Here is a 72089-nt window from a genome sequence, read left to right as displayed (position 1 = left end):
CATGTACTTTTATTTTATACACAAAAATAAACAGCTACCAACACTGAAGACACATACTTCTGGAATAATCTATGTGAATAATACTTTATTAAACATGGTTTGATTAAAAGGTGACAAATTTCCCACTCCCACATAAATGCATTCAGGAGGCTGTGAAAGTAACACAATGCTCACTGAGTGGACATGCATAAGCAACACTTAGATTATATAATATGTAAATAAATATAAGGAGACTTCAGATGTTCTCAATCTGATTTGTAGTTTTTTGTCCATTTTGAGCTTCAGCTGATAACTGATTTCAATTTCTCCCTGTCAGTTTCAGTTTGCCCTTGCCACATCAGAGGAGAGCTGAACACGACATGTTTTGGAGTCTTATTTCCTGATATTTGGATAACTCAAGCCTAAAGGAGTTTCTGCCATGTGGTGAAGTTGCTAATGCTAACGATTAGCTTCTATTAGAGGTGCACCTAGGGATGGGTACCTTTGACATTTGAATCGATTCGGTACTAATTCCTGGTACCTAGGAATCTATACCGGTACTTAACGGTACCAATTTTCGATACTTTTTAGTGTTTAATATTTTAATTCTCTTTTATAATAAAATATATATTTTTCTCAATATATAACCATATTTGATAAATATCACGATAAATAACATACAACTGTTTGTATTTTAACATCGTCCTTGTAGTTTTATAAGCTGATAATTAAACTGAAGCAAACATCTTTACTGTGAACTAAATTTACTGTGTATCTTCATTCCTTTTGCCGTCCTTTTTCTTTGATTTTTCCTACTGGGACGTTAGAATTTCCGAGGAGAAAGTGAACGCACCATTAGCTGATAACAACGGTGGCAATGGAAGCTAATTTATCAAGCTAACGTTATCTTAAACAGTTTATTTAACTGCTGGAGCAGAATAAAACGATGATGCCTCACACTTAGATCGTTGTCGCTGGTTTCATCTTCACCCAATCACCCGTCGCTTTTAGTATAGTGAAGCCAAACTTTAGAGCGCGTTCAGTGGCGGTTCTACATCGAATTACTCCCCGGGCGAGGCCCCCTTTGAGCGCCCCCCCCCCCCAACAGCCCCCCACCACCGCCAACACACCACCCCACCTGCATGAGCACGCATGTTTTCTACAAACAGGCATGTTTTATTAGAATGACTATTGAACATTCATTTTTCTAAGTTGCACATATTTACATTAATTACTATGAAGTTGTCAGAATGTAAAGCAATATACATTATACACTGTATCAAAATATATACAATCAAATATACAAAAACAAACAATAACTAAATATTAAGAATATATGAACATAATAGATAATAAATATACTAAATAGCAAAAATATTTCACACATAACAAACTAAAGATAATCACTACAGCATTGCACTTAGAATAGAAAACACAAACTAAAATTAAAACCTAACCTTGATGCAACGTCATCAATAATGTCATCACATGAAATCTGCTCCCCTACTGAGTGATTGATACTAATCAGAGCCAGGTTAGTGAACCACCCCTGAAACAGCTGACCTCAGGTATGACTTGATCAAGTTTTGAAAAGCTCCTCTCAGCTTGAGCCACAGTGACTGGCAGAGCAGTCCAAAAGTTGGGGTAGATCTCCAATAGATCTTTATCATGATCCATAATATTTTAGAAACGCCTCTGAAATTGTAATTTAAACTGACATAAAAAACTGTTGACTACCAAAAATGCCAACTTTTACAGAACAAATCATGTAAAAAATAATCAGTGCAGCCATCTGCAATAAATAAACAGGATAGTTAGTGGTGACTGGGGAGTTTTCTTCTGCTTGTAGAGTTGTTTTATTTATTATTATGTGAACATGATCAACATGTGTTTGTTGTTGTTCAGGCAGGCCACAGGCTGCAGTGAGCATTTAACAAATCCTAGTTTGAATCAGTAAAAAATGATTGAAGGAATTTTTTTAACCGTTAAAATCCCAGTTAACTGGTTAAAAAATGTAAAACATGCATCATGAGAGCTACATTACTTTATCTTTCTCCTCTTTTTTTTTTTCCCCTGAATGGGGCACCTGGTGGTTTTAGCCTTTTTATGTCCATCTCTTCTGTTTGGCTCCTGACTCAGTAAGTTTCCTTTAGTCAGGACTAAACAATTTGACCTTGATGGGGGGGGGTGACCACAAAATCGTTTTGTTTTTCCTTTTTTTTATTCGGCCATTTCACACAATTCAGAGAAACCTGAAAGAATGATAGGCCTGTGTTTATGATATTATGAATGAAATATGGAAGAACGTTAAGATGTGATCAACTTTAGCCATGTTAATACAGTTGATTCAGCCCCTTCACGCTCATTTCATTTGGGAAAGACGCAGAGGTGAATTCCCCCGCCGCACCCCTCCCCTTCCTGTTCTTCATAGACACACGGTACACGTGAACGTTCTCAGTCAGCAGGAGCGCCTGCAGCTGCAGGGGGCGCCAACTTGCTGTTTCCAATCCAGACACTGTCAGATAATAGAAAACCTCGGTGCGGCGCAGATTTCCTTTTTTTTTTTTTTTACTCCGTGCTTGTGCGCCCCTTTTGTGTCATGAAAAAATGCCGCCCCGGGCAACTGCCCTGTCTGCCCGTGCCCAAAACCGCTACTGAGCGCGTTCATGTTCTTCTAGCCGGAGATTTGGAATTCCGAGGAGAATGCGAATGCACCATTAGCGGAACGCAAGCTAACAAATCAAGCTAATGTTATCTTAAACATTTTATTTACCTACCGGAGCAGATTAAGATGAGGATGTCTCACTTAGAGCGTTGTCGCTGGTTTCATCATCACCCAGTTACCCATCACATTTAGTGAAGTGGACCCAAGCTTTAGCGTGCGTTCTTTCTACCATGCTGCTCTGTTTACAACTGGCTCGGAGCGACTGATGACATAACGCTCTTGCGCATGCGCAGCTGTCTAGGCAAGTTCTCGTTGTGAAGGACGGGTACCGAAACAAGGCACCGTGTCAAATGACGTGAATCAGTGCTCAGTCGGTACTGTGGAATTCGGTCAGTACCTTAAAAAGTACCGAATTTGGTACCCATCGCTAGATGCACCTTTTCCAAAATTTATTTAACCGGTTATGAGACAGTTAAAACTCGGTTAACTGTAAACTCCCCTTCCAAAAAGGAGTTTTCAATGAACCGCACTTTTACCAGCAACATTATACAAGTACTGTTTACATTCCTGCTCTCATAATGTTATTAATCGTATACAATTTCTAATTGTTAACAGCCAGTGTGTGTAAACCTCAGTTGTCACTATTTAGGTTTGGAAATCTAAATTCTAAAATTAAACATATTTTTAAAAGAGGAACTGCCAACAGATTAACCAGTATCCCTAATATTAAGGTTGTTGTGTAAGTTTTATTACTATGAAGAAACAAAACTTTATCCTCTAAACGACACAAAATGTTTTTGGATCCTGATGATCTTACTGCTCAGCCTGACACTGATAACAAATCCTAAAACTCTTTCCAGTGAACACAGTTGTGTTAGGACAGTGTGTGCAACATGTCCGGGTGGTTTGAATAATATTGTGACAGTCTGTTTTTGGCCCCACACATACGACCCACTCCTGCTCTGCTACAAATCTCTTTTACTTCAAATTCCTTTGAGTCATGAGTTTTCTGTGTGAGTATTTGAGCAGCCTAAATTGTGACATATTTAATGCATACAGTTGTCAGGGTGAGTTAACTTGTCAGCTGGGATTCGGTCTTGGCTTTTGCATGCTGTTTTATTTTGCAACGTGAAATAGGAAAAAGGTGTGGTGCAGAATATGCCTCTTTGCACCTGAGCTCGCTGCATGGAAGAGAGTAAAGGAGGGAGAAGCAAGCGCAGAGGTGGATCAGATGTCTTCATGGCTGTCCAATGGTAAATTAAAACGAGGAGCAATTTCCTGAGGCCCAATTAGCAGAAAATTGGTCCTGTCTGTTGGAGTGACTCTCTCGGGAGGAATGAGAGGTGGTGGGGATGTGTGCTGGGAAAATGAGAGGAGAGATTGTGCTCAGATTGAAGCATTACAGTAACATCTTTGCCAGTAAACAGAGCAGGGAGAAATAGGTTTCGATGATGATGGAAATGCAAGGTTGGAAAGACTGTAACAGTGAAAACATGTCAGAAGTTTCAGACTGAATCTAACAATAACATTTATGTAAGAAGACTCCATAGCTTAAATACTTTTCAGAGTCACGTGCAGAGTAGAATAGCAGCACTTACTGATTAAAAATCATCAGTTTTATTTTTTTTTACAAATGACTGAAAGCCACAATATCAATCTCAAAACAAAGATGGCTGTTGGGGTTAGGGATTTTTTGAATGAAGATTTTGAAACAGTGGAGTGCTGTTTTTATTTTATTTTATTTTATTTTTTTGCAGTCAAAGTCCATCCATCCATTTTCTGAACCCGCTTGTCGCTTGGGGTGCCTATTTCCAGCGGTCAATGGGCAATCAGGTGGGGTACACCCTGGACAGAGTGCCAGTCCATTGCAGGTCAACACAGATGTATTCTGACATAAATTACATGTTTTATAATTGTATTTTTGTTTTCTTATCAAATAAGTGATAAATGACCTGCACTAGTGCCTGACCTCTGAGTCAGAGGACTCCAAATCACGTTACCCTACAGCGTACCATTCATCATTCATCCATTCAAACTCACACAACCCTCTGGTGGTGATGAGCTACATTTTAGCCACAGCTGCCCTGGAACACATTGACAGAGGCGAGGCTCCCGGCCACCACCAGCTGCCAAAGAGGGGGACGTGTCTTGCCCAAGGACACAACAGCAGAAATCCCTGCAGGAAGCCAGCATCAACCAAGCAACCCTCCGATTACTGCACAACCTGCTCTACCCCCTGAGCTACTGCTACTCCCAAAAATAAAACATAATACTCTGTCGTGATTTGCTGATAAAAACATAAAAATTAAGATATTCTTTTGAACATCAACAATTTTTAAAATCATGGTTTTTATTAAAACCATTCTATTATTTTTACTTGGATATCAAATGATAAAAAGTACCATCAATTTGAATATTTCAGTCAGAAAACTCTATTTAACTATGCTAATGGCCTAGTGTCACACCCTGTCTTGTCTCCCCATTCTGTTCTGTCATGTGTCTCTGTTAATTGCTCCCGCCTGCCTCTTGTTTTCCAATCACCCAAGCTCCCAGCCCTCATGTATTTAAACCCCTTCAGTTCTGTGTCTCTTGTTGGTTCATTGTTACCATGTCCTGCATGCGTTTGTCATTAAAACCTTTTACATTATCCAGTTTGTCTGCCTGCTTCTTCACCCGCGTGTGGATCCTCACCACCGCTTCACTCACCGGCACGGCACCTAGACCCTTTCTAGGTGTCGTAAGTTTTGCTTTTGTAATCAGAATCAGCTGAGACGGCAAATTGGGACAATACAGCGCTCCTAGAGATTTTCTCCGTTATAGGTGGCGGTCAGATCACCAGAGACTGCACAGGGACTCTGGAGGACAGACATCTTTAGGGGCTGCTTGTTGATAAAAACCTAAACGAATTCAATTGCAATAAATAGTAAATTATGTCCAAGATAAACAGAAGTCTGCAGCAGCATTGAGACCGCCCCCATACCCCCTTTTTACCGCCATCACCTAATCTTTTGTAAAAAGGACACAATTGCGCATCTTTGCCAGCACGGTCTGTGCACTTATAGACAACCTAAGGCTCTCGGATGCCGCCATGGCGTTACGGCAAATTGGCAGCATTGTTTTCTAAAATAGGCTCATGATATGTACTTATAATTGGAACAGTACTGGGGCCAACGTCAAAGACGTTTAACACGGACACAGGGACATGGTTAAGACAAGTCTGCATATTGGGAAATGTTGTTGTCCTTTCTGTTATTTGTCTCTATTCTCTCTGTCTGTCCACTCTGTTGCCCAAGTGGATGCCATCTATCATGCTACAAATTCAATAAAGTCAATCATGCAACAGGAGAAGTATCTCACACTTCCTGTTAGGTTCATCTGCTCTGGCACAGTAACGCCCTCTGCCAAACATTCTGACTTTCTAAACTGTCAGAATAGGACAGGAACAACAGTGATTGTAAATTGACAATCGAGGTATAAAAGTGATGGATATGGGTTTTTGGATGAGCTCCAGTGCCTCCAGATGCAATATTACTCTGCATGTGCTTTTTACCCCAATCAATTAATTTTGAGTTTACCCCCAGGATACCTTAGCTGTTGATGAGAGCGATGATGGACTTGGGTGTCACAGGACTCATGTAGGGGGGAAATCTGGGTCAATGTCAGGGCTGGTTCGGGATCGACCCGTCTCAAATGCCTGCCACTCAGTGTTAATGAAAATTCGATCAGTCCTGATTCGCTATTCTGTCCCTGCCACAGTCCTCCAGCAGCTGAAGTCTGTATACAACCACTGATGGAAGAGATGCTGATCCCCTGATCATCAAGTGATTCATTGTTTTGATTTGTTTTTAGCGGCTTCATTAAAAGATGAAAATCTGATTTATAGATATTACTGGCAAGTTGTCTAAAACAAGACCCCTTTTCCTCTTTATTTAAACTATTCATGTGAAACTAAATTAGATCTAACTGAATAAACAAGATGTAGATGCAGTAAATATTTTTTCTCACGTTAGTCTGTGATATACGCTGTTCAAACTGCTTTTCTCCCCTGCAAAAAGTATGAAACAGTATGAAATGACTTTTTCATAAATTTCTTGCCCCCCCCCCCAAAAAAAAACAGTTTGACTAAATATAAAACATCACCCTAGCAAGTGCTGTTGATTTCTGATCTAGATCTACTTTTGCAGACATCTAACATAGAAGACCTGACTCACCCCCTATCCATTCAATCTCTTCATCTCGCTTTAATAAATGATGGTCTATGCCTGTTATTTTATTTCATCTTATTAAAAGAGCATGACTGGGCTGTTTAGAGTTCTAGGGTCTCATAAATGAACTGAGCCAAAATCTTGAACCTCTAGTTACAAAAATCAGAAAACATTTAATTAACTAATAAAAAATATATATATATCTTTATGGACAATAAAAATGGATAATCTCATAAAAAGTCTGCTGTTCAAGTCATTTTGATTAGCATAAATATGAATATTTACAGAAGGCTGTGCAGTGGTTAGAGCTGTTGCCTTGCAGCAAGGAGGTCCTGGGTTTGCTTCCCAGCCTGGGATCTTTCTGTATGGATTTTGCATGTTCTCCCTGTGCATGCGTGGGTTCTCTCCGGGTACTCCGCTTTCCTCCCACTGTCTAAATTGTCCTTAGGTGTTAGTGTGTGTGTGCATGATTGTTTGTCCTGTGTGTCTCTGTGTTGCCCTGTGATGGACTGGCTCTCTGTCTAGGGTGTACCCCGCCTTATTGCCCGTTGACCGCTGGAGATAGGCACCAGCACCCCTGTGACCCTGTGTGGACAAGTGGGTTCAGAAAATGGATGGATGGATGAATCTTTGCACAGTTTAAGGTTATATGATGTAGTTAACTACTTTAAATTCTTCCTTGTGTGTAATCTGGATTTCTGTTTATCATTGCAGTGCAACAAAGCCTTTTATCTATGCGAATCATACCGTTATTTCTGCAAGTAAATGTTTTATTACAGCTAACCTAGTTCATAAAGGCTTTTAAAATCTGCTTTAATGTAATAAGAATGTTTAGCTTCAGTATTTAATGATTATAAATACCAGCTGCTCTTGATGAACATAACATCTATGATTGCTTGCAGTCAGGTTTTCGTTGAGCTCATTCCAATGAAACAGCTCTTCTTGGGGTCTCTAATGACCTTCTGACTCACAGTGATGCAGGCGACTGTTCTGTTCTGGTTCTAAACTCCATCTTTCAGTTCTTTTTAAAACACAGAAAAGGTTTATTTACCTGCAACGTTTTGTTTGCAGCTGAAAACATCATCAGGTTGACGCCGATGGTCTGTTCTGGTTCTGCTGAACCTGACAGCCTTTGATACTGTTGACCATCACCTGCTACTGAAGAGGTTGAGAGACTAGGTAGGTCTATCAGGACCTGCTCTGGAGTGGTTCTCCTCATATCTATCTGAGCGTTCTTTCTCTGTGGCTGTCTCCAAGTTTTGGTCCACCACCACCTCCCTCACCCATGGTGTCCCACAAGGTTCTGTGCTGAGGCCTCTACTGGGGCAGATAGAGGCCTCTTCCCCTTCCTCCTCTATCTGCTTCCTCATCAGCACATCCTGAGCTCCTTTAAAGAATTATCATACCATCTTTATGCAGCTGACATCCAACTGTACATCTCCTTTAAGCCCCATGAGATGTCTAAGCTGCAGCTGTTACTCTCCTGCTAAGACTCTATAAACCGAGAATTTATCGTTATCAAAATGTCTGACTCTTATCGAGATAATTTTTCCCATGTCATTAAATTTGATAATAAAAAAATTAAAATATGTGTGTAGGTTGGCAACGTTCATGTCCCTTTAAGAAGCTGTACCACCTTGAGTCACTTAAAAATGTGACTCAACATAATACATGTGACAGCCCCATCAAGTGAACAACTGTTGTTTCTGCGCGTACCTGTAGTTATCGTCCATTTATCGTTATCGAGTTGAAATCCTCAATATTTTGTGATATTAGTTTTAGGCCATATCGTCCAGCTCTAGACTCTATTAAAACCTGGATGGCTGGGAACTTTCTACAGCTGTATGAAGATAAGACTGAGATCCTCATCTGTGCCCCAGACGAGCTGGTTCCCAAAGTCTCGGGTCAGCTTTCATCTCACACCAAACCCTGTGTCAGGAAACTTGGCGTGACCTTTGACCCAGCTCTCACCCTGGATTCTCATGTCAGTTCTCTGGTTCGCTCTTCCTTCTTCCATCTCAGGAACATTGCTAAGCTGAGTCCCATTCTGTCCCGCTCTGAACTTGAGACTGTTCTCCACACCTTCATTTCCTCACGCTTGGACTACTGTAACTCTCAATAGTTTTCATAAAAAAGGTAGTTTTTTAATTTTCATTATAATTTTTTTTATATTTGTTCTTGTGAAACGCCTCATGATTTCCATTCTGGAAAGACGCCAAAAGATTCTTTCTTTCTTTTTTTTTCTTCTTTTTCTTAGAAATATAAGTTTTTATTCCATTTTTTTTATTATTATCAGTGTTTGTATTTTTTGTCTTTATTCAAACACAAGTCATGGTTCTAACTTCAAACTTTGAAACATTGTGTTGAATGAATTTGAAGCGAAGCATGCACGAGCTGTGAACTAGCACTGAAACCAGCTTGGTAAAGAAAAACCCCACAGAAAGCCTGAGTCTGATCAAATATGGTCTCCCTCCCTGTTGTTTCTCCCTGATAAGTTTCAGCTCTGTGTCCACTCGTTTATCTAGCTATCTGTCTACCTGCCGGCCTCTGTCCGTCGCCACCCTCCTCTGTTGTAATTCACTGCAGGCAACACAAACACGACATGCTGACCTTTGGCCATTAGAGACCTGCCAAGCAAAACTCTTTTTACCCATATTGTTCAGGGTCAGTGAATGCCACTGTTTCACTGAAACATCCCGTTTATATTTGTAAAGAGGATAATGGTGGTTTAGCTAAGCCAAGTTTCATTGCCTCTACTCAACTTAAAGCTTTCTGGAAGACAAAGAAAAAATAACTTGGACTGAAACCTGCCCTTCTTTAAACACTTAACACAAGGACATCGATTCTCTTGCACTTGGAGGTTAATGTATAATCACATCCTCAAGAGTTTCTTTAAGGATTGCTAAGACCTTGAGGGGGCTTGTCCCAGATTTCTTTAAAAGCTCTAACTGCAGGAGACAATCGTTCTACTCAGGGATATCAAGTCTTATCATCTTTTTTCTTCTCTTTGGTAGGATCGCTTTCTTTCCTAAAAGCTCCTGCTTGCAACAATAGGTCTTAGTCTCTTGGTGATTGAGGTGCAGCTTTATGCTCAGGCTCTCGATGCATACGAAGGCAATTTCATGGCTGCTTCCGGCAGACACAAATCAGACACAGTCCTTTATTATCAAGCTCTGGGTATTAGGCCTAGGTAGGGCCAAGAGGTGAAGGGGATATTAATCCTGCGTGTATGTGAGAGCTGGATGCCGAGCCGAGAGAGAACGTGAGTATATGTGGAGTTCAGGAGGAAATACATATGGGATGGGGGGGGGGGGGGGGGCTCCTCTGCACTTTTGTGGGTGATGTATCACGTTTCCGACTGTGTGGCTGCTGCCGTCACATCAAAGAACAAAGGGGTGTTTATGTCGAGCTTGACTGATTTAGCTTTTATTAATGTCTTCCAAACATTGCTCCCCTCCCCCAAATAAATTAACCCTAAACAGTACTGCAGAGGTTCTGCTTCTTTTGCATTCACCACCCACCCGTCAACACACACACACACACACACACACACACACACACACACACACACACACACACACACACACACACACACACACACACACAAACACACACACACACACACACACACACACACACACACACACACCTTGTAGGCTTCATGCTGGACTACTGTCTGAGCTGGGGCCTCCCCTGAAATGTGCCATGTTTTCACCTCGAATGTATGAAACGCTCAGGCGCACCCCCCCCCCCCCCCCCCCCCAGCACCCCCCCTGTCCTCCAGCCATTTACACAGTGGAAAAGGTTAATTGCTTCCAACACCAGCTGTGTTATTTTAACCAAATACAGAAGTGATAGACTTGATATTGAAAATAAGATGAGAATTCGATGATGACACCAAAATCTGCAAATGGAATGTGGATTAATCCTGGATTGGGTCGACAAACTAACTTGAGTAGATGCATTTAACAACACAAACAGATCCCTAAATCGTTTTCCATTGAAGCTTCCTTTACTTTCAGCTGTCCTCACCCCTGAGTGATGGCTCCATGTGCAGAGAGCTGCTCTAATCCCTCTCATGACTCCACTGTGCTCAGTATCGTCACTCCCATGAAGACCACAAGCATCACGTCCACGGGTGACTGGCTGCTACAGCTCTGGGTCAGCGCTGCGTTTAGGTTGAGGGTTGCAGGAAGTTGCAGAAGGTGCGGATCTCAGTGAGATTCTTTCTTGAGAAGAATGAGAGCAGACAAGAACAGACGTATTGACTGAAAGAAACATTCAAGTTTACAAAGCAGAAAAAAAATGTTAAAAAGGTTCATTAGAAAGGCTTGTTGACAGCTGATTGGTAGAATTATCTAAGCTGCCCTTGATTAATTAGGCCTTTTGTGCTGCAGCCACAATGAAAATGTGATTTTTCTTCTACATTCTCATAAATAAACCTAAAAGATGAAAAAAAAGCCTGAGTTGCAATTTTCGCCATGATATTTTTGCCACAGAGTGAACAACTCTCTAAGGTCAACACGAGACAACAAAAACAAAGTTTTAAACAACAACAACTGCTTCTATGAGCCATATTGTCCAAATTAAATCAATGAAATGCCATATGTTTCTGTAATTCTAATCTCCACGAAGATTAATCTGCTACCTGCTGGATTTCTGTCTCAGACGTTGATTTGAGCTGCGGTAAACAGACTTCATCCAGTTGCCCAGTGGTCCCTTTTTCTGTTTGTTGTGAGGAATTTGGGTAAAGGATCCAGTCAGAATATTTTATAACAACCCAAACATGCAGATACATGAAAATAAACACTCTCATCTGGTTTGTTTCGCTGAAATACATCTCACTGACTGACTCTGGGCAATATTTGCCATGTCAAATATGCAATAATTCACAGTGTGCAAAAATAAGCAGTTGGGGTTTGAGCTAAATGCTTATGCCAGCAGGACAAAAATGCTTATGATAATAAAATGCTGACATTCTGATACTTAGCAGGTAATTGCTTACTAGGACGGTGTATAGAAGAACTTCACTGAAGCAAAAATATTAAAAAGGTAATAAATAATTTGCAGTCATTGTTCTAGAATGGTCCCAAAAAGTCCAAGCTGCGTCGTACGGCTTTAAAATGACCTGCACGGACCCAGAATAGTGACAAATAAATAAGAAATGACCACAGAGGCTCAACTGCATCTTCTGGAAGTCTTATGAGTTTGGTATTTAGATTCTGGGATTTAGTTGTGTATGAGCAGGCTGATGTCTCAGGTATGCTTTTTTTAAACAATAACATTTAAAGAAATCTCAAAAAACAAAACAATGTCTCCACTTAAAAAGGGATCAAATGGAGCTAACTCTTTGGTTTCCTTTCAGCCCTTTTGGATTACCTGATTACCAGATTACCTTCTGGGTTACTGAGAACCTTCTCCTTTGTTTCTGCACTTAGTTCTCCCAAATTCGTTTCTGTTCATTTTTCTTTTTTCTAGTTTATGACAAACCTATCTCAAAAGAAAACAAAGTTGGATTATTTTATCAGAATCGAGTTTTTGCTTAAGCTTTGCTTTTATAACTAAACTAGAAATATTCAAACATTTTATTTTTGGCATCTTGGACCTTTCTTGTTAATTTCCATCATTTTTTATTATCCAACTATAGAATCTGAATCTGTTCATCCGTCTGTTCCATTAGACTGGAAATTAGTTCACATCGAGATTATTAGAGTGTTTTATGCATATAAGAAGTTCTTAGTCTCAAACAAAATGTACAACCTGAAAGTGGAGAAAGGAAAAGTCTGCTGGTCAAATAATAAATAAAGTGTTGTTGGACAATTTCACATTATTTTCACTGAACCATAAATATTATATAGTTACAACCAACAGCAATGAAACATATTTTCTTAATTATTTCTTTAGAATAATTTCAATATTCAAGGCTTTAGCATAACATTTAATTAAAGCCAGAAATGCCTGCAGACCTGCAGGTTGCCTGGCCTCATGAATAAGTCATGCTTCCTGCATTCAACTTAATCAACTGTGTGCTTAAAGCAGAAATAAAAAATGTTATTATGCATGCATGTAACTATGTGCATGTGATTTTGTGAGTGCACATTAGAAGTAAGTGGCGTTGCAGAGACTAGAGTCATCAAACAAATTAAACAGGGAAAGGCAGCGTGCGCACTCTAACATGTGACAGCGACTGAGCCCAGGAACTGGAGTGTGACATTCATTAAGCACAGGTAGAGGTGGTGCATTCAAACACATTATGGATAAGAGAGATGGGCGGGGGAATCGTGTAGCAAAATGCATTACAGAGTGTGTGAGGTTGAGCGAGTGCAACATTTCTAAACACATTGTGCTGGAGCGGTGATGGCATGCTTAAACAAAGCGTTGATGGAGAGCGGAGAGAGAAGAGGTCAAGAGAGTTTCTGTTTTACTTCCGTGAGGTGTGTGAGCTTTGTCTGTGGATTGAGTGCTGACTGAGTTTTGACATCAACTCATTCTGGGTACACAAACTCAGCAAAGTCATTCGGTTTTTTCTTCAAAAGCTAACCAGCATGCTCGGTGTCGTGAACTGACAAATGCACGTCTTCAATTCAACATGTCGACGAATATGTTGTTTTTATGCATCTGATAAAACCGGCTCACAGAACCACCCTTATGACCCCACCGATAAAGCCCGTCACGAAAGATTAAGCTCACATCCAGCAAAACACTTAAAGACACGCCCCCCCTCCTCCTACTCTGACTTGGCAGTGTGTCCAACACAATTAACCTTACAAGCAGTTCCTTTTTTCATGCAGCAACTCTAAAGCAGCAGGAGCACTACAAACTTTACATTTTTTGAGCCTGGCAACAGAACACCTAGAACAATGCAGGAAAAACACAAAAAAATGTTCTCTTCCATTCTTATGCTTCTCGGGCAGCTATTAGGTTGAATTTTTCAATTAGCCAGGTTGACTTCGTAAGGGTAATTAAGTCCTCATCCTTGACGAGCTGTCTGACTTCTCCAAGCCTCTTACCAGAGGCTTACAGCTCCGCGGGGGCCACCAGCCAGACGGATTGTTGTCCAGCTGGAATGGGATTAGCAGCGCGCCAGGGGCCCAAAGCCCAGAGTCCCTGGGCCTTTGTTAGATCCTGAAGTGTCGACTTGGAAGGGGTGAAGCAGAGAAGGGATTGAGGTAATCTCCTCCTCTTCAGAACCGCTCCCCAGAGGAGTGAATCCCCAGCAAACCGCTGAGCGCTGTGGACCACCAACCGCTATCAGAGCCTCTGTTTACTCCTCTGACCCCAGCAGGTAGAAAACCAGAGAAGAAGATGTCTCTGCTTTGACATAAATGACTATATGTTCTGAAGGGGAATGTTCAATGGCTGGAATCAGAACATGTTGTTCTGAGGCCAAGCGGAAGATATAGGAGTCATCTGGCAGGATTAGAGGCTTCACGCTGTTTTGAAGCAAATTAGGAAACCCACCTAGCTCACTGAAACGTTGTTTTTAAGCCCAATTCATTGCTTACTTCATCAGCCAACCAGTAATCTCAATAGTTTAACCAAATTTCAGAATTATTCATTGTCATTTGTTCAAAAAATGGGTTTCTCCTAGATAAAAAAAGCAGTTGTGTCAAATGTTCCCAACTAATAAACTGACAAATGGAAATGATAATCAGCGTGCTTTTAAGAGGATTTAAACACACCTGAACCGTGTAGCTGCGAGTAGGCATGTCTTTGCAGCACAGCTTTTACAGAACCATTACAACGTATTAAAACAAATAAGGGGATGAATCATTTTCCAAAAGACACGTTAGATTTTGTGATGTCGATGTTTCCTACATAGCTGTGCTGACAAGTGTTTTTCTAAACCAATCCTGTTTATAGCTATAAAAGTTTTGTTAGTCACAGAAAGCTTAGCTGCAAAGGCTGAAGTTGTCAAGTTTGGAAAATCCCACAACAAAGAGTACACTGACTGATGAGCCTCCCTAAACGACTGTGTGTGTGTGTGTGTGTGTGGGGGGGGGGGGGGGGGGGGTCGCAAAATTCAGATTTCATCCACTTTTGTCGTGACAGAATCAAGTTTTGCAAGTTCTAGCAGGTGTGTTTAAATGCAGAAAGGAGCAGACGAATCCAAAATCACTTCAGTTGTTTGTGAATTTTAAGCAAACAAAACACCACTTTTGTTGAATTTGCACGCAGATTAAATGCCGAGGGAGTGAAAGCATTGCACGTCTTGAAGTGATGTGGATTCTCCTCCCTCGTGCTGCACCTGTGCTCGTGAGTCAGCCTCAGCGTTGAGCCAACACCAACAGGCTGCCTTTCATCACAGTGTGACAGAAGCGCACGAGATTAGAGCAGCATCCACCCAAAACAACCACGCTGAGCTCAGGGATAATCCAGAGCCAGAACTTCAGAGGGGGGAACAGGAGAACACTGCTCCGTGCATCATCCAACAAGAATCCATCCTGACGGAAAACAACAGCAAGACACGCCACTATTAGACAGCCTAGCTGGCACAGGATAGCCGGGATGTGATGCGTTTCTGTGCCTGAGGTGATGGGTGAACCCTGGTAGAACCCGTCTGGAAAGAGTCGCCTCAAACCTTCATTTTTATGCCGACATAAAAGTTTTTTTTTTGGCTTCTGCTCCATTTGGAAACAGCCTAAAAACACAGGAACAAATGTATCTTCCTTCAGGGAACTTCATAAAGTTGTAGCCCATGCATAAAAGAACAATGCACCTTTCTGCTCCATTCATGGCCCTGCTGACTGATGTGGTTCCTAACACTGCCGGTGCTCTACAACTGGTTTTACAGTCATCACAAAAGATGGAGTTCAAAGGCACTACACAATGCCAGAACATATGCATTGCAGCTGTTTGTGATATTCAATCCAAGAGTATCGTTTTAAAACTTTCTCTGCATCCCAAACACAGCCCCGCACCTGTGTGCACGCTCACACTGGCCCTCGTAAACTGCGAGCTAGCTCGTCCGTGGCATGCATGTGTTTGTGTGTGCTGTGAGCTTTGCCCAGTTCTCACCAGCAGGACTAGAGGCTGTTTTTAAAGCTGCGTTGCTTGCGTCAGTACCTCGAGACATCCAGAATGATGGGTCAGAGAAAGGGAGCCTCCAACCGAAGAGGAATGAGACTGATCCCTTGCCAGAGATGGCCTCGGCTGGAGGCCACCAACTAGAAACCCTCCACCGTCCTCCATTCACCCGCCCGCCCTCCCTGCAGTTCATTTCTGGACATGCAGAGATAGCGGAATTTCCTGGGAACTGTCCAAACAGACTGCCCTGTGTTGCCATGTGTGTTGTGTTTGGAACATTGTGCACAAAGTATTTGATGACTATCGGTTGCTTCTGTAGCGTCAGCATTTTCACAGGTAGAAGGTTGTGACACTGAACTGTGAAACAAACCAAGTAAATTGACTTTGTTTCTGCCTCCTCTCATGATTTGCCTGATGCTGGGCTGTTGAAGCTTAATGCTTGAGCAGGAGGCCCCAGATGAACTGTCTTGCACCGGCTGAACAAATGACACACTGACTTATTTATTTCAACAAGGCTCACACAAACAGCTGACGTTTGTGAGCCCTTTCTCTATTCTTTCTGTTTCCTTTTCTGTGGTCAGTCCTCGACTATTCCCATATTTCCCACCTTCAAGATGGTGTGTTTTTTATTTTTTTCCGGTAAAACATTCTTTGGAGACATTTATTACAAGACATAAAAGAGTAATGGAGTGTTTCATTTGCCATAATGAAACCTAATCACCCTGAAGATGGTTCTCTGAGTCATCTGTCCATCTGTTTAATAGTCAGACTTGAGCTGCAGAGCTGAGAAACTCTGCAGGGAAACCAGATGAGGGAAAGGATTCCTTTTCATCTTAAAGGACTGGATGTTGCACCGTGATGACATCCCTGGGAACTTTTTTGTTTTTATTTGTAGGGAATCTTTTCAAAGGTGTTTCTACAGTAGCGTAAAATATTCTTATTTGTTCCTAAATATAGTTAAAGACTACAACAGCACGGCATTATTTCCATCTGAGAGCTGAGTGTTTCACTAATGTAAGGACACTTTGTGTCTGAGATTGCAGTTGAATCAGTAGCCTGTTTGATATTACTGTTCAAAGATGAAAATGAAAATTACAAATACTTTTAGCATTTTTTTCTTCATCTATTTATGAGCATTATGTGCAAGAAATAAGATTTTTAATTTTCCTCAAATATATGAATAACCAAAAAGGGCTTCACGATTAGGTGCTCATTTAAACAAAAAACAAAAAAAAATGCATGCATTTATCTTTTAATAGTAATAACTTTATCCTATCAACAATAAAATATCAAACACTCACTGGGCTTCCTTTTTTAAACAGTATTAGCTTCAATTTCCAATAATTTGGTTGCAAAGCTTGCTATCTAACGGTCCTTTTTATTTTTTATTTTTTTGTAAAATTGTATAAAAAGAGCAGCTTTGCACTGTGATTATGCTGTATAAGCATGGGCCACGGACGGAAACTAGCTGGTGTCTTGGAAACATCTGGCAGCCAATTAAATTCAGTGTGAAATTTTGCAAAAATTGTCTAGCTGTTAGTACTACAGTATATTGTGTTGTTTTCATTGTGTTAAGATATAAATTACTTAGCCAGATTCCTACCAATACACACTCCCAACACATGCAGTTGTCTCCTGTAGGTTTTTGGAGGATGAGGGTCTAATAGGATGATGGGAGAAAAGCAAGACTAGTTTCATAAATGAGAATATCCCACTGATTTACAGGTCCTTCTCAAATAATTACCATGTTGTGATAAAGTTCATTATTGTCTGTAATGTACTGAAAAACATTAGACTTTCATATATATTAGATTCATTACACACAACTGAAGTAGTTCTAGCCTTTTATTGTTTCTAATATTGATGATTCTGGCATACAGCTCACGAAAACCCAAAATTCCTATCTCAAACAATTAGCATATCATGAAAAGGTTCTCTAAACAAGCTATTAACCTAATCATCTGAATCAACTACTTACCTCTAAACACCTGCAAAAGATTCAGAGGCTTTTAAAAACTCCCAGCCTGGTTCATTACTCAAAACAGCAATCATGGGTAATACTGCCGACCTGACTGCTGTCCAGAAGGCCATCATTGACACCCTCAAGCAAGAGGGTAAGACACAGAAAGAAATTTCTGAACGAATAGGCTGTTCCCAGAGTGCTGTATCAAGGCACCTCAGTGGGAAGTCTGTGGGAAGGAAAAAGTGTGGCAGAAAACGCTGCACAACGAGAAGAGGTGACCGGACCCTGAGGAAGATTGTGGAGAAGGACCGATTCCAGACCTTGGGGGACCTGCAGAAGTAGTGGACTGAGTCTGGAGTAGAAACATCCAGAGCCACCGTGTACAGGCGTGAGCAGAAAATGGGCTACAGGTGCCGCATTCCCCAGGTCAAGCCACTTTTGAACCAGAAACCTGACCTGGGCTACAGAGAAGCAGCACTGGACTGTTGCTCAGTGGTCCAAAGTACTTTTTTCGGATGAAAGCAAATTTTGCATGTCATTCAGAAATCAAGGTGCCAGAGTCTGGAGGAAGACTGGGCAGAGGGAAATGCCAAAATGCCTGAAGTCCAGTGTCAAGTACCCACAGTCAGTGGTGGTCTGGGGTGCCATGGCAGCTGCTGGTGTTGGTCCACTGTGTTTTATCAAGGGCAGGGTCAATGCAGCTAGCTATCAGGAGATTTTGGAGCACTTCATACGTCCATCTGCTGAAAAGCTTTATGAGATGAAGATTTCATTTTTCAGCATGACCTGGCACCTGCTTACAGTGCCAAAACCACTGGTAAATGGTTTACTGACCATGGTATTACTGTGTTCAATTGGCCTGCCAACTCTCCTGACCTGAATCCCATAGAGAATCTGTGGGATTTTGTGAAGAGAAAGTTGAGAGCTTCAAGACCCAACACTCTGGATGAGCTTAAGGCCGCTATCAAAGCATCCTGGGCCTCCATAACACCTCAGCAGTGCCACAGGCTGATTGCCTCCATGCCACGCCGCATTGAAGCAGTCATTTCTGCAAAACGATTCCCGACCAAGTATTGAGTGCATAACTGAACATAATTATTTGAAGGTTGACTTGTTTTGTTTTAAAAACACTTTTCTTTTATTGGTCGGATGAAATATGCTACTTTTTTGGGATAGGAATTTTGGGTTTTCATGAGCTGTATGCCACAATCATCAATATTAGAAACAATAAAAGGCTTGAACTACTTCAGTTGTGTGTAATGAATCTAATATATATGAAAGTCTAATGTTTATCAGTACATTACAGACAATAATGAACTTTATCACAATATGCTAATTTTTTGTGAAGGACGTGTAATCTGCAGAAGGACAAAGCAGAACAGGTGGTGCACTTGGTATATATATTTAATTTACAAAAGCTATTTTCCCCAAAAAATGTTACCAAAGAAGAAAGATCCCACATATCCAATCCTGCTTGAGCAGCACTTTCATATACCTTCATGCACTACAGAATAAAGGCCACATATTTCTGATTAGCAAGTCGGTGATATTTTGCTAAGTGAGTGTGAAAGATAATCGGTCACCTCGGAGGTCTAAATGGAGCTGCTTTGATGGAGTCATTTAGCTTCTCCACTTTGCATTTTATCACTTCTGTCTGTCAATTGTGGTTGACTCACAAGGTGTCAAAGGGATGAGGAATGTAAAGCATCAATTTGGGAGTGGGTGATTGCACTGGAGAGGAGATGGCAGGACGTATCATTCATTAGCATGGCTGCTCGTCCTTCAGCTGTCTCTAGTGGAAGTGGAGTGACTCATTTTAGCCATTTAGGTTTTCTCTGGGGTATAAAATGAGTTTGAACCACTTCTGAAGGTGTGTTCTACTTTCATACAGGTGGGACTCATTGCTCATCGTGCAGAGCTGTCAGGAGTGTGTTTACACAGATGGTTTGTATTTACACAAGGCTTTACGAATGCTGCAGAGCTAGCAGAAATCACAGGTTTTGTCTGGCTAATAAATGGAGAGTGCATGGCAGGTGTGTTGTCAGAGTTGCACGGCAGAAAAAGGTCTCATAAAAAAGTCAGAGGTGACAGACACGAACCACCTACCCCGAGACCCAAAGGTTTCCTGGAGTTTCCCAACGTCACATTATGAGACCTGATAAATTTGAGCTGATACTATTACTCTAATGGTTCTGGGAGGAGGCTGAGACAATAAATAAAAGACGGTAATTGAGGTTAAAAGGTCACAAAGGATGGGTGCCGAGTCTGTTTTAGGTGTGGGCTTTAATCTTTAGGAAAACAATTCTGATGTGATGAGAGGTGAAGATCTGTGGCGAATGTCTGCTGTTCGTCTGATTAATCCCACTTGTCAATTTTGGTGTGTGTGTGTGTGTGTGTGTGTGTGTGTGTGTGTGTGTGCGTGCGTGCGTGCGTGCGTGCGTGCGTGCGTGCGTGTGTGTGTGTGTGTGTGTGTGTGTGTGTGTGTGTGTGTGTGTGTGTGTGTGTGTGTGTTCACACACAGCTGGAGCAAATCACATTGTGGCAGCTGGGAATCCTAAATTTCACAACACATCTTCTATAAGATATTCAACTATTAGTACATCTTTTATTAGAATCACATGTAATCAGTGTACAAACGACCCCAGTCGTCTTATTAGTTCCTATAAGCTGTAATTTGGTGTTCTTCTTTTCACAACACATTTGTTACCCCCCAAATTGAGAAATATCATTTAAGACTGTAGAAATTATAATTGCATTCTTCTCCGAAATGGAGTGAAAATACTCAACAGTGAGTAAAAAGATGTTAAAAGTGTGATTTGTGCTCCAAACCCAGAGGAAACTGTTAATTATCAGCTGCAGGATGTGTTGAAATGCCGTTTCATAACTCAGAAGCTCATAAATCTTCAGCTCTTAAATTTAACTTAATTAAACAAAGTAGTAGTAGAGCAGGAAATTAAAATTTAATGTGTGGCGGCTCAGCGCTGAGGAATAATTCAATTATGACTAATGCACGTCTGCCAGTGCTAGAAGAGAACGTGATTGACATTAAATCCACAGAGTGACATTTGCTGCGTTTCTGAAGCATGGCTCTCTTTTAAAATAAAACTGCATTCGTGATGAAAGCTGGAACATTGTGCATGGCAGAATCCCCCAGCAAGCTTCTCTTCTCTGCTGAATGAGTTTCACACAAAGATCTTTCTTTCACATGTGGGATTTTATGCTTCAGTTTGGGACAAAAACAATAAAGAAAACAGATCTCACACTTTTCCCCCTCAGCTGGATTCTGTCTCTATCCGTTTTTTGCGCCTCTCCTTATTTAATGCACAGTTTCTTGGAAGTGAATGTGAGCCGTATTAAATCCGACTCCTCGGCCGCTCAGTAATGCGAGCCCCGGCGGTTAGTTTTATATGATTCACAAGCGTGTAAATATTTAATAGAGAAGCGGGATGGAGTGCTGTGTCACTGTTCCTGCCCTGTCATCCTCACAGATGTAGAAGGAGTAAATGTTGAGGGGATTTATCCCTGACAGCGAAAATTTATGGAGGAGCTGGAAAATTCCTCATCACAGTCGCTTTCCTGGCTTGTTTGAAAGGGACAAACAAGCTGTTAATGGTTGAAAATGATGTTAGTTGATCGATGTTTATACCAAACATGATATGCATGATGCATGATTAGGGTGGGGGTGGGAGGGGGGGTATATCTTGCTGTTGCAACTTTTTAAACACCATAGGCCAAAGGAAGCGTTTTATGTAAGCGATTGAACAAGTTATTATTATCTATTCTCCCAATTTTCTAAAAATATCAGTTTTTATTTAACTGATATCACATTTACCGGTCCAGGGGTGTCCAATCATGGTCCTGGAGGGCCGGTATCCAGCAGGTTTTGTGTTTTTTCTACTCCAACAGACTTGATTCAGTGGTTGAAACACCTGTGGAGCAGCTAATCAACAGGCTCTGCAGAAGCCTGTTGATTAGCTGCTGATTGAAATCAGGTGTGATGAAACAGAGTTCAAGCTAAAACATGCAGGACACTGGCCCTCCAGGACCAGGATTGGACACCCCTGGCTCCAAACCATAATTTTTGATACAAGCACAAATCAATACCAGTATATGTGTTCCCCCCCCCCCCCCCCCCCCCCCCCCGAAAAATCAACATTAAGTAATCTTAAGTAACTGACATAAAATATTTCCCATCCATCTTCGGAACCTGCTTGTCCACACAGGGTCGTGAGGGGGTGGGGGGGGTGGGGGGGGCTGGTGCCTATCTCCAGCAGTCAGTGGGCAAGTAGGCGGGGTACACCCTGGACAGAGAGCCAGTCCATCGCAGGGCAACACAGAGACACACAGGACAAACAATCATGCACACACACACACCTAAGGACAATTTAGACAGACCAATCACCCTAACAGTCATGTTTTTGGACTGTGGGAGGAAGCCGGAGTACCCGGAGAGAACCCACGCATGCACAGGGAGAACATGCAAACTCCATGCAGAAAGATCCCAGGCCGGGAAGTGAACCCAGGACCTTCTCGCTGCAAGGCAACAGCTCTAACCACTGCGCAGCCTATATTTCCTATCGTGCATATTTAAACTCTTAACAGTAATCATGTCAACTTCAATTAATGTTATGCCAGCTGTGCCAAATGAACACAAATCTCTCAAAAACTGAATCCAGGACGTTCCTGTTTTCAACATTTTTAATGGGAGAAGAAGTAGTTGAAGAGTTTGATGCATAATATGTGCCTGGTATGTAAATGTTGTGTCAATAAAGGATGAAAACCAATCATTTTCATAATGGTAAATGGTCTGTATTTATAAAGCAGCTTCTAGTGTCGTAGTACCCCCCCCCCCCCCCCCCCCCATGGTGCTTTACAACACAAACAGTCATTCACTGCATTCACACGTTCACCCGTTTGTGGTAGTGAGCTACAGGAGCACACTAGAGGTGCTTTTACCAGGAACTTCCACAGAGCCATGGCAATGTTCAACAACACGAGTAGATCCTCCATTGTTTTTCCACATTCTGAGTCCATCACACCACAAGTCTTGGATACGCCTAAAGCCCCACCCACAATATTTTCGTGCCACGTAAAACTCCACCCACAACATTTTTTTTTGTTCACTGGAGTTCACAAGGAAACAAAAGAACGCTGAGGTTGGCTGACACAGGCCGCGCTGTTTTGGGCTACTACACTCTGAATAGTGCTCCTGGAACAACACCTTAACAGAAGCAAGAATACTAGAATAGTAAAAATGAATGCCTTGTTAGTCGTACTCTGGGGGAAAAAACCCAGGAGCACCTGAATCAGCATGGGAATTCAGTCAGAGGAGAAATTAGCTTCAGACGGAAGAAATTGGACAACTTTGGACATCTCCCCTCCGATTGGATAAAAGCATCGTGACTATACCACTGACTCTGTTTGCTCTGCAACGTTGATGTTCCATCTCCACAAATAACACACACCTGGAGGAGTTCTGCTATGTAGTGGAGTTGCTAATACTAACAGTTAGCTTCTGCTAGTCAACACGTTCTCTGCTGTTTCCTGGACGCTAAACCAACAACAGCCTTCCCCGTCGCGAGTCTAGATGAGTGAGTCCATGACTGTTCAGTGCCGGTGTGACGTAGATCTGTCAGGCTTTTCTAATCCCAGAGTTTCACCATCTGATTTCTGTCGGAAGCTAAAGCAGGAGACAGGTGTAGGAGACTATTTTCATGTTCAGCCTGCATGAACATCTCAGTGACCAATTTAATCAGAAATAATGATTAAAACATGTTTTTTTCAGTGACCCACGCCTTTAAAACCACCTTAAAACACGCTTAGCAATCTCCTCCAAACTGCACTAAAAGAACTGATTTAGCAAATTGAGACCAATTATCAGAGGCTGCTGTTGCAAACTTTAACTGGGACACAATCCTTTATTACCAAACCCATTTGCTGATATTTAGATAAGGCAGATCTCCAAAAGCCTTGTGAAAATATAATCTGAATTAGAATGGAAACACCATAAATTAAGTTAAAGCCAGACTTTCTTTACTCCCACACACAGATCCCTGGCTGTTAATTAGGTCACTCCTTTAATTTTAAAGGTCCTAGATATGCTAATGCTCTTTGAGTGATCAGTCCAAGCCCCCCCCCCCCCCCACCCCCCACCCCCCACCCCACCCCATTCACTTTGACTTTGTGTAGATGAGAGGAAGAGCAGAGGCAGTGCAGGGTTTAGAAAGACCAATAAGCTCCCTGATTTAACCATATAGAAGGAATGATGAGCTTCTCCTCTGAAGATTTAAGTCCTCCCTCAACAATGGTATGTTCAACATTTGCATACATATACAACCTAAAGGGATCCCTCTAGTCTTGGATTAGTCCACTCCCTCCTCACCATACGAGAACTTTATTGGTCCTTTCTGCATCACTGATACTTCAAAATGAGCTTCCTATAGACCCAAACACGTCTTTCATCCCGTTGTTAAAAGTTGCTCAACCACTTCTTAGTTAAATCACACTTGTTGTGCATCTGCTCCCATTTAAAATGCCAGTTATCTCATTACTTTCCGGAGACACTTCTGCTCTTGCTCAACAAGTGCACACCAGCTGATGTCAGGAAAACAGCTCTTCCGCCCTCGCATGAACGTCAGCAGCGAGTCTCCACAGGAAATGATCAGGTTCCGTGAATGACTGTAACAATTCTGTGAAGTTTTGTCACATCCTGTAAATGAGTTTGTGCCACCGTCATCGTGCGAGGCCAGGCAAGATACACTCATCACCAAAAGATGGATGGAAGTGCATCAGCAATGATACGCCCATCAGCTTCCCTTCATTCATCCTTCCCAGATGTGTAGTGCCGTTTCCTTCTCACGGGGCATGTGGATCATTTGGTCTCTCATTCCTATCCTTGTTGAACTGAAACAGAAACTTTTCATGCTTGCGCTAAAGCACCGAATCAGGTCAATACATGTGGGTGGATGGCTTCACTGAGCTCCATCATGCACACGATGGGGTCATTTGACCCTATTGTCAACCTGGAGGTCGACCCCTGACCTTTAGAGAAGTGATGAAATGAAGGGAAGCCTCCCATTTCCCTCCACCAAGGCTTTAGACTCTCCTGGAGAAGCGGAAGCATTGTTAATGAGGTCTAAAATGGATTTTTAATGAAACCGAAGACGAGAAGCAGAAAGAGCAAAAGCGGGTGTTGACACTCGGCTGGACATAGGCTGACATGATATATTTTACAAATGTAATGTTTTAAAATGAGGTGAGAATGCACATTACTTTTCATTCACACCCTGGTTGATTTTCACTTTCAAAAGGAAGTTTTGTCAGTTTGCATTTTAGGAGTCTTACAAATCCATGGCTGCAGCTATGTTCAGCCTTTAAAAGTGTGCTTTATATAGTAGCTTCTGACAGACACACTGGCTTACGACGTCACAAGGATGATTGCAAATACAGATGTACTTTTTTCTCCTTTAGTTTCTTTTCCATGTGTGCAGGTAAATTCTTACATGCACCACTGCTGGTGCAGCCTGCAATAAACCGAGTAAGTCATCATTAAGTGGGAGGTTAAAAAGGAGTTTTAGAGTTGTTTCCTTAAGTTCTTTTATTTGCAAGAGTCGTTAGGATGTGATTATGTGTCTTCTGTTATGTCAGTGTGTGCTAGGTCTTGTGTCATTCCTGTTTTTTCTACTTTGCTTCCAAGGAGACAAACTTTGTGCAATTTTGTGACATTTTTTTATTAGTTTTCCAGTTGCTTTTGTGATAATCTGCATGTATGAAAGCAGAAGACAAAAATTATAATTGTTTGTTTTCCAAAATGTCTTATGTGTTGACATATTTGGGATTAGTAGGCATTATAAATGACTGAATTATTCATAATAGGGTTATGCATCAAAACAAAAGCAAACAAATGCATTCCTGTCAAAATGATCTAAAAATAGGCAGAATGTGAGGAATAAAATTGCCAAAATTCAAGAAAAAAACGTTTGAAGACCTTTAGAAAGTTTGGAGTACTAGTGCTCTTTGTTAGCAGTGTAGTGCACTGGAACCAACGTTCAAAGAAGTGAGGGCCACAATAAAGCTTTTGCATGTATTTTATTTACTGCAAATCACTTTTATCCCAACATCCTTCGTGTCTTTGGTATGTAGGGATGGTTGGTTTGCAGCGATTTACCAGTGCACATAAGGAAATGCTGCTATGTCATAACTCACAGTACCTGCTACTGCTCTTCCTTTGGCCTTCTTCCTGTCTTCTCTGACCTTTTGTTTCCTGATGCTGACTAAGAGGCTGCTGTGTGACCCCTGTTAACATGCGATGGGATGTGGTGGTGGGGAACAGGAAGTGAATAGGAAGAGGAACTCCCACATTGAGAAGATAATGATGGGTGTACATACCTTGAACTTCATGTGTCATTTACAGTGACAGCAGTCATCACGCTGAATTCTCAGAGGCGTTGGCCTTGGACACATGGGGTCAGCTAGGATGTGCGCGGGGTGGTCTGCTGCCAAGTGCAGAAAAAGGTTGAAGGGTAGGGTGTGCAAAGTGCAGGGTGGACTATTTCTGATGTTCTTTGGGAGATCGACATCAGGGGTCAGGCTGGAATAATCATTTTCTCAAACACGCATACAGAATATTAACATCACATAGGATGAAGATACACCATGATATCAGTAACAGCACATTGACACTAGCCACACACCCGGACCTGCCTGACGCCTATTCCCCCATTAGCTGCATCCTCATAAGCACAGTGTATCGTGTCTGGCTCTATTTTTACCATCAGGCGCTGAAAGCCTCTGGAAGCTCCTTGTCAATGGGCATCCCATCCCACCGCCAACAGCGTGTCACCATTTATTAAGTCATCATTACTCAGGGCCACTCCAGCTGCCGAGGTGCCAACGGGTGTTGCAAATAGATCGTCATTGATAGGCCAGGCTGTTGCTGCACTCCCTGAAGAGCAGCTCGTAAAGGCATGTTGCAGCAGATCTCAGTCCAACGGTGAGGATCGATGCAGGTAGCCAGGCTGCTGTTCATTCAGCTAATGTAGACAAATAGAAGGAAGGTCGTGGATCACGGCATTGGAGAGACAGAGGCCAGCGGGGATAGGCTGAGTGAGAGGGTGCTCTCATCTGTCTGTCTGCACCTCTTTTTGTTTTGGGTAAACAGCTAAAAAGGTTGTTTAGACTCAAAGGGTGATGAGATATGAGGGTGGGGAAGTGAGTTCACAATGGAAGCGGTTGCACATGTGAAGATTCACTTGGATGAACTCAAACAAATAGAAAAGTTATAATAAAAGAAACATTTGAATCTAAAAACTTCATAGAAGATAAAAAGTGGAAAGCTGCATTAAAATTAGATTTTTATCTTAGTTTATCGTGGAATCTGTCAAACAGACTTAAAAGTTGCTTTGAAAGCCAAAACAATTGAAGCAAAGGATAATTGAATGTGAGTAAGGTCAACTAGACAGAAAAAAAACCATTTTTTATGGATTATTTCTGATTATCAGTCACTTTGAGTTTTTCATGCAGGCTGAACATGAAAATAGTCTCCTACACCTATATCCTGCATTAGATTCTGACAGAAAATAGACGGTGAAACTCTAGGACTTGAAAATCCTGACAGATCTACATCACACTGCCACTTAACTGTCATGAACCCATCTTGGCTCACAATGGGGGAGGCTGTTGTTGGTTTAGCATCCTGGAATTAGAAGAAATGATCTCAACTAGATTCAAGATCTTTTCATTGTCATTGCACAGGTGTTCAACGAAATTGACTTTGTGCTCACTAAAGACAGTTCAAGCAAGCAGTTTGTAAAATATAAGTTAGGTAAAATAAGGCTAAAATAGATGTCATGCACATGCTCTCTCTCTCTCTCTCTCTCTCTCTCTCTCTCTCTCTCACTCACTCACTCACTCACTCACTCACACACACACACACACACACACACACACACACACACACACACACACACACACACACACACACACACACACACACACACACACACCTTTCTAGTAGAGGACAGTCATCCTACAGGCAGCTCACACACACGCACGCACACACACACACACACACACGCACGCGCGCGCGCGCGCGCGCACACACACACACACACACACACACACACCTTTCTAGTAGAGGCTAACTGTTTGCATTAGCAACTCCAGCACATGGTAGAGGCTCATCCTGGCTTGTGTTATTTGTGGAGCTACAACGTTGCAAAGTAAACAGAGTTGGTGGTAGAATCAAATTGCTGTTAGCCAATCAGAGGCGAGATAAGCTCCGGTACTCCGTCCATGCGCATTATGCAATTTGCATAGGGCAGGCCTGGACTGGGACAAACAGAGCGGGTAGTAACATAATAATAATAATTATTATTATAATTATTATAATTATTATTATTTATCATAATGTTAACTTGTTTAATATTCAATCATCCATAATAAATATTTAAGTTGATCTAAATTCTGTTTAGTAGCTCAACAGGTTGAGTGGGTTGTGCAGTTCTCGGAAGGTTGCAGGTTCGATCCCGGCTCCGGACAGAAAATTCTGCCATTGTGTCCTTGGGCAAGACACTTAACGCACCTTGCCTGCTGGTGGTGGTCGGAGGGACGGGTGGCGCCTGCGCTCAGCAGCGTTGCCTCTGTCAGTGCGCCCCAGGGCAGCTGTGGCTACATCGTAGCTCATCACCATCAGTGTGTGAATGTGTGTGTGAATGGATGACTGATACACTGTAAAATGGTAAATGGTAAATGGTCTGTATTTGATATAGCACCTTCTAGAGTCCTGGAACCCCCCAAGGTGCTTTACAACACAATCAGTCATTCACCCATTCACACACACATTCACACTGGTGGTGATGAGCTATGATATAGCCACAGCTGCCCTGGGGCGCACTGACAGAGGCGAGGCTGCAGAGCACTGGCGCCACCAGTCCCTCCGACCACCACCAGCAGGCAACGTGGGTGAAGTGTCTTGCCCAAGGACACAACAACAGTGACAGACTGAGCAGGGCTCGAACCTGCAAACTTCCGATTACAGGGCGAGCACTTAACTCCTGTGCCACCGTCGCCCCTCAAACCAGGAAACAGACCTTTCCTCGCTGCCTACCACCAGTAAGTCAGCTTCCTTGTTTATTCGGAACTGCCACTCAGCCTCGGCTCTTAACGAGCACTGCGTCGCCGTTCCCAGATTAAAGCCGCGTGCTCTGTATAACCCAACGCCAGCCACTCCGCGTCTGGGTCACACAGCCACGCTACAAGCAACCTCCGCTAAACATTAGCTCAGCCCATCTCACCTGACAGGATGACTGAGTCTCAGGTTGACCCAGTGGAGTTCGCTCATCTGCGTGCAGAAATTGCTCAACTGCAAATCCTCGTAGATCAACAGACGGCAGACATAACCCAGCTTCGTGCCGTAGTAGATCGCCAGGCATCTAAGCTCGAGTCTCTCACCGAGTTAGTCGTCCAGCTCTCCACTGCCCTCCAACGACAGGCTTCAGCCTCCAGTGACAACGTGGAGCCTCGTCTCAGTCTCCCAGACAAGTGGGATGGGACCAGGGGATCCCCAGAAGGCATGTTGACCACCCTGGCCATGACATTTGAGCGCCAGTTGGCACGCTACCCCACGTCCTGCTCTCGCGTTGCCCTGCTGACCTCCCTGCTGACGGGTCGGGCCGGTGAATGGGCGGCGGCCCTTTATAACCAGAAGTCTCCTGTCTGCAGCAGCTATGAGACTTTCGTGAAGGAGATGATGAAGGCGTTTGTTCATCCCAGCAGCGAGGTCACGGATGAGACCCGACTGCTCCAGCTACGCCAGGGCTCCCAGACGGTGGCCCATTACACCTCCCGCTTCCGGACCACGGCTGCTCGACTAACATGGGATGACGCCGCCCTGAAGGCTGTTTACCTGGAGGGGTTGTCCCCCGGTATCCGTGAGGGCATGATCGTGCACGAGGCCCCAACCTCCCTGGACCTGGCGGTGGACCTGGCTCTCCAACTTGACCGCTGCATCCTTAACCGACCAAGCACCATGTCAGCTCCCAGCCACACCAGACTGTCTCCCCGTCGACAGGGCCGTCAACCGATGGAGGAACCCATGCAGCTGGGACGCCTTCCCCCCGGGGAATGGGTGCAACCTTACCAGGAAGGAAGATGCGCCTACTGTGGGGATTTGGGTCACCACCATGCCACGTGCCCGATCCGACCGAGAAACGGTCCCTCCGGGTCAGAGTAGGGGCTGTCCTGCCCGGAGTCCCCACACTTTCAGTCCCACACCACACCACCCTCCTGATCTCCCTCCAACTGGACCAAGGTCAGGTCCCGCTGGAAGCTCTTCTTGACACCGGCACCGCTGAATGTTTCATCGACCAGGGACTGGTAACCCAGCTCAAGATACCCCTTACAGCTCTAAACCGACCCATTCCTGTCACCTCAGTGGACGGCCGTCCGCTCATGCCGTATCCTCTCACCCACCGAACCCTGGACCTCCGCATGACCATCAATCAGCACAGGGAGACCCTTCACTTCCTGGTCATTCAGGCCCCGGCTACTCCCCTCATCCTGGGTCACTCCTGGTTCTGCCGCCATGAGCCTCACATATCCTGGTCTACCAGTAAGGTCATGACCTGGGGCACAGCTTGCCTTACCCACTGTAATTCCCCTGAACCCCAGACCAGATCGACGCCTCCCAGGTATGTAGACTTGACACTCGTTCCTCCACAATATCATGACCTCGCTCAAGTCTTTGCCAAGGAATCCACCACCAGATTACCCCCTCATCGGCCTTATGACCTGGAGATTAGGCTCCAGCCTGGAACCACCCCGCCCCGGGGTCGTCTATTCTCACTCTCCCCGGCGGAGACCCGGGCGATGGACTCCTACATTAACGAGGCCCTCCAGAAGGGATTCATCCGCCACTCCACATCCCCGGGTGCTGCAGGTTTTTTTTTTTTTTTTTTTTTTTTTTTGTTAAGAAGAAGGAAGGGGATCTCCGACCCTGTATTGACTACCGGGGGTTGAACAAGATAACCATCCGGGATCATCACCCTCTTCCTCTCATGGGTACAGCTCTGGACGCAATTTCCCAAGCTACTCTATTCACCAAACTGGACCTGCGCAGTGCCTATAACCTGATCCGCATCAAAGAAGGAGAGGAGTAGAGGACCGCCTTCATCACACCGACCAGCCTCTGCAATAGCCCCGCAGTTTTCCAACGATTCATCACTGATGTACTGAGAGATATGCTAGGCTGCTGGGTCTTCGTATATCTGGACGACATACTCATTTACTCTCGCACTGCCGAATAACACACCCAGCACGTTCGGGCCGTCTTGTCCCACCTCCTGGACCACAACCTATATTGCAAACTGGAGAAGTGTGCCTTTCACCAGGAGTCCGCCTCCTTCCTGGATTTCACCATCTCCTCCCGGGGTCTGAGTATGGATCTTCAGAAGGTTCAGGCTGTAGCGCAGTGGCCGCTACCCACCACCCTGAAACAGGTGCAGAGCTTTCTGGGCTTCTCTAACTTCTACCGCAGGTTCATACGCAACTTCAGTTCCCTCGCAGCACCTCTAACCTCCCTCACCAAAACGACCAACCAGCCTCGCCCTTTCCTTCTCACTCCGGAGGCCACCCGAGCCTTCCACGATCTGGTCCGTCGCTTTGTGAGTGAACCCATCCTCCTCCACCCGGATCTGACCCGACCTTTCATTGTGGAGGTGGACACCTCCGAGGTGGGAGGCCTGGACTCCAAACTCCACCCCTGTGCGTACTTTTCCCGAAAGTTCTCCCCTACACAGCAGAACTATGGGGTCGGCGAGCCAGAGCTGCTGGCAATAAAATGGGCTCTGGAGGAGTGGTGGCAATGGCTCTTAGGAACCACCGACCCTTTCCTCATCTGGACTGACCATCAAAACCTGATACATCTCAAGACTACCCGCCAACTCAACCCTCGCCAGGCTTGGTGGGCCCTCTTTTTCGAGCCCTACAACTTCCACATTGCCTACCGACCCGGCTCCAAGAACCTCAAGGCGGACGCCCTCTCTTGGCGTTACACGCAGGATCCAAGCCCCCCAGAGCCTTTGACCATCCTGCTGGCCCAACGGTTCTTGGCCTCCCTCCAATGGCCTCTGGAGGACTCCATCCGGGCTGCCCTCCCTGCTGATCCAGCACCCCCCAGAGACTCCTCCAAACCGCCTCTATGTTCCGGCCGCCTGCCGACGGGAGGCCCTGATGTGGGGGCATTGTTCACAGTTCGCTGGACATCAAGGTGAAGCTTGCACCCTCCAGTTTCTCCGTCGGGCTCTATGGTGGCCTTCTATGAAGAGGGATGTATGCGAGTTCACTGCCGCATGTGAAGTATGTGCCTGGTCCAAGTCATCCAACCAACCGGGCGCCGGGGACTTGCAACCGCTCCCCCGTGCCCAAGCGGCCGTGGTCACACATCGGCCTGGATTTTATCACGGGGCTACCCGCCGTCGATCACCTGGACACTATCCTCACCATCACTGACCGGTTCTCGAAAGCCGTGCACCTAGTGGCCTTGGCCGGACTCCCCACTGCCAAAAGAACAGCCGAACTGCTCTTCGAACAGGTGGTGCGGCTCCATGGTTTCCCCCAGGACGTGGTATCCGACCGAGGACCCCAGTTCGTCTCGCGGTTCTGGAGGGCCTTCTGTCGTCTGGTCGGCGCTTCAACCAGCCTATCCTCCGGGTACCATCCGCAGACTAACGGTCAGACAGAACGGGCGAACCAGTAGCTTGGACGTTACTTGTGCTGCTTTGCCTTGTCCCAACCTTCCACCTGGCCCTGCTACCTCCTGTGGGCAGAACTGTCCCATAACCTCCATACCTCTTCTGCTACGGGTCTTTCTCCCTTCGAGACGTGTTATGGGTACCAGCCCCCTCTGTTCGGCCACCAGGTGCCTGAGGTGGAAGTCCCTGCTGCTCAGACTCTGGTCCGCCGCTGTCGTCTCACCTGGATCCGGGCCCGTGCGGCCATCACCCGGTCCAACACAGAGTACTCCCGTCAACATCACCGCCGCCACCGGCCAGGGCCCGTCTTCCAGCCCGGTGACCAGGCGTGGCTCTCCTCCGCTAATCTGAGGATACCAGCGGGCTCAGGGTCATCAATCCGGTCACTTACCGGCTGCGCCTTCCGGCCACTCTCAGAATTCACCCAGTCTTCATGTCTCCCAGCTCAAGCCGGTGGTCTCCTCTCCTCTCCAACCCCTCTGGCCCGGGTGCCTCCGCCCCATTGTGTTGATGAGGACCGTGTGTACACTGTCCGCCAGATTCTGGATGCCCGCCGCCGGGATCATGGTTAGCAGTACCTGGTGGACTGGGTGGGTTACAGTAAGGAGGAGCGCTCTTGGGAACCCGCTCACTCGTTTCTGAACCCAGCCCTGTTGGATGAGTTCTGGGCCCGCCGTCCTGGGACTTCGGGGGCCGTCCCTCGGGGGGGCAGGAGGTCCTGTCACGAACTCCTCCTCCTGACCACCCCCTACGGACCTAACTGGCGGAGCACTACATTACCCAGCATACCCATCACTGGCGTGGTTCAACGACGTCATCATGCCGACTATTTACGGAAGTGCCGCCGCTGAGCTATCACTCAGTCATCGTCCATGCCAGACATTGACCCGAGTTCTCAGGCTCACCAGCCCTCAAACCAGGAAACAGACCTTTACCCGCTGCCTACCACCAGTAAGTCAGCTTCCTTGTTTATTCGGAACTGCCGCTCATCCTCGGCTCTTAACGAGCGCTGTGTCACCGTTCCCAGATTAAAGTTGCGTGCTCTGTATAACCCAACGCCAGCCACTCCGCGTCTGGGTCACACAGCCACACTACAAGCAACCTCCTCTAAACATTCAGTGCGTTTACATGCAGCCAGTAACCCTTTTAAAACCCAAATATTCACAATAACCCGGTTCCGCAGGTCCATGTAAACACCGCCAAAAACCCGGATATGCTCATAACCGGGTTTTTAAAAACCCGGTTACTACACCTGGGGTAACCCTTTTCTAACCCGAATGTTTGGTCGTGTAAACGCATATCGGGATATCCCCATCAAAGCGTGTGTTCTGCGCATGCTCTGTTCGCAAGGAATCTTGGTCTTTTGAGTAGCGAGACGTCTTGTATGCGCCAGAACACCGGAAGTAAACAACAAGTTGGGAGCAACATGGCGAGTCGCAGCACAGCACCACACTTTTGGAGTGACGAGGAAACTAAAGCACAAACAAACGTGGTCGCTATCTCTTCCGAACTGGGAAAAATGTTGTTGTTTTCAACGGATACCGGAATGAGAAGAACCGGAAATGATGCATATTGCGCATACAGGACTACGTCCAGACGTCCTGACGCTACCCCAACGTCCGCATTTACATCGGGTTATGCAAGTTAGAGGTAACTCTTTCTATTTGTGCTTGTAAACGGGTTATTCTGATCAACTCAGAAACCCGAATGCCGACCTTAACCCGATCATAACCCGGATATTGGCTGCATGTAAACGTAGTCACTAGCTCAGCCCATCTCACGTGACAGTAACAACGTTAAGTAACCAAATCTGTTGTCCTGAAAGTTGTTCTGCTACTTTTTCAATGAATCCAAATCATAAAACCATTCAAGCATGATTTTCTTTTAACAGGAAGTTACGCTACAGTGATTCACAACACAAGAGAAGAAGGGAATGTGAAATTAGATAGACTTTATGTTGCAACAGCAGTAGTTTCACAAAACATGGGAGGAAGTGGTAAAATATGCAGGTACCATCATATTATAGACACACACTCAGTTGTATTTACTACAAGAGTCCAGTTCTCAGGTTGTTTTGCTTTTGTAACTTAAAGTGTGTAAGATGACACATCGGCACGCCTGTTTATCAAAGCTTTTATCACTTCTTCACTGATGTGTCACCTTTTCAGAGGAAGCAGGAGGTGCGCACACACACACACACACACACACACACACACACACACACACACACACACCAGAAGGGGGGCGCTGTTGTTGACCTACGTTGCTGATTTGAATGACTTTACCAGAGACAGGATCTGTCTGAGACGATGCAGGTTAAATACCAGCATGTGTTCTCAGCTGGGTGGTTTCATGTGGATAGGTCAAAGAAATTCCTCAAAGCTCTGATTTTACAGTGTGAAGGGTGTTTATTCTTTATGTGTTACATATTAATGTATGTTAAACATAAAACCAGATAGTACAGATGAATATTTTTTTATCTAAAAAATAAAAGGTTAGGATGATATTTAAAAATGTTGTGCAACCGTTTCTGAGTTTTTTGTTAGCCCCAAGACTCTCTGCCTGTGTGTTGGGGTTTACCCCGGGGGATGAGAGGGTAGCTTCCCTGCGCCTTCGGGTCGGGGAACGGGTCCTGACTGTTGTTTGTGCTTATGGGCCAAATATCAGTTCAGAGTACCCACCCTTTATGGAGTCCCTGGGATGAGTGCTAGATAGTGCTCCACCAGGGGACTCCATTGTCCTGCTGGGGGACTTCAATGCTCACGTGGGCAATGACAGCATGACCTGGAGGGGTGTGATTGGGACTTGGGAGGAACCCCCCCCCCCCCCCCCCCCCCCCCATCTGATTACAGAAACTTTTAAACCACAGGAAGGACTGGTCTTGATTCGGAAAAGGGTAGAATGCCTTCTCCGGGTCAGGGATGAGGTCCTGCCCCAAGTGGAGGAGTTTAAGTATCTCAGGGTCTTGTTCACGTGTGAAGGTAGGATGGATCAGGAGATTGACAGGCGGATCGGCTCAGCGTCTGCATCACTGCAGACGCTGAGCCGATCTGTCGTGGTGAAGAGGGAGCTGAGCCAGAAAGCCAGGCTCTCGATTTACCGGTCAATCTACGTCCCAATCCTCAACTATGGTCATGAGCTTTGGGTAATGATCGAAAGAACGAGATCGCGGATACAAGCGGCCGAAATGAGTTTCCTCCGTAGGGTGGCCGGGCTCAGCCTTAGAGATAGGATAAGGAGCTCGGACATTCGGGAGGGACTCGGAGTAGAACCGCTGCTCCTCCGGATCGAAAGGAGTCAGTTGAGGTGGTTTGGGCATGCCCTGCCAGCAGGAGGCCCCCGGGTCGACCCAGAACACGTTGGAGAGGTTACATCTCCAATCTGGTCCGGGAACGCCTTGGGGTCCTGCCGGAGGAGCTGGTGGAGGTAGCCGGGGAGAGGACGGTCTGGAGCTCCCTAGTTGGGGTGCTGCCCCCGCCACCCGGACCCGGATAAGCGGAGGAAGACGGCAACAACGTTTCTGAGTTTCTAATTCACACTGAATGACATCAGTAAAATGAACTTTTAGCATTCCACCTTGAAGTCTGTGGTGATCAATAATTTTACAGGAAGACTCCTGTGGAGGAAATAGAAACTGTAAACTTTAGTAAATTCAGACAATTAAAAAGTAGAATTTTATATTGTAAAAACACATAAGTGTTCTAAAATCTAGATATTTCTGGTAAGGTGACAATGTTTGACACAAATGCAGAATAAGTAACGTAAATACGAACAAAAATGCATTTTTTTTTGTTTAGCAAATCAACATTGTACTTTGCTTGTCCTTGGTTGAACTCATGTCTGCGGAGCACTAGCTACAACTAATGTCATGGTAGCTTTGTTTTACACATGCTGTCAAATAGAGCATTTGGTAAACCCATTGTCCAAAAAAAATTATCCCAAAGAGATTTGCAGCCTGTTGAAAACTCATCACACTCCTGAGCCTCCCTGGTAAGGTCTATTTGGGGGTTCTGGAGAGGAGGGTCCGACAGATTGTCGAACTTCAGATTCAGGAGGAGTAATGTGGTTTCCGTTCTGGCCGTGGAACACTGGATCAGCTCTATACCCTTAGGGGGATCCTGGAGGGTGTGTGGGAGTTTGCCCAACCAATCTAGATCTGTTTTGTGGGTTTGGAGAAGGCGTTCACCTGCCTCCCCCAGGGGGCCGTGTGGGGGGTACTCCAGGAGTATGGAGTACCAGGCCCTTTGATACGGGCTGTTAGGTCCCTGTATGACTGGTGTCAGAGAGTGCTCCACATTGCCTGCAGTAACTTGAGCTTGTTTCCGGTGTGAGTTGGCTACTCTTTATCACCGATTTGTTCATAACTTTTATGGACAGGATTTGTAGGCACAGCCGAGCTGTTGAGGGGATCTGTTTTGGTGGCCTTAGGATCAGGTCTCTGCGTTTTGCAGATGATGTGGCCCTATTGGCTTCATCAGACAGTGATCTCCAGTTTTTGCTGGAGCAGTTTAACCTAGTGAACTAGACCATATTCTTGCTTTGCAAAGTGTGGTCAAGGAATGCTCCACTGGAACCTCTGCAGCCCCAACAGCATTCTGGCTGGCCAATCACAGCTCTCTAGAGGGGTTTCAAACACATAAAGAGCTGTGATTGGTCCATAATGGTGGGCCAATCCGTACTCTATCTGCTTAGTCAACAAATCACAGAGCTTTATCCGCTTTGTGGGCCAATCAGGGCACTCTATATGCCTGGTGGGTGGGATGATGCAACAGAGTGAAACAAGAGTATGTCACATTCATTGTCCAGTAGCATGCAGAGATCATTTGAAAGACAATGATAGAACCCGCCCCACAACCGAGAGCCGTCAATGGAGTGTTGTCTGGCTTTCCAGGCTAGGAGCAGTTCACAGCAGAGTGTAAAGCAGCTGGGATGATTTACCAGTCGATCTACGTTCCTTTCCTCACATATGGCCACCAGCTTTGGGTAGTGACCGAAAAAATGAGATTGCGAATGCAAGCTGCCGAAAAGAGTGTTCTCCGCAGGGTGGCTGGGCTCTCCCTTGGAGATAGGGTGAGAAGCTCGGTCATCTGGGAGGGGCCTGGAGTAGACCCACTGCTCCACCATGTCGAGAGGAGCCAGTTGAGGCGGCTCAGGCATCTGGCCAAAATTCCTCCTGGATGCCTCCCTGGTGAGGTTTTCCAGGCATGTCCAACTGGAAGGAGAGGGGAGAGCCAGGACATGCTGGAAGGATTATATATCTCAGCTGGCCAGGGAATGCCTTGGGATTCCCCCGGAGGAGCTGGCTCAATTAGCTGGGGAGAGGGAAGACTGGACCTCTCGGCCTAGGCTGCTGCACCGGCAACCGGACTCTGGATAAGCGGTTGAAAGTTGATGGATGGATGAAAACTCATCAGTGTCTATCTTTACATTTCTTGTTAATAAAAATGAATGAAATGAACCGTATGATGTGCTTCTGACTAAATCAAGACTTTGGCTTATTTTTATATTATTATTTTGTCTTCTTGGATTTATTTGGCTTTCGAGCTTGTTTTCATCCCTCATATATGAAATCTATCAGAAATTGAACTTTGAATTTAAGTAGAGGGAGGAAAAGGAATAATACATTTTAGAAATTAGAGAGAATAATGGAAGAGAGAGAGAGAGAGAAAAGATAATGACAAACCCAAAAGGAAACAGGCGCGGAAAAGTCAGGGCTATAAATCCTGGCTGTTCTACTTCCTACCCATGACTCTGGCTTCATCGCTGCTCTCAAGTACCCACCTCTCCTTCCTCCAGCACACCCTCCCTCTCGCTCAGCTGCTCTGCCTCCCCTCCCCTCCCTTCCTGTGGATGGTGTATCTCTCGCAGTCTGTTGGAGCTGCACACACGGATTAGGGGGTTGCTGAGAGTGTCTGCTCAAAGCCAGTGGACAGATAACAGAGAATCTCTAGGAAAAGGATAGGTTTGCACAACTGGGTAGGTGTTCTGCACTCACTTTTATTCAGCCTCTACGTCTCATCCCAGTCGAGCTGTAGGATCACTGAGCCTTCACCTGGGAGAGGACAGATTAACCAAAGGATCATTGTACCCTGGACCTGAATACGGGGAGCCATGTGAGCAGCACCCCTCCACCGACTTCACACAATAGAACTGCCCCACAGCCGGCACTCTGATTTGGGAAGCACAGCCAGGATTTTGCCCCTCTTCTTGGAAAGTCTACTTATAGGACTCGTGTGGGGGGGACCCTCCAGGCTCAACGTACCTCAGCGGAGGACACTCATCTCGGGGTCAGGCTGTGAGTGCCCCCCTGGTCTGGAGGCCAGCCAGCAGCACTCCAGCACCATGGATTACCTGCTTGGGACTGTAGTGCTGCTGTGTATTGCAGTGCAGCTTGGGAGAGGAGTTGAGCCCAAGCACAATGTACCAAGACTAAAGCTGTCATACAAGGGTAAGCCCTTTCTCTGTCCTCCCTGACTCCAGGTTATACCGGATTACTGTGGTAGAAGGTGCTTTCAATCCAGCACTGTTTATTTTTCTTGCCTATGGGTGCTCTTTTATACATTTCTTTTCATGCATTCATGTTGAGTATTCCTTTATCTGAGTCAGTCTATTTCTGCCTCGGTTTGTCTCATTCACCACTCTTCCCTCCTGGTCAGCATACAAGATCTCGCTCTTCTCAGCCTTGGGTACCCCTCTCTCCCTATACCTCTCTCTCTCACACACACACCCATGCTGCTTTTCTTTAAGAATTCTCTTAACAAATGTTAAGATTGTTTCCATATGTTGTGGAAGGACCTGAAGTAAAATGCATATATTGGCCCCTGTATCATTTTTCCTCTTGAGCTGTCCCTTTCTGTTAATACTGCATGGCGTTGTTAAGTGCTCTGGAAAAGCAACACAGCCTCTGTTTGAATTCTCCTGAAACGGTGATAATGGTCTGGGTCGGCTTTGGTCAGAGCCCTTCTTCAATGGACCAAACAGGTTTTGGGACTTCTTTTCACTGTCTCCTAAATGGATTCAACAGTTGGAGACTTTAAATCTGTTGTAATTTAATGCTTCCTCACTAAATCACATCTTTTGATGGAGAACAAGAGAGAGTTTGTCTTTTTCTACCGTGCATGAGTACGTTTTTGACATATATAGCAAACATGTTATTCTCTCTTCTTCTGTGTTATTTTGAGGGGAGACTGCGGAGCGCCGGTCCTTCCTCTTCTCCTCCTCCTCCCTGCCTCTCTCTCTCTCTCTCTCTCTCTCTCTCTCTCTCTCTCTCTCTCTCTCTCTCTCTCTCTCTCTCTCTCTCTCTCTCTCTCACTGTCTCGTCTCTTCTCTCACACCCTACACTAAATCAGGCTTTTTGTAATGGCAGACTTTTCATCTTGGACAAAAATAACGGGCAGCATTTTTGCCATATTTTGGGGATTTTTTTCTGACTGAAACTACGTGGCTAGAGGTGTGGTGTTTCGATTCTTTATTTTAGTCCCGTCCACTAAATCACGCCCTCTGAAAATTTATGAACAGGCTGATTTGCAGCTAAAACAGCGAGCGTGTGTGTGGTTGAAAGTGCATTTGATTGTCACTCAGAGCTTTGGTTTCTCAGGCAATTAGATTTTTTCGCCTGTTTTAAAGGTAGAGTCAAACGTTGGTCACGAACAAGGGCTGGATGTGATGTCCGTCACAGATTCATCTCTATCTTTAGACAAGGCATTTAGTGCAACTTGTGCTTAGAGGCCTGCTATATGACATGCTTTATTCTTTAGATGAAGTGCAAGTTGTAATTTTGAGGGCAGTATATTTCCTTTTATCACCCTTTCAGCTTTTTATAATGAGTATGACTGCCTCCGTCCTAAATCCAAAATAAAAATGGGACTGACTGAAATGACTTGCAATGTCAAAGCCAAAGGTCTCCTGGGGGGAAAGTTGAACAAACTCCCTTGAGCTCGATCGCGTCACCCCGTCCCTTCTTTCATACAGACAGCTGTTTAAAGAACATGAATCTAGTTCCTGACTGCTCTGTTCTGTGATCCCCGTTGCTCTTCAGTCTGACAATGTTGCTGACAAACGTGTGAGACAAGAGAAATGTCATGGAGTATCAAAGAGTGCATTTGTGCGTTTGAGCGACGGATGTGCACAGTCAAACTAAGAAACTGGGAACTTGAATCACTACTCGATAGTCCTTGCAAGATAATCATGCTTACATTAAAGCCGCTTTTGTGCGAATGTTCTTGCTGCGTCTTGGTGTGAGGACTCAACACCCTCTCTCTTGTGATTTCCTCCCCCTGGACTTGCGAGTGTTTCAGCGAGGCAAAAACGTGTCAGACTGCGTGTCCTCGTACATCACACACCTGGTTTTGCACATGTGCTCGCGCTTCATCTTCCAAATATTATTTAATGTTTTCTCTTTGAGCTGGGGATTTTCTATCGAACGTGCGATTGCAGCTGGTTGTTGGCCCGTGCTTCGTGCCCGTCAGAGTGAGCCGACGTTGGGCGTAAAGGCACAAGAGCGTATCATGTGCCACTCGTCTTTGTGTGTGCCACCGCATGCCGGCATTTCGCATGTTTCAGGCCCACAGGTGTTTGACGGCTCTCTGGATGTCTGTCAGGAGACAATTCTCGGCTGACGCCCACATTGTGGAGGACGGCGGTGGAGGGGAGATTTGCTTTTAATGAAGGACAAGCTGGCAGACATACTGTAGGTGACGCAAAAAGAAGGGAGGCTGATTGTTAAGTAGAGTGTCACTCATCCCTTCTCTCTGCGTGAAGCCAGCATAGTAATTAAGTCAAATAAACAACAGGGAGGAATCCTCTTGGGGAAGACAGCCAAACAAGCAAACCTCCTGAGCTAGAGGCCCTGGCGTAGGGGCATCGCATTCCCAGGACGGCCTCAAAAGCTAGCATGTTCTGTGACTTGGACCGGTCAGAAAATAGCCAGGCAGAGTCGCGTGAAATCATCCTCAAATGAGAGCTGATGACAAGCCCCTGGGGGATTGATCGTCACACAGGAGTAAAGCATTTTCATCATGTGGAAAAGACAGGCAAACGACTGCCGGGTGAGCATTTTGCAACAGAGAACGACTGAATGAATGGAGACAGGTAGACAGAATGACCTCTCGTGGGACAGCTGGCAGAGCGAGTGGAGAGTAAATGATTTCCCAGTGGGGTCAGTTAGACATTCAGCAAAAAGGTTACGGTTTCACTGGGGACGCAACGATGATGATCGCAGCAGTTAATGATTTTCTCTTCTCCTTGAGACTCAAAAAGTGCTGATTTTCCTCCCCTTGGCCACAATGAAGGCAAACTAAAACCTAAGAACTCAGCACAGATCATATTTTGTGAGCATCTGATGGAAATGATTGAAACTTAAAAGACGTGAAGAATCCTGCTGTAAGGATGCTGATGCACCTTCTGTAGCTCTGTCCGTATTTGCACACAGTCAAGTTCCAGTGCACAACACTCCACCATGAAGCAGCCATCAGGAGTAACGCTGACCCCTAAAGGTCAGTCAAGGCACTTACAGCACATACAGTACAAAACTTGACCCTCTTTGAGTGCTTGTAAAGAAGGCAAAACTCAAAAGAAAAGAGAACGATCAGGAACCCCAGAGCTCTGCTATCTGACCTTTTCATGCCATTACTGCTGCCACTAAACGGGCAGAACTGAGGAGGCGAATCAGAGTGAGACTGAGAAAGAGACATTTGGCCCGCAACCCTTTAAAATAGACACTTGGTGTGGAACCACACAGAGTTGTCTGGCCTGAGCCCCCATAATAAGCCCGTGTGAGTGTGTGGGTGTGCCTGCCTGTGAAAGTATGTGCAGTTGGTATGTTTGTGGGTGTTTGCATGTTTTATTTTTTACTAGTTTCTCTTTGATGGGTGAATTAGTGTCTGAGCATCGCGTTCGGAGAAACTCTCCGCTGTATCTGTCCGTTCCGCTGGCTGCAGCTGACAGAGCGGATGTGGATAATTACAAGGTGTTCTCCCAACGTGCCAGCCGTGGAGATGCCTGCCTCCATCTCCCTCCCATTCTTTCCTTTTCTCATAGTTCTTTTCTTCCTCTCCCTCCTGTGGCTCAGTCATTTCTCAAGGAACCACAACACCACAAACCCCTAAGTGCAATCTTCAACAGACTGTGTGTGGGTAATTTTTTTAACATGTCTTCTTTTCCTGTCCTTTTGATTGCAGCTCAGTTAATACATATCCATCCATTTGGTTATCCATCTATTCAACTCTGTTTGGACAGACTCCCACACACACACACACACACACACACACACACAAATACACACTAAACCACCTTCCTCTTTTCTCCCACGCAGCCACATTTCAATAGGAAAACCAATGTTTTGCAGCAGCTTTCATTTCGAATATGCCCTCATGTTAAACTTGAATAGATTCCCTTCCTTTGCACCGACTCACAAATCTGACCGCAGCGTTCGCTAAGCTCCCGACCATTTGGGTCCACTAGCTGAGAGATGGTGTAATGAATGTGTGTGAGCATGTATTACCCCACAGATGCCTGTGCTCCTATTGCAAAACAAAAACACCGCACATGCCGCCATATAAAGCAGTCTTTCACTTGTTTGATTGCAGACTGCAACTAAAGTGTTTGCATGATTCTGTGAGTTTAGTGACATTTCTTTCCATGCATCAGTTATTTTTCTCTCCATGGTCTCTGTTTTGGAGTGAAACAAATCTCCCCAGTTACTGGCAAATACATCCCTATGCAGTGATATTTGCTTTGGAAAATTCAGTTCAAACAAAAATGATCCGAAAATAATCCGAGCTCACATGCCACAACAGAAGGCGGAATTAGGCCAGTTCTTGTTTATTTAGCGATTGCAATAGTTGTACACAGTCGAAGTACATTTTTGTCTGTGTACACAAAAGTATTGTATGAGCACGGACATTGGAAAATATCTCGTGTCTTTGCATCAGTGTTCGGGACGCATGCAGGCTTGAGTTACAGGCTTGTGCAGATTGCAGAACCATGGGTACGAATGGGTCCTGCCACCTGCTAAGTCTTGTCAGTCAGATGGAGAAAGGGTGCACGGTTCGATCTGAGCAGAGTCGTGTTACGGATGAAGGGGTTGGGGGGGTCCGTGGCACGGAAAACAGGAATGCTAAATAAGTGTGAAAAATACCATGGATTCATTGTATTTTTCCTTTTTAATAGTTAAATCACAATGAATAAGAAATTATTCACAAACTGCATTTAGTTTAGCAGAAAAATGGTTTAACAAAACAGCACATAGAGCTGAAATGGAAGCTTTTGTCTGCAGATTTAGTGTCACTTTTGCTTCGCTGTGTTCGATGTCACACTTTGCCCGGGATTACATTCAGATCTCCAGCCTCGCCTCATTAATTTGTAATAAAATGGCAGAGCTGACATTCAGCTACACTGTACAGCTGACAGGCTGCTCTAACAGGCACTGGTTTCAGACATGGCCACCATAACCACAGCCTGGTTTCTCTCCGAGTCCATCCATCAAACTGCTTGGTGATGGCTACGATTTTCCTCTGTCTGCTGGAGGGAAATTGGGATTATTAAAAATTTTTTGTGCAAATGCAGGAATACACACAAGCCAAGTCTTGACTATTCTGTCTAAATTGGTGACGCATTTGCATTTGTGTCTTGTGCTGGTGTGTGTTTTTCCACATAAGCAATAAAACCAGAGAAAGTGAGCGTCTCATTTATACCATGTGGATTTCGAGGCGTGTGAATGGGCTATCTGTGGCAGGCCTCGAGCCGTCTGTGGTCACAGCTCCGCTCTTGTCCAGCCGTCCGATGACAACGGGAGACGCACACTAATGAAACGGTTCCACGTTCAACTGCTTTTGTTGCATGAGAGCCTTTTTGATGTGTGCTCTTGTTTCTGCCTTAATATGCAGCCGTTATTTGTGATTGTAGGTTTTTGTTGCATTTATCTTCCAGTTTGCCGCTCTGTCTGCTTTCTTTTCCTGTCAAATATTCCATTGTATGGTGCTTTTGTCTTCTGTCTCACACTGGCTTTCGTAGGAACACCACAACAAAATCCTGCATTTGGGTTGAGGGAGATCAACGATAAAACTCAACCCACCATGTTTCTTAGCACTCTCTCTTTCCCTTCCCTCTAGCCTTACAGTTTGTGTTTCCTCCCAAGTTTATTGATGTTTCAATTCCTTTTGTGGTCATTTGAGATTTAAAATAAAAAGGCTGATAATCTACTGACTTTTATCCTCTCAGCGGAGTGTATCTTTTTAAGGGGTATATTCTGTCCAGTTAAAGACCATGAATACTCGAGGTTTGGGGGCAACACTCGGTAATCGGGTTCTGTCCATTAATTGGGGGTGCTTCACTTGTATGTCATGAATTTCCAGAAACTCAATGTGTTTTTGCCCCTACCAACGTGCCATTCATCTGTGTTGCAACAGAAATAATATATTTTATACTTCCTAAAAAAGGTAGAAATGATGCCAGTGGGATGCACAGAGAAGAACATTGTTAGAGAAAATCTAGAAATGTGTGAATATCCTTGTTGGAGCAGGGTTTAAAGTTTTAGGGCAACTTATTCTTTTGTTCTCTTTTGCAGCTAAAAATACCATTGTTTAAAGCTAGATTAAAGCTTAAGGTCATGGTAGAGTTAGGGTCTTTCAAAGGTCTTTGAAGAATCATAAAAAAACAAATCTTGATTCTCATCTGCTTCAAACGTTCAATGTGACAAGTTCAAAACCAAAGTGTTTTTCTTCTGAAAAGAAAAGTCAAGCAGTACAGCAACAAGAATTGAGTTCTCAGTTATTAGCACGCTCAAATCTGTCACTCTGAATCTCCGAATACAACAATAAGCACAGTATTGCTTTTATTTTACTGTTAGACAAATAACATGTTGTATGCTTGCAACATATTACATTACTGTACAGCATCTGCCTAAATCTTGCACCATGCAATAATAAGCCTGCATCAGAACAGCTAACTTTACCGCAGCATTGTGACCGTAGCCTCAGTAGTTCCAGTGAAGGGCTGCAAGTTTCACACTCAGCGTCTCTGCTCTGTGTCCATTGTCGGTTTAGAGGTGCTTCAAATTCAACACACTGAATTTATCTGTTCTGTCATTTTACACACACACACACACACACACACACACACACACACACACACACACACACACACACACACACACACACACACACACACACACACACACACACACACACACACACATACACACACACACACACACACACACACACACCATCAATGTGGGTACAAGCCTGGCTGGAACATAATGATGGATCAGTGATTTTTCTTTTAATTGTTTGAGAAAATTCTGTTTCCAAAGCCACGGAGCCGTTTTTCTCTCCTGCTACATCATCTGACCCATCATCAGTTGTAAAATAACCAGAAAGTTATGTTTACATGAAAATGTGTTCAAAGCCATCTCTTTGCAGCTGTAGAAGGGAATTAGTACTTGAGTTTTGTGGTCAATATTTAGTCAACACACTGCTCATCCACATGTTTGTTATTTTAAGCAGAATCCCACCGAGGAGGTTCTCTTAACTAGATTTCATACTGGAAGGAAGCACGCTTCCTGTCAAACCTGTCACTTAGCTGCACCTGAATGAGATCTCGAGTGACCCAGGCTGTGTTGAACAGATGGTTACCACGGAAACCAACCCACACCTGCTACTGTAGAAAAGAAAGAAGAGGAGAGGTGAACTTTTCAGGCATGTGCGAGTATCCTTGAGCTTAGCATAATATTTGAACACTTGTTAAGCTAAGCCCTCGGCAGATTTCCGTGAGGCGACCGCCTCGACTTCTTCCTGACACCTGCGATTTGCAGCTTTAGTTGTCACGAGAGATGGGAACCATGCTCTGCCAAATAGAAAGCATTTTAAAGTGAAACTGAACCCCTGGATGTGACACATTTTTGATTAAGCACAGACACGCCCGCTGATGTTTAGAGCTCCGTTACTTGTGGAGTGTTCGCCCTACATCTGCGCTTAATGATGAAACGTAAAAGCTGAGTTATTTTAAAGGAATATTATCTGTTGAATCTTAGTCAAGTGTTTCTGCTGCACTGCTTTTGTTTTTCACGTCACTCAAACATACACTCCTACAGCCTCACGCACGCACAGACAATCAGATAAACATCATTTAATGCCCCGCCACCTTTCTTTCATTGTATTCTGCTATTGCCTGGCGTGTAGGCGTTGAAAATGCCTGGCTGCTGGCTGAATGGGGGAGTGAAGAGTACTCCGTAGACAATTGCACTTGAAATTTGAATGTATTGAATGTGAGTTTTTTACCCTTTGTGATCAAGCTGCAGATTATTTTCTATTATGGTCTATGACAGAGAGACACATGGTAATTTATGTGAATGAATGGCTTGTGTTTTCCACTTTCAAGTTAAACATTTTTTTTTTTGCATTTTGCATTGTTTTATTTACATGTGGAGTCCAATGCTGTTGTCTGAAAAAGTCAAGATGTTGTATTATTTTAATTTGGGAGAACAGAAACCCGACCAGTGTTTGAAAATTGATTTACTTAAACAAATTAAAAATCATCTAAAGGTGCACAGTTGTTTCTTCTAATATTTTGGAAATGCCATTGAGATTGTGTTATTATACAGCTATGAAATGTTTTAGAATGAAAAAAGGAAAAGAAATTCCCAACATTTCTGCCATTTGAATATTTTTTGTACAAATTACAGTTGATTCTACTGAAAAAGACAAAAAAAGACAAAGTAAGTTTATAAGATTCCCTAGCTCAGTGAGTTTTTTGTTGAGCACACAAACGCTTTGCTAACTTTGACAAACAAAAAATTATTTTACTTTCAAATAAATAATTTATCGCAAAGGGCAGATTAACTGAGTTTGAATGCAAAATGTGCATTTTTGCAGATTCTGAATTCAGGGTGCAGCATATTTTAATTTATTTTATTCAATTCAATTCAACTTTACTATAAAGTCCCTTCCTGCCCCTAATGAAGGGGAACCAAGGTGCTGCAACGTGTTAAGAACAACTAAAACACAATAAAACGTCAATAAAATAATATGCAGAAATACAACATTTAAAATGCAGTAAAAGGTTAAAAAAGCCATAAAACAAAAACTATCAGAACATTAAAAACATGAGTACAAAAGCTGAGAACTAGACCTGAGAGGAATCTTCAGCCTAGCTTTATTTAGTTTATTGTTTTATTTGTTGACATGTCCGCTATAAAAATTTAGAAACTCCATTTTATCACTTCTTGTTGTCAGAACCCTATATTTACAACAAATAAATAAAAATAAACTCTGCATTTTTTCTAATTGTTTAATAAAGTTTAAAATCATTTGTTAGAAATCCTGTGAATTAAATAATGTTGTACTCAAACAAATTGCGATATATATATATATATATGCCAGAAATAAAGAAATAAAACAACCAGTGATTAACCTCCAGGAAGTTTGGCAAATTGTAGTTTAGTTAACTTTGTAAACGTGAGTGAAGGAAAATCTGAGTAGTGAAGGGAAAAAGTGATCCGAAGTAAATGAATGTTGAAATATCAGTTTAAAAAGTTGAAAAAGATGACTTAGCAACGAGACCGCCACTTGTGAACGAAAGAACGTGTGAACGAAAGCAGGAAGCTGAAGGGTTTGTGCGATCGGAAAAAATGGGAAACAAAGACTGAACCAAGTGTTTCTGTTTGAAGTCGGTATGAAAACACACAAGCAGATGTGTTAAAATGTCGGTGCATTCAGCGGGTAAAGTGTAAGCTTAGTGTGTGTGGCGAAGGGGCACGAGGCGTGTGCATGTGTGTGTGGTGAGTGAGGCCAAAGTCTTTAGAGGAGGTGTGTGTGTGTGTTAATGTATTCACACGGGTCAAAAGGAGATGTTCTCATTTTAAAATCTTTTCCTTGGTGTGTTTGTGTTCTGTGTATTCATTGCATGCGCCTGTTTTTTTACTTGGTTGCTATATTTTGTATGAGCTCTGCTGCTCCACCTCTCCTTTCAAACGAGCGTGTCTGTGTTTAGGTTGGAGGTCCTTAGGTGCTTACGCCCCAGTTCTCCCAGATTTTCCAAACCACAGTAGATCCCAGCCTAGATAAACCCTTTCTGTGTGTTTTCACGCACACAGGCCACCTTGTTTTTGTCAAAGATCACCACATGTTGAAAGATGCATGCCTGTTTTTATTTCTTCAACTTGGCTCATTTAGAGGAAGCCTTTTGTGACGAAGCTTGCTTACAAATCACACGGGTCGTCACACACAGATCCGGCATGAGCAGTAATGAAAGAGGGAAAACTCTTCCTAGTCCTCTGTTTTGTTCATTTCCTTCATCCTGATTGACTTTAAGTCTCAGCATCCGATATTTTGATCTAGTTTTTATCTATCCACACTTATTTCAGCGTTGTGCCCATGCAGGTTTTTTTCCAATCATTCCCAATGTCCATTCCAATTTTTCACCTCCGAAACACAGGCAGACCTCCTGGCATTCTGTCGACTGGATTTCGCATTTCCCTTTTTCCCCTTCTTGAACTCATTTCCTGACCCCGCTGCGTCACTTTTATTTGTAAACTGAGAAGGAGGGGGTGTCTGGTTTGCTGCCAAGTGGTTGCAAAACAAATCTGAAGGCAATTCCTGCATCTAAAGTTAAACTCCTGGCCTTCATATTCTGAGTACAGTCGAGGTTTTTCTTTCTTTTAAATGAATGATGGAATAGTCTGTGTGAAAAAGATCTACACACTCTTACCAGAAATCCATGTGAGGCAGAACAAACACACACACACACACACATGTCCACACTGGTAACCACATCCATCTGACGTAGATGAGCTGCGACCATCTTTATTAGGTGATGACCACCCCCCTCAGTCGCTGTCCGTCTCCCTCATGCACAGAGAGGCTAGACGCACCGCTTCCTCCATCTCCCCTTCCATCAGCTCCTTCTTTCATGTGGACGCAGATGTCCTGAGATCTGAGCGGCTGCAGATGGCTCCTATAGCAGACCGTCAATCAGAGCTTTACACAGAGAGCCGAGGCTCAGTGAACTGCACACATGTATGTTTATGTGTGTGTGTGCTTGTGCTTATTTCTGTATGATATCGTGTAACTGTGTGTCGGTTCTACGTGTTGACGCTAATAATGATGGATGATGCTGACTGATTTGAGGCCGATGCATCAGTGTGTGTTACCTGTGGGCTTATGATGAGCACATCGTGTGTATTTAGAGCACAAAATCATTGCTTTCATGTTTTATTTTTTCTTTGATATTAAATTATTAATGTATGTTCAGATCATTGTTTAGGACAGCCATTAGACTTTGTGGTTGATACACCTTTTTGTCACTAACAAATTCAAATTAATTTCACTATAAAGATCAAAGATGTCAGAACACTTTAAAGTGACAGTGTGCATTTTTCCTGGCGATAGGGGCAGTAGTTACCTAAATCATTGCAAGCAAGCAGTATTTTTGTGTTGGAGTAAGACCTCACCAACGGATGCCCATTAGGGTCAAAAAAGACCAGAGACTCCTTTTCATCACTGGCAATGAGTGAAGAGGTAAATGTGTAAAACAACGTTTATTAATGGTGAAAGTTTTGTAACAATTTGTTACAAATCAGTGAATGTGTTTTGTCCTCACAAGCTCCCGTAGAAGGAAACATGGCATCTAATATGGCATCGCCCTGAGACTTAAACCCGCTCCCATGTATTTTAGACCAGATTTTTATGGTTTTATGTTACGATGCCGCCAATATTTTTCAACAACTGGGCATCATTTCATTCATTTTCAACAACATTTTGATGGATATTTCGAGAGATTAACGCTAAAAATGACACACTGTCACTTTGAAGTTTACTTATAAGATGTTGTGACCCTAAGAAAAAAAATGTGATTAGTATTTCTCATGCAAAGTAGCAGTTTATAGTTTAGAGTGGATTTATATGTTTCCTTCTCCAAATATTAAACAAAACATTTAATGAAGTTTCTGAAACAAATTCTATTTTTGCACCTTGATTTGAACTTCACAATTTTGAGTAGATACCCACGGTTGTGAAAATATTGTTACCCTTCTACCATTTAGGACCATTCAAATCAACTTTAATATTTTCAAATCTTGTTGTTACCCCAAAGGGTAATTTATTTCTCTTTTATTTTATTTTATTTTTTTCAAATTCCATATCTTGTCATCTAAAGAACTTTATTCTTTGTACTTAAAGCAAATAAAAATGACATTTAGAAGATTAAAAAAAGATTTTAATGGGCAATAAAATATTAATGTATCTTATTTATTCACTGCTCACCTGTAAAACCCTCATCTAGCGTTAAAGCCTCTGTGAGCTTTTAATCATTATCAGTTTAATCACAAAACCATCATGACCATATAAAACAATTATTTTCTTTAACGGCACATTTAATATCAGTATTGTGTTTGACGTCCAAAAGGTTCAAATGAAGAAAAATTGACTTTTTGGTTTCTTTTTTTGCTTTTCATCCAGGGAGCTTTTTCAATTCTGAATGGAATACGGGAGAGTCAAGCTTCTGAACTGTAGCTGTCTGTTGTTACTTAATGAGCTGAAACTACCTATGATACCCTCATCCCTACCCTCACGTTAGTTTAGTTTAGTTTGGTTATATTGTACAAGGACAGCACAAAAGATAATGTTCAGACAATGAGTCGTTATTGTCATTATGTCTTATTGTGTTAGAACGATTGTTTTGATTAGATGCAGGACAGGAGGGTGTGACCTAGACTGAAACTGTTTGAGAATAGGTTTAGAGCTGCATTGTAGGCATGGGGGGGGGGGGGGGGGGGGGCCGGGGGGACATGTCCCCCCCACTTTGACCCCTGCACTTTTTACCATCCAAAAACAATACTACACTTACTAAATTGACACTGGTTGAGCTCTAAGACCAAGCGGAAAACAACCGTTTGTGTTGAAGCCTGTTTCCCATTAGAGCGTACTGTAAAGACCCCCCCCCCCCCCCCCCCCCGTGTCCCCCTCACTTCTAAAGTAAAAATTACGTCCATGATTGTAGGTGCTGGAGAGGTGAAGAAGTGAAATACCGTCCAAAAACCAAATAAGTTCATTTTATTCGAACCGATGACCTGGATGACTGAAAACCAGCACTGTGTTTGAAGGTGTATTTATCTTTGTATGTGTTTTCAAATCTAGAAAACAAAACTCGGTAAAGTTGTTTCTGTGAAGGAAGGAATAACTCTCTTTTGTGGATTTTGGAGTTTGCAACTGAAAGATCATTTTCAGAAAGGCTATAAAAACACGGAAGAAAAGAGGAAACCCTAAAAGTCACAACAGGGACTTTTGTCAGGAAATGAACTTCAGTAAAAGTCAAAGGACTGGGTTCACAGTGACAGCAGCAGCCTGTTAAGGTATTTATGGGACACTATCGTGTGTTAACTTGTTTTCAGGAAGGTTTCTTACTGTTGAAACTTTAGCTGATTGTTAGCAACTTGCAGTTAGCAATCCAGTACATTTTCCCCTAAAATGTGTTGGATTCCTTTTTGTTTCCTTATGTGCTGTCAGGTTATTTGTAAGAGTTTGAACATGTAAACACAAGATTTTTCAGAAATATGTTTGCAATCATAAACTGTTAATTTCCATAATAAGCTATTTGCAGATACACAAACACATCTTACACACATGCCTCCTAACACAAACTACCTCCGTATGAATTATTCAGCCAATCACACGGCTGAGCAGTCTGAGCCGTGTCGCTGATTGTGGCATGCTGTGTTTGCTTAAAATGTCTCACGCTATACTTGACTGAAACGTGTCTGTATGCAAGCGAAGCCAAATATTTGTGCCAGGCCATCAGCGAAACATGTAATTTCCTTAATTGTAATTTCTTTCAACAAGTGGAACTGCTGAGCTATTCAGACACCAAAAATGGATGTGGTGCAAATATTTACTTTGATTTGATGCAGTGTTTCATCTAAAGGAACAAGTGTTCATGCAAAAGCAATTATTTTTGCACTATCGGTTCATTATTTTGTGATTTGTTATTTTTTTACTTCACAAGAAGTGTTTTTCTACAATTCAAACCTTTATTTGCGGTCGGTTGTGTGATTTTCCTTCTTCTTCTCTTTTTCCAGAGATGTTAGAGTCCAGTAATCTTGTGACCTTCGACGGCTTGGCCAACAGTTCAAGCTACGACACATTTCTATTGGACGAGGAGCGGGGGAGGCTACTGGTTGGAGCAGAGGACCATGTCTTCTCATTTGACCTCGTTAATATCAACAGGGAACACAAACAGGTGAATCTCAAATGCAAGTTGTGTCCAATAAAATGCAAAAGTTTCATATTTGAGGGTAAAAGTGTAAAACAGTCATGTTTTATCTAATATCTTCTCTTCTGCTGTCCAGCCCCACCTCTGCAGTCTTATTATTTCATCTATTTCTCTACAGCTTTCATCCCACCCACTGTCTGTCTCAGTCCAGACACGGCTTTCCATAATTCCATTACTCCACCTGGAGTAGGTTAACAGTCTTTTTATCCAATTCGGGCTGCTACCATAGACACACACGTCTGACAGTTGGTTGCCTGCGGGCTGCAGAGAGCTTCACATGGGAACAAATTGCTGAAAAATGCATAGTCAATGAAAATGCAAAAAACTGAAAACGTGTCCTCAGATTCCTTTGCCTTTAGCTCTTTTGTTCCAAAACTGTGCAACATTAAAAGTTAAAGCTGTGATTAAGCAAATCTAATTTAATTAGTTATATACAATGCAGATTTTTATGTAGGAAGTGCTCAGCTGATCAAGAGTGGATAATGAAATGTAATGGGACATTTGTACACTCTGAAAAGGACATTGTAATGCATGGACGTGCATGTGCATTTATTTCCATTGTCTGCTCACATCTGTGTGGCCAACAGCAAAAAAGAGCCCCGTCGCACCCCAATTTTAAGAACATAATCATCCTCTTACTTATAGCTCACACATGCACACTCATACTCTCCATGTGTGTTTATAATTCATGTGCAACCACAGGGCATGAAGAAATGACAGCGAGACGAAACTCGTTCAAGACGCAGTTGCAAAACCCGTTTTTTCTGTTCTCAAAGTGCAAAATACAACCTTATGCTTCAAGTTTCAGTCAGAGCTGAGAGAACGATCCTTTCTTCAATTTAATGGTGATAATTTCTTGCAGGAATGCCTGTCGCCCGTCTCCTTTTATCCTAGTGTTAGACTGAGACACGTTTGTGTGGAACATATTGTGATGAAATTGCCGAAGACATAAAGTGAGAAAGCAAACCCACTAAGCAACAAAAGAGTTAACGTGTGACAAATTCAAAGTCATTATTTTAGAATAAGATGATTTTTTCTTTATGACTCCCCGAATTGACTCATCAGTGATTAAACTACATGTTAATCATTCTCTTAGCCACTGCTGTAATCTGAATTTGTTATTCTGTCATTTGCACAGCTTGCGTGGCCGGCCACCCCTTCCAAGAGGGATGAATGCAAATGGGCAGGAAAAGATCTGGGGGTGAGTCCTGGTACTTGTTTGGGCTGTTTGCTTTCCTTTTAGCCTCTCGTGCTGCAGATTTTTCTCCATTTGTCAATATTATTTTTCTATGGTTTGTCCTAAATTTAATCCAGAGTCAAAATAACCTTCTTTTGGATTAATTTAAAGGGACAAAAGAGAATGAGGAGGTAGGGAATTACCTCAGATAAAATCCATGTTTCATTTCACCTTTCAGCTCTCCACTGGCTATGTCCCAAGGACACCTGCAACAAAGCAGGCAAACTCACTGCAGAGCAGCTTTTCAGTCACACAAACACAGTGTCTCAATGGCAAAAGGACAACAGCTCAAAGTTTATGTGCAAATGTGTTTGACTCCGATCATGCACGTGTGTTCATCGCATGTGGGAGTCACTGTTTCAGGTTTTTGTTGTCGGTCGTGAAATGTAAGCACACATTCAAACTCTGCTACTGACTGTATGCACAATAGGGCTGGCGTATCTTATCTTTGTGTTCCTGTTTGGAAAGAGCCGTCTCAGTATTGTATCTGATCTCTATTTCATGGCTGGATGATTCGTAAGTGCAGGGCTGCAGGTATTTTTTCTTATTATTCACACCCTTTTCAATAACAAAGGTTTGACTGGGGTCAAACTCAACGCTGATTTTCACAATTCACCTAAAGCCAAAGCTGTAGGAGTGGTGCACTTGCATCACACAGAAAGATTGCACTCTGGAAGTGCACAAAACAAAGTAATGAGGTATTTGCGTGCGGCGTCTTTACCCTTGAAAACGAGGCGGTGAGATTTGAGACGGAGTATTGCACGAAGAGGTCTTGATTAGGACATTAGCAAAGCATCCAGAGCTCTCAAAGTGATGCATTTCTCCAAACCACAATTTACAACTGCAGAGCAAAAGTAACAGCTGCCCCCTCCCTAAAAATGCCTGAGGACTTTATTCCATTCCCACTCCGAGTGACTGCCCAGGTTGTTCCATTGTGGTGTTGTGATAAGTGTAGTTTCGTGACAAAATGCTAGATGCCCTTCCTGAATATCTGCCCAGTAATTATAAAAAAAATAAAATAATACTAATCCAATAAGGGTTCTAAATTTCCAATGCAGTTTTTATTCAGAGAACCTGTATTAGCCAAAATTCCATCAACTCACCCACATGTGAGTAAAACTGTCCACCCATTTCTCTGATGGAGAGTCGTTTTTAATACCCAGTCCAAAGAAAGTGATTAATTTTATCCAAAAATGAGTCATTCATTCTCCGTGGGTATTTTAGTGTTCAAGTAATGACACGGTTTGTGATCACACTGTTATTTTTTTTTCACTTGAGGCCAACACACAGCTGCACTCGTGTGACTCTATCCAACACCTGTCAGTGTTTAGGTGCAACCATACCTACCACATAGCTAATGAATCTAACTGGGACAGCCGTGGTAAATCCTTCACAGGGGTGATCCTGGGGGGCTTTATAGGAGCTGATGAAATGCGTATAATAAGGGCGTGAGAATGATGTGGGGGGGTGCATGTGCTCTGACAGTTCAACAGTAGGAAACACAGAAGGGAAAGTCATTAAGCTGCAGAATTGTATGGATTCACAGACATGGAGGGTTGAGGTCAGTCGTTTGATATTGTGCTGGTTTAGTCCTTTTAGGTGAACTTGGTGATCTTCCTGTGGCTGAAGTGTGGAAACTGCACCAACCGCTGGGTAGTACATGGGCAGAACTAAACAAGAAATCTGAAGATCAGAAAGGATAATAACATTTATTTTTTATGTGGAGATATTCGAATGATAATGTGAAAAGATTATTATTTTTATTATAAATATCATTGTTATTATTAATATTATTATCGTTGTTGTTTATTAAATCACCAGACATGTTGGCTTAAAGGAGCCAGATCATGCTATTTTAAACCTTTGAAAGCAAAGATAGGTACAATATATGATCAGCACACTTGAGATGTCATTTTATCTTAAATATGAGTTATTTTCATCAGCCTGAATTAGAACCTCGAAATGAGACTGTCTGTTTCAGTGAAGCTCCGCCCACACCTGCTCAAACAAAACACGCCAACAACAGCGTCTTAAGCAAATGTTGTACTGGCCCTGGTAGTCCAGTGGTGAAAGTGACTGCCGTGTGCTGGTGCCAGTTTGACTCCTGGAATTGGCAGTAATGTATTCAGCCAGCGGAAGCAGATTAAATGTTTTTTTTTAATATTTTAATTGAATTGATTATTTTCTGCAAAATATTTTGTTTCTTTAAAGATCTTTGAATTTGGTCATTCAAAGCAGAGTTTGAATTTATTTACTCTGCTCACCTCGCATGGACTCACACTGGCTAAATAAAGTAAAAAAAAAAAAAAAAAAAAAAAGATCAGTCCTTATGTTTGAGACAGTTTACCAATAAAGTTTTGAAAACATTATAATGTAAATGTAGCTAAAGAAGAAGAAAAAATCTTACTGCAGAGACTGGGAGTCAAACCAGTGCAAAACAGCATGCAAGGCCACCAAACCTGTTACAAAATGTCACCTAACGCACATGTCTTGTGCTGGATAATACAATCCTCTTTGTGGAGAGGACATGCGGTTTTCACAGCAGAATTTTGTCCCCAGAAGAAGTCATTTGTCAGAATATCCACTCTGGTACCGGTAGAGGTTTAAAGCAGTCACATTTTCAACTGCAGCATGAAATCAACCATACCATACCACCTTTATTTATATAGCACTTTAAAAACGCAGCCATACAGCTGACCAAAGTGCTGAACAGTCGCACAATAATAGAGATTAAAAAAAACATAAAACAGTACTATAAAATACAGCCAACAATAAAAAAAAGACAAGCCGACATAAACAAGTAACAATAAAACCAACAAAACCTTACACATGGACGATAAAATAAGAGTAGTAAAAGCCAAACTAACAGCTAACTGTTAAAAGCAAGGGTAAAATAGTGTGTCTTCAGTCTAGACTTAAAATCTGCCAAGGTGGATGCCAGTCGAACTGTGACTGGAAGTTCGTTCCACAGTTTAGGACCGGCAACAGAGAAAGCTCTTTGTCTACATGATTTGTAACACACTTTCGGGACCTCGAGGAGCAACAGCCTGGAGGACCGGAGTGTGCCACCGGGAGTATAAATTGAAAGGTCAGATAAGTTCACGAGGGCAAGACCATGGAGGGATTTTAAAACAAAAAGTAGCATTTTATATTGGACCCTGAAAGTGATGGGCAACCAATGAAGAAGGGCTTTGAGAACTGGTGTTATATGCTGGGGGGGGGGGGTTGCCAGCACATCGCAGAACTTCGTTTCCATCCTTGTGTTTGCAGGTTTCAGCTCAGAATCTGAGAAATTGCCCCAGAGACATGCATGAATACATGAATGCTGCCAAAAACAAGTTTGAGGGTATTTTTCATGAGGAAATAAGATTGTCACATGATAAAAAAAAACTCCAAAAGTGGATTTTCCATGATATGGCTCCTTTAAACTATTAATTGTATTGCATTTTCATTGTATTTATTGTTAATGTTGGTTTGGATGTAAAACGTTAACACAAACGGTTAAATGTGTGTTAAGAAGCTGAGAAAAAAACAAGTAAAATAGGCTGGATGTAAAATTCATGTACTCACCTCCTTGGCTTTTTTTCATTATGAAAGCACATGAATTTTGTGGGCTTTAACTAATCAGCGAAAGGTTATAAAGTTGTGCTAATTTTATATATTTCTGAGGAGGCTAACATCCAAGGAAACCGTCTATGTTGAACCCTCCTAAAACCACAAATTGACATATTTCCTGGTCGTTTTTTGCGTAAGATTCATGAAAACCGTGAAACAAACTAGCAAACTCTGTAAGCTAGCCAGCTGTCCTCTCCAGCTTCAAACTCAGTGAGTGGTTTTGTTTTTACATTCAGCTCTAAAACAAACTAAATCATTTCATTTGCCAGAATGTCAAACTTTCCCCTTAAGCAAATTACCGAGGAAGAGAAACAGTCAGCGCTGAAACAACAGTGCCTGCCCCTTTGAATAATAACAGAAAAGTCTACGCTGTGGAAAAAAAAACTTGGCAGTTTGTGATCTCAGTGTTAATTTATGCAGCCCTGGAAAATGTCATTGCTCCAACCGGATGCCCTGTGTTCATTTTTGTCTCTCACAAGAGGACATCATCACATCATCAGAGTGAAACGTTAGCAGGCTTCAAAGGCTGAACAGATACTAAAAGAAATGAAGAGAAAGAAACTATTTTATGGGATGTGTGCTGAGTTTTCAAATCCCTTTGCAGAAATGTACCTCTTTGCCAGGTGGACCCTCAGCGTTTTTATAATTGAGCTAACCCGAGCTTAATCTCTTAAACACATGTGCCTAAATCTCCTCCTTAGGCTGCTAATGACCCTCCTACATTAACTAATGTTGTTTATTAGCGCTCTAATTTACAGTCTCACACCACTGGGACTGCTGAGATGTGGTTGGGAGCCAACCCAAATAACCCTCGGTAAATTCAAGCATATGGATCACTAACAGATTTGCCTGATTGGATTTCCACATGGAATTTCCTTAAAAGAGTATTTTCTTTTAGTCTTTATTGAGTCTGTATTTCTGGACAAATCAAAATCCTGGAGTTTCATGTTTCTTTTCATGTTTCTTTTCGTAGAAAGAATGTTCTAACTTCATCCGAGTCCTTCAACCATACAACCAGACCCATTTGTACATCTGTGGCACGGGAGCCTTCCACCCCATCTGTGCTTATCTGGAAATGGGCAAGAGGGCCGAGGTAATGTGTTTGGGTACTTTAAGATTCCCAAACATGCAGTTTACTGCATGTCCTTTTTTAACTGTCTTGACATTTGACGGCAAATGTCTTGGAAAAGTCCAGTTCTCTTTTCACTGATGAATGATTTATTTTATGTGAATAAATGGGGAAGATGGGTCAACACTTGGTTGAATTACAGTTGTTGGATGTTCAGCAACCTCTCGCCTACACAAAGGTTCAATCAGTCACCTTGATAGAAGTCTGCAGGTTAATCAATGTACCAGCATGCATTCTGCAGACCAACAACAGGGAGATCAGTGTTTCTGTTTAGTGGTCAGCACCTGCATAAGCTTTAGTTACTCATATGTTTTCGTATCTTACTCTACGGATACATCTCTCTCTCTGCTGAGCTGTTGCAGAAACTGTTGCTGACCCACGGCAGAACAACCCAACAGGGAGATAAAAAAAGACATTACTCATTGCTCGTGTCAGGCTGAATTAGTTTTGCATCTCAGCTCAAAATAGCTCGCTATAACAAGAATAAACCGTAACTCGAAACACGACTATAAATGTACTTTTAACCAGGCGTAATGCGGCTTTCATTGGCCTCCTGTTGAACTTTGACCCTTTCCTCCGTAGGACAATGTTTTCCGACTGGCCTCACTATTTGAGAACGGCCGCGGCAAAAGCCCCTATGACCCTAAAATGCTCTCTGCGTCCCTTCTGATTGGTGAGTTTGGTTTTATTAACTCTACAACACATCCATTTTAGAGTTGGTCGCTCATGTTTGACTAAAATGCCTTGCCTGCAGATGGAGAGCTGTATTCTGGAACATCTGCTGATTTCATGGGAAGGGATTTTGCCATTTTTCGTACGCTCGGGGATCATCACCCAATCAGAACCGAACAGCATGATTCAAGATGGCTGAACGGTAAAATGATTTTTTTTCATAATCAAAAAGTACTTTATATTTGTATAGAGTAACAAACAAAGTAGTAAAATTGCTGATGGCTGTCTCACTTTTTTGTTTAGTTTTGTTTTGTGCATCATCAACCTTCAAAAAATCCATCAGACTTCAGTAAAGTTGGATATCTTTGTTTAATTTAAACCAGTTTCTTTAGGTAAAATTGGCTTTTATTAGAGAAAAAGAAGCGGCACGGTCTGGCTTTCCGGCCAACCAGAAAGCATTAAGTTCCCCCCTAAGCCTCGAGTCTCCAATCATTTCCATTCATGCGCAGACATCAGATATCAGAGTGCATTCACAAATTCGCAGGATTTTCCTGTGCTGGTAAGATTAGAGCTGCAGTGAGGGTTATTGACTGGTTCAGTCTGCCTGGCTATCTTTCCGCACCACGGAGGACTTAGGGAGCCACAAAAGGTCGGTTTGAACCATTCCCTCCAGCCGTGCCATCCCCTTTTCCCCCTCTTTCCCACAGAACTAATCCACTCTCAGCTGTTTTCCTGTTGCGGAGTCAAATTCCTTCCAGCTCTTCTCAGCCATCCACCCAACTGCACTCAAACAGCATCAGAATCACAAACACTGGTCTTGGTGGTGCTGATTACTTTGACGTATTAATGAGAGACTTTTAAAGGGGAGAAATCTTTGCTGAAGCATTAATCCCCATTAATCTTTCACCTTGTTCAAACAAATGCGCCGAGGGTTGTGGCCATTCAGGTTTACAGATTCCAGAGCTGTCTTCACAAAGAGGGGATTGTAATTGCATGGATTAGTGGGGTGGGGATATTCTATTGAGCCTTTACCAACAAGGTTACATGGTACTCAAATGTAACAAGAGAGATGCTTGGAATGAATCTGCAATAGCAGATTATTCTTAAAGGATTTAGGGTCAAATAGTAGTTTCAGGGGTTTGATGCATTCATGCATCTTTCCATGTTTAATACCCTCTCACTCACACTGATGATGGATTAAAAATCCTCTGAATGAAGTGTTCTTTTGTTGGGCATGCAAGGTAACGACTCAAGTGACCTCAGTGGTTGGCAACGCGAGCAGCGACCTGTGCAGATGAATTTACGGACCTGAGGATTTAACGGCACATATTCACCATATAAAGCCATGTGTGAGGTGCACATGATTCCTTCCAGGAGGTCTTGCACCAGCACGACGCTTATAAATCTGCTTCCCACTTTGGCCACACTCTCCTTTTTCACAGCTACTCTATATCCTAAACAGCCACAGAGGTGTAACATGGCACTGGTTGTTTCTTCCCAGTTAAACCCCGAGCTTTCAGGCACAGGCTCCTTTTACTCATAATGACGCCTCAGTGACTCCGGCCACTTCTCAGCTTTGATTTCCCCTCAAACGTATCGTCGTGATAAATGTATTAAAGTTTTACCCGGGAAAATCAGATCCATGTGTGTTGGCGAGGAAGTGGTGAAGAGACGGGGTTATGTGGGCACTCGTTTGCGGTTGAACCAGATACGCGGTGTAAAGTGCTCGGCTGTTATCGCCGACCGCTGAATGGCGAAAACGGTGACAGGGATTGGTTTTCAAAGTGTGCTATGGCGGTGAAATGATTTTTTTCCCCCAGATGGAGCAAAATTGCCTGTATTTTTCCACAATAATAAAATTATATCTAAAGTTACTTCATGTTATTTGTTAACAGGTAGTTTGGCCCACCTAACCTCAGCAAATTTCCCTAACTTGGTTTGATGGGTTGTATCATGTAATTGTTTTTAGTATTTTTCATTCCAGGACATTTTAGTAACCCAGACACAGATTCAAGGTTCCTTGTGCCAGATGTAGCAATCAGACTCAAAACAAAACTGAGCCCACTTCATCTCTAACTAAAGTCTAAAGTGTAAAGTTCTTCTCTTTAAAAGCTTGACTGCATTTTTCTGCTTTGTTCTTTCTTTTATTTGTTTGTCTTTTAGATCCTAGATTTGTAAGCGTGCACTTGATCCCTGAAAGTGACAACCCTGAAGACGACAAGCTCTTCCTGTTTTTCAAAGAGAATGCCATGGATGGAGAACACACTGGGAAAGCCACCATTGCCAGGATAGGACAACTGTGTAAGGTAACATCACACACAAACCAAAACCAATGTAAACATGACTCAGACTGAGGATCAGAAGTATACCTAAAGGTGAAAGGTCATGGGAATCCATTGATGTTGTTGCAGAATGACATGGGAGGCCACAGGAGCCTGGTGAACAAGTGGACCACTTTCCTGAAGGCCCGACTCATCTGTTCCGTCCCTGGGGTCAATGGCATTGACACACACTTTGATGAACTACGTAAGTGTGTGTTCTTTATTTTCATTTAGGAAAAACGTCCCAACATTCCTTCTCTGAAATGCTTTTCACCCGTTATTGTCTTTGATTTCCAGAGGACGTGTTTCTCATGAGCTCCAAGGACCCAAAGAATCCAGTCATTTATGCTGTGTTCACCACATCCAGGTACACCATCCTGTTCACATTTGTTCTTTATGACCTTCAGACTGTGCATGAAGGGGATCCGATTCTCAAATCGCGTGACAGAAGCTGGTCGTGTCGCTTTTGTTTGGTCAGTTTGTAGTCAGGAGATCAGAAGAAGTTGATATACGATCTATTTAAGAGAGGCGGCTCTCCTGGAAGAGCTCATTTTAAAAATTACAAGCTCCTTGTCTGCTTTCATGAATTCATTCTTTACACAAACATTATTTAATCCCTTTCAGTTTAGTTTCCAGAGCGTTTTCAACAACAACGGAGGCATTTGAGTCACCGGGCGAGCCTTCTTAAAATTCCCAGACAGCGCTCCTGTAATCCACTTACAGGTGTCCTGCGGTTGCTTTCCCTTCCCTCCCTACATCTCAGATTGGGCTCTGTTTTTATCTGGTTCCCCCATTCCTCGCTACCTGTCCCCCATTTCATTGAAACCTTGGCAAGCCTTGTGGGGAAATCAGATTACCGAGCAGGAGGGAGCGAGAGAAACATGATAGTCACTTAGCAGAAATGGACGTTCCTTCCCCCTCGTGCCAACGCCCCAGTCATGAATGGTGTTTTCAGAGCCCGGGTGTGGCTCTAGTAAAGCATGTGGAGAGGTGAAGGCATGGGGAAGGGCAGATAAGTGAGCTGAAATGGCACAGATGGTGGCACTTATCGGGATGGTGGTGAATTTGCATATCCAATACGGGGGGGGGGGGGGGGGGTGCTCAGGCTCACTGCTGTGTGTGAAGTGCTTTGAAAAGAGGACAAGCACATCCCCATCAATCACGGCTAATGATAAGAGCAGCTGAATGGAACAGTGGTGTAAGCGGACACGTACAGACCGGTGCCTGGGATCACCGGACCCGTTTGGCTTCCTGCTGTTCTCAAACCCAGAGATCTGTGTGCATTGGCGGGCATCCACCTGCATGTGTCCTGCACACAAACACACACACACACGCACACACACACTTGCACTTTAAAATTCAATTATGGGGCATTGAGGAATTAGAGAGGTTTAATTGGTTTTCTAAGTGGCCGGTTTTCTGAGATGAATAGAACTGAGATTCAGAGGAACCAGCTTTTAATATCTCTGCTTAATGAGGCACATAGAAGCTGCCACTGACAGATCAATGTTCGATTGTGCTCCGAATCTTGGGTTTGTGCGTTATTTTTTCTTTCCTAGGAGTGAGCTCACACAGTCCTCTTCCTATATGCACAAACACATTATCGCCCTTCTTCCTAAGCTCAGATATTGGAGTGTCTTTTCTTGCCCCTGGAGTTAATTGAATTTCTCTGTAATTAACATTTTCAAATGCTAATCCATTCATCTTCCATGCTTTGGTGAATACCATCGGCTGTGTGTGTGCCAGCCACATCCCTAATTAGTCTCATACAACTTCCCATTGCAGTCAGCGAGACAAAGGACATCTTGAATCTTCCTGAAACATTTGGCTTCATGAATGTGCAAAAAGGATTTGCTGCATAAAACAAAATGTGTCTTCTGTCAAAAGGGGATTCTTAGAAAGTCAACAAATAAGCTTCAGACCATTTCTGGACACTTCTGTACAAGTGTAGAAAAATCTTGTAGTAAACGGACTGAAAGGTTTTTGGACTTGGTGGTGTGAACATATTACAACCAGCAAGGTCACTTTGTCGAGTTCTGTACAACATTTTGTTAAAAAGTGGTTTGAATCCCTAGGATTCTCAGTCATCACCGTTGCCTGTTTGACCCTGAACAAAGTGTAAATTTGAACGAGACAAAATCCCCCTTTTTTTGCCACACATTTGTTCAACCTTGTCTATTTGAGTCTTGTTTGAATTGCAAAAGTAAAAATCCTTCCATCTGGCTCAAGCAAAGGCTCACAAAAATATTGGAAAGGATTTCAAGAACGCTCTAAACCAGGTCTTCTGTTTTGTTGGTGGCGTGCCCAAATTCCTGTCTGTTCTCAAGAGGCTGGAAGCAATCAGGGAGAAGTTCCAATCTGTCATTCCTGTACTTAGGTAATGACAGCCTTGCTCCCTGCTGTCTTTGTGTGATGAAGGGTCATTTTGTTGTCTTTCCTCAGGATTTCACTTGCTCCTAATCCCTGTCTTGTGACCGATCATTTATGAATTCCCCGTTTGTTTTAGCCCATTCTTTATTCCACCTCCCTTGTTCTCTTGATCCTCACATTTTTCTTCTCGCCTTTTCTTTGTTTTTCTTCCACAGTAACATATTTAAAGGCTCAGCCGTTTGTATGTATAATATGGCAGACATCAGGAGGGTTTTCCTGGGCCCCTATGCCCACAGGGATGGACCTAACTACCAGTGGGTACCATTCCAAGGGAGGGTGCCCTACCCTCGCCCTGGCACTGTAAGTTAGTTAGCTAATGTTAGTCACAGATGCTCCAAAATAGGATTTGCTAAGCTTTTCTATCATTTCACCTTCTATTCCAGTGCCCCAGCAAGACCTTTGGAGGTTTTGACTCTACCAAAGACCTTCCTGATGATGTCATCACCTTTGCCAGGGGCCACCCTGCCATGTACAACCCAGTGCACCCAATCGGGGGACGACCTATCATGGTCCGAACAGATGCAGACTACCAGTTCTCCCAGCTGGTGGTGGACAGAGTGGAGGCCGAGGATGGGCAGTACGATGTCATGTTTATTGGCACAGGTATGCTCATTCCTCCTGGAAGGTGAACTAATAAAAGCTGTGTAATACTTAAATGCAATAAGGTACTAATACATGGCATGTAAACTGGCAAGAGAAAAAGTAAATGAACTGGGATACATGTCATTATCCCACCCCACTCCCAAATGGGATGATAAACATAAAAGAGATATTATGAGCTAAACCGTGTTTTGTTTTGTTTGTTATTCATGAAGGATTGTTCTCAGGTTTGTGCTTTTTTATGTTTTCTTCTGGCACCAGAAGACACGAACACAGAACCCCAGTCCTGGGCTCACTGCATTGCATTCCTGTTTATTTTACGTTTTGTTTTTAACCCTCTGGAGGCAGGCATTGCAGATTTGCAACGTTAAAACCTACCTACCTGGTTACTCCACATACGTATTTCATGCGCGTTTTTTTTTTAACTCAGACGTTCCCCTGAAGGACTTGTTTTTCGTCCTTTAATCAAAACTTATTTTCAGCCTGAGAGGGTTAAATCCTTGCACGGTACATCTCTCTCCTACATCTTCGAGCAGCTGACTCCCCACGTTCCAACCAGAACCTTGCGTTCTAGCTCCCAGGCCCTGTTACCATTCCAAGATCTCGCCAAGACCCGTGGTGACAAAGCCTTCCCTGTAGCCTGACCAAAATCAAGGAATAGCCTGCCCTTGCATATAAGGACCGCTCATAGTCTTGAGCATTTTAAATCTTTGTTGAAAACACATCTTTTTAACCCAACTTTTAATATGAGTTGACTCAGCATTAGAGTTTTCTTTTAGGTAGGTTTTAGCTCATTGTTCTTACTATTGTGTCTCTTGTTTGTATTTTAACCACATGTTTAGTCCTTCACTGTTTTTGTTTGTGTTTGGTTGTGCGCCACTTTGAGGCAGTGTGAATTGCTAAAAACGTTCAATAGAAATAAACGTTGACCTTTAGTTTGTTACACCAGTAAAACAGTCAGAGTACGTGGATTTGTTTTAAAGGGTGGAACTGGTCTCTACGTTTTAATTACGTGAGTTCAATCAGCAAGAATCTATAGAACGTTTTGCAATCTGAATGTAAAACCTTTAATCAATACCAGTGTTGGGAGTAACGAGGTACAAAAGTAATTAATTACTGTAATGCATTGCTTTTTGCTGTAATGTGGCAATGTAAGGCTTTACAGGGAAAGAAAATGGTAATATTTACTTGGTACAATTGTCAGCAACGCCGTAATTACAACGCATTTTTAAAGCCAGAATCAAGATGTGGGTTTCCTAAAAATTCAAATTGTGGGAAGCCTGAAAAAAGATCCAGTATCCACATATATGACGTCATTTATGGACTCAGCTTTGCAGGCATTCTATGAGCAGAGAAGACGCAGCAGTAATGGCTCAAATTCTCCAGCTGCGTCCTGCGCGCGGCCGCTGTTATATTCACAAAATCGCTCCACCAAAACAAAGTAATTCGTTTGCGATTGTTTATATCAGCCCATATTCTCTGGTACTTCATGTACTTTTCAGCTGAGTTCATAATCTGTGCCCCGGTGATTTCAAGTCAGTGCTGCTGGTTCGGTAGATCCCTTTGGCTGATTAGTTAGAAAGTAGGAAATCTAGGAAACAGTTTTTCTGGAAGACGGAGAAAACATGCAGCATGCAGGAAGGTTAGAGAGAGAAAGGGCAGGAAATTATTCAAATAAAATCAAGAAAACAAAACAAAGTGCTTGAAAAGAAAAAAAAAGTGGGTAGATTTATCCCCAATACTGACTGTGCTGACAACAACCTCTCTCTAAATGTGGAGAAGACCAAGGAGATTGTTGTGGACTTCAGGAGAGCACACACTCAGCATGCTCCTCTGACCATCGACGGTGTGTCTGTGGAGAGAGTGAGCAGCACCAAGTTCCTGGGTGTGCACATTACAGAGGATCTCTCCTGGACGAACAACACCATAGCATTGGCTAGGAAATCACAGCAGCGTCTCTTCTTCCTCCGCAAACTAAGAAGAGCAAGAGCACCAGCCCCCATCCTGTACACTTTCTACAGAGGCACCATCGAGAGCATCCTGTCGTGCAGCATCACTGTGTGGTTCGGAGCCTGCAACAATTCCTGCCATAAAACCCTCCAATGTATAGTGAGAGCAGCAGAGAAGATCATTGGGGTCTCTCTCCCCTCCCTACCAGACATTTACAGCACCCGCCTCACAAAAAAGGCCCTTCGCATTGCGGCTGATCCCACTCACCCAATGCAAAGCCTCTTGGAGCTGCTGCCGTCAGGGAGGAGACTGCGGAGTCTCAAGGCCAGGACCAACAGACTGAAGGACAGCTTTATCCATCAGGCAGTTAGGAAGCTAAACTCCATCCCCGCTCTCCCCCCTCTCCTCTCTTTTCCGCCACAGTCTCTCTGAACTTGGTTACTCTTTTTATACTAAATGTTTATTTTCTATCTAGCGAGAGTTTGAGAGTAACATAATTTCATTTCTCTATGCCCTGTACATGTGGCAGAATTGACAATAAAACTGACTTTGACTTTGACAGTTTTGAAGTAACTTGCCCAACACTGATCAATACAGACTGGAATGATAAACGTGTATCTGTTTGCTCTTTCTCAGATGTAGGAACTGTTCTAAAAGTGGTAACCATCCCCAGAGAAAGCTGGCATGACTTGGAGGAGGTTGTGTTGGAGGAGATGACTGTCTTTAGAGTACGTTATTTAAAACTGATCTGTAATTTACGAAGCAACTCAATAAAAATACACATTTTGTTAAAAGGTTTGGGTCTAAAGTTCTTGTATGTTTTGAACAGGAGCCTACTACCATTACTGCCATGGAGCTGTCCACTAAGCAGGTAAAAGCTTGTGTTCACACATTATAAATAATCCAAAAAGTCCAAGTGAAACAAAGACGTAAGCAGTTGATGGTCTGTAACCAACACCAGACATCCACAACAAAGAACCCCCAACCACCCTTTTTGAGTAAATTTCCAGCTGAGCCACAATTTTATGTCCTTTCTTCTCTTTTCACTCCCACAGCAACAGCTGTACCTTGGATCAGCTCTGGGTGTATCGCAGATGTCTTTGCATCGTTGTGAGGTGTATGGGAAAGCCTGTGCCGAGTGCTGCCTGGCCAGAGACCCTTATTGCGCCTGGGATGGTGCAGAGTGCTCAAGATACTTTCCTACAGCCAAGAGGTAGGAGCTTGGACACATTCAACAATCATCTGGAAGCTTTATTTATCCTCTGAGGGTTTGCTGAGCATGCATGGCTCTTTTCAGCAACATCCTGCCTTTGTAACATAAGTAATATATGTATTCACACCTGGGAGCTATCAGTACACCTCTGTTCTGCTGTTGCACTTGGCTTTGAAACCTTTGGTTTGAGTTTAGTAGCAAGAAAAGCGTCTTCAGCGCCAGGTCTCCACTGGTCTATCAGCAAATATGTAGTGCATATACAAAAGATAAGGGAGCGAAAAAGAAAAGCACATACGACACAAGTCAAACTAGCTAAATATGGAAATAATCAGAAAATCTTTTAGTGATCAAATACTCACATGTGCATGGAAAATGGCTCAGCGCCTTGTCTGGTTGTAATGCCTCGTGAATGCGCTTTATAAATAAAATTGGATTGGATTGGATTGGATTGGAAAAATTCCAAGAAATACATTCCGGCGACCTGGTTAGTGCTCCTGACAGGTAGCCTGGCAAGCCAGACTAAATAAATGTATTATTTAGTCTGGCCACGCTCCATTGACGGCTCTCGGTTGTGAGGCGGGTTCTACCGTTGTCTTTCAAACGATCTCCGCATTCCACTGGACAATGAATGTGACATACTCTTGTTTCACTCTGTTGCATCATCCCACCCACCAGGCATATAGAGTGCCCTGATTGGCCCATAAAGCGGATAAAGCTCTGTGATTTGTTCACTAAGCAGATAGAGCACTATGATTGGCCCACCATTATGGACCAATTAAAGCTCGTTATGTGTTTGAAACCCCTCTAGAGAGCTGTGATTGGCCAGCCAGAGTCCTGGTAGGAGCTGCGGAGGTTCCAATGGAGCGTGCCTAGACCAAACTTTGCAAAGCAAGAATTTGGTCTAGTTCACTAGGCTACCTGACAGCAGCAGTTTTGAGACACTCATCCTACAGGCAGCTCACACACACACACACACACACACACACACACGCACACACGCACACACACACGCACACACACACACACACACACACACACACACACACACACAAACACACACACACACTGGGTCACACAAGCTCACATACACTAAATTACAACCAACAGAAGCAGTCTGGCCATTTCACACTGCAGCCAGGAGGTATGAACACCCTCAATTCACCCTCTGCTGCAACCAGCAGCTTTGAGCTGACCACTTCAGCTCTCAAATGCACACAGAACAACTTCACTGAGAACTTCCTTACATTGACCAAAAGGTTAACAAGGGCTTGCCTCGGCTCTTCCCTGCATGAACCAGACAGTGAGCCCCTCACATGCTCCGACGGAAAAAAAAAAAAAAAACTGGAATGTCAACTCAAGTAATTGAAAGATAACACGAGCGTGCGTCTGACTGCTATATCCAACTGTTTGTCTCTGTTGTCCTTCCGTCCAGCTATATCATTTTTCAGCTCACCCCATTTTACAATTACATCACATGTCGGCCTGTCAACAGTTTTGAACCATGACAGATAGGAGCAGAGGGAACGTTTGCAGCTAGTCAGTAAAACCAGACTAGGGAAATGCCTTGCTGTCATAGTAAAACAGCCAAATGACATAGTGGAATTTCATCTAGAGGGTGAACAGCACGGCTGCTTTCACAAGGCATTTCAAGATCAAATAGTTCTGAATGTGTTTCATAATAACGGCTCATTGAGCAGCAATGGAGCATGACTTTTTACTCCTCTGCACATTTTTGTTCTTATATTTTTCTGGGATATTTTTATATTTTTATTCCTGCATGTTATTAATAGGTGGGGTGAAAATAAATGCTTATTTTCTGTGGTGTTGGCCAACATTGCCCTCTGGTGTTTGGAATTAAGCAGCACAAAAAAAATACAACTCTCCCCCCCCCCCCCCCCCCCCCCCCCAATAACAGGAGAACCAGGCGACAAGACATCAGAAATGGGGATCCTCTCTCTCAGTGCTCAGACCTTCAGCATCACGGTAAATAACACTCATTCATGCATCATTCCTCTGTGTTCTTCACGTGCCTGAATCCCTTCATCTCCTTGTCCTGGTTTGGTCAGATGACGCAGATGGATTTGGAGGCAGCGTGGAGGATAGGAACGTGTTTGGTGTGGAGAACAGCAGCATGTTTCTGGAGTGTAGCCCCAAGTCTCAGAGAGCGCTCATCTACTGGCAGCTGCAGAAGCCCAACGATGATCGGAAGCAGGAGGTCTGTGTTTAGGTTCGAAGGAGTAAAGTTAATGGAATGTGTCCATTAGGTTTGCAATTTCAATGAGTTATCAAAGAGCAATGGTGTAAATTATGGCTACATTTTAATTAAATTTTTCTTTTTTACCATTTTTCTGCAGAAAAGAATAGAAAGTTTGACTCCTGTGTGACTTTAATCAGCAACCTTATGGGACTGAAAGGATAGAAACCTTTGGGTGTGGATGTTTAGATTCACTTTTGACCCTAGGATGTAGCCAATTATGTGTATTTTTTTTTATTCTTTTTTTTTTTTTTGAAGAATCTGCACTCTGACTGTTTATCTAGCTGGCCTTCAGCCGTCCCAGGAATCAGTGGGAATGAGAAATAGGATACAGGAAGTGGAGCTTAGCAGCAGATCCGTATATCTTTTGGCTTATCTGAAACAAACACAGCAGTTTTTAGGGTTCATCTTAAAGATTTTAATGCTAGATTAGAAATGCTGTTTCAATTGGTTCTCGAAGGGATTTTCATAAGCATGGGTTTTATTGGCTTAAAACAATTCTTTCCGAGATTTCTTGTTGTAAAAGTTACGCTGAAATGTAGCTTTTTATTTATTTTTTTACTAGAAAAATAGTATTGTTTTTCATTCATTGTTATTGTTTGCGTGCCCCAGATCAAGATGGATGACAGAGTGGTGCGTACAGACCAGGGTCTGCTGATCCGCAGCCTGGCTCAGACTGACACAGGAATCTACCACTGCCAGGCGGTCGAACACGGCTTCATTCAGCCTCTACTGCGACTCAACCTGCAGGTCATCCCCACCAACAAGCTGGGTGACATTTTGCCTGGATTTCCCGGTACAGGAGGGGCTATGGGCCACTCGGCTAAGCACAGGGTGTGGTACCGAGATTTCCTGTCTCTCTTAGACCATCCTGAGCTGAACAGTGTGGAGGAATTTTGTGACAGAGTTTGGAAGAAAGAGCGCAAACAGAAAAAGGCAAAAGCTCCCAACGGCAATGGTCAGGGTGGTGCTGCCAAGTCTGTGCTACGGCCTAAATCTTCAGCTCCAACTGCTCAGAAGCAGCAAGCTAATCCACCACACGGCAGACCATGGCCACAGAGTGGAGCTCCAAAAACAGAAGATCCAACACGGAGTCTGAATTCCCCCAAAAGTCGACAAAATCTGGGGGTGTTAAACGGTCAGGCCATTAAAAGCAACCAGAAGACTCAAACAGCACAAAAGGGGCAGAGTGGCCTGGTTGGTTCGCAGGTGGTCGGGGCGTCTCGGGCGAGCAGCCAGCATGCAGCCAAGTGGAAACGGATGCAGGAAAATAAGAAGGGACGCAACAGGAGGACCCATGAGCTTCAAAGACCACCGCGCAGTGTCTGAGGACAGAACAGACTGCTGAGATGCACGCATTCAGCCCGATCTACACACATTACAAGCACAATGGCACGCATCTACATGAACACGTTGTATAAGTTGTGACCTCAACAAAACCATCTCACACTTTTGTCAACTATATCTGCAAGAAAGTATGTGAACCGCAACAAATAAAGCCTCATTCAAGGACAAACGTTTTAGAAAGACGAGCAGAGGACTTAAAGACTGGATTGTTTACTGTAAATGTGTGAGGAAACGGCTGACCCCCAGACAGTTTCAACCTCCTGTACATAAGCTATGAAAAATGAGACCAGGACAGAAACATGTGGAGTGGACAGTGGCAAGTCCGCGGAGTTTCTCTGCAATCTGCTGCAGCTTCTGACCTGAGCATGTGGACTCACGTACGTGGAAATTTATTAAAACTCTTATAATGAATAACTTTTAAAAAGAGGAAAGATCAGCTGGTCTTTCATGACAGACAACAGCACCCC

General features: G+C 43.5%; 1 protein-coding gene across 1 annotated transcript; it reads left to right on the top strand.

Moving 5' to 3' along the window:
* The first annotated feature begins 38698 nt into the window (after nt 1-38698).
* sema3aa (sema domain, immunoglobulin domain (Ig), short basic domain, secreted, (semaphorin) 3Aa) lies at nt 38699-71835 on the top strand. Its single transcript, XM_015959604.3, has 17 exons — nt 38699-39037; nt 52661-52821; nt 53993-54055; nt 58680-58799; nt 59418-59508; nt 59590-59709; nt 61671-61813; nt 61919-62033; nt 62126-62195; nt 64414-64558; nt 64642-64861; nt 67445-67536; nt 67638-67679; nt 67864-68021; nt 69937-70004; nt 70088-70236; nt 70888-71835. Exons 1-17 carry the CDS (start codon nt 38932-38934, stop codon nt 71602-71604), a joined length of 2580 nt encoding a protein of 859 aa, XP_015815090.1. The 5' UTR covers nt 38699-38931; the 3' UTR covers nt 71605-71835.
* Nucleotides 71836-72089: the final 254 nt, after the last annotated feature.

This window comes from Nothobranchius furzeri, chromosome 1, assembly GCF_043380555.1.
Source record: "Nothobranchius furzeri strain GRZ-AD chromosome 1, NfurGRZ-RIMD1, whole genome shotgun sequence".
NCBI classification, from domain to species: domain Eukaryota; kingdom Metazoa; phylum Chordata; class Actinopteri; order Cyprinodontiformes; family Nothobranchiidae; genus Nothobranchius; species Nothobranchius furzeri.
The sequence above is the reverse complement of the archived record's forward strand: the minus strand, read 5'-3'. Positions and strand labels throughout refer to the sequence as shown.

Coding starts and splice junctions, on each gene's coding strand:
- sema3aa (XM_015959604.3), top strand. CDS start 38,932: ATGGATTACCTGCTTGGGACTGTAGTGCTGCTGTGTATTGCAGTGCAG. Junction 62,034..62,125: donor CACACACTTTGATGAACTAC/GTAAGTGTGTGT, acceptor TTTGATTTCCAG/AGGACGTGTTTCTCATGAGC. Junction 67,680..67,863: donor TGGAGCTGTCCACTAAGCAG/GTAAAAGCTTGT, acceptor TCACTCCCACAG/CAACAGCTGTACCTTGGATC.